This window comes from Citrus sinensis, chromosome 7 (genome assembly GCF_022201045.2).
Source record: "Citrus sinensis cultivar Valencia sweet orange chromosome 7, DVS_A1.0, whole genome shotgun sequence".
Classification (NCBI taxonomy): domain Eukaryota; kingdom Viridiplantae; phylum Streptophyta; class Magnoliopsida; order Sapindales; family Rutaceae; genus Citrus; species Citrus sinensis.
In genome coordinates, this window is record NC_068562.1 from 18,448,376 (window position 1) to 18,520,464 (window position 72,089).

Sequence of the window (72,089 nt, forward strand, 5' to 3'; positions counted from 1 at the left end):
TGTGGGATTTATCCCACCATTCCCGCCAAGCCCATAGACGTTATGAGGATCAAAGCGCACAATTCAGGGAAGTTTTTGCCTTTAATCTTTTATCCTGACGCTTTAATTTTTATGTGAGCTTTGATTATCTTACATTGGGGACAATGTAAGTTCTTGGTGTGGGGGAGGGATTTTTGCATTATTGATGTCTGGAATTATTGTTTTCACTCTACTTATTTTTTTTTTCACTCTACTCATCCTTAAATGATTTTGGAGTTAGTATGCTTTATATATTATTAATTTTCTTTTCCTTTATCTCTCACTACTCTTTTCCCATCTATCTCACATTATTTACATCTATTTTTTTTTTCTATCATACTTTTTCATCACTCACATTTTATCTTTCATTTTTTTTACTACATACATCTTTCTTGCTTATTATCCTTTTTACCTTTCCTTTTATATCTCACTCATACCTTCTTCTCATTCTACACCACTATTGATGGTTGATTCATTTGAAGAGTGTACAGGATTTGATGGCAAATTTACCAACTTTGTGAGGATTTGAGCCTATGAGCAACCACTTTGCTCTAATTATTTTTGTTATGTGAATATCAATCCTAGTTTGTCTTTTCTAGAACTTGCTTTATTATGCATGTTGAAGCCACATTACGAGATTTTATGCATTAAAATGATAAGGGCAAACCATTTACCAATTTTCTATTCTCGCATTTTCCTTTTTCTCTACCCGAAGACCTTTATTTGCTATCTTTGTTTGAGCCTTAACCATTACCCATCTAATTCTCTCCGTCTACTTAACCATTTTTCTTCTTTTTGAGCCTCAATTTAAGGAGATTTTTGGACTCATTGTGTGGATATATTTTGTTGCTTTTTCTACCTTGTAATAAAGTTTCTCAATTAGATCAACAAGCATTATGCTTGAATTAAATTGTGCAAGGTTCGTTTCTTTTGTTTGATTCAAAAAAAAAAACAACAAAAAAAAAAACAAAAAAAAAGAAAAAAAAAGAAAAAAGAAAAAAAAAGAAAAAAGAAAAATTGAAAAAAAAATCGAAATAAAAAATGTTTACATTCTTGGTGACTTGAGTAGAAATAAGCATTTTGATATCATAAGTTCATTCAATGAGTTCATTCTTCTCGTTTTGATCTCTTTTTCTTTCGTAAACTTTTCTTTTTCATTTAACACATTTAACCCCATTACAACCCTTTTAAGACCCTTAGATTTTTGCATTTTATTCATGTTTTGTGGATTGAGATGTGATATATGAGCAAGCTTATGGTAATAGCATTCTTTGATTTGATTTGAGTGGATAAATGACACCCTAAACACTTTGAGTGCATGGAGTGAAGTTATTGAGAGGGCTATTACATCTTGTTGCACTTGAATTTTGAACGAATCTTCTTGGTGGTTGAATGTTCTTATTCTATCTTATGAAATTCTATGCTTTAAAATCCTTGTCTCTCGAACGTTGAACGACTTAATTTCTTGAGGTATGCTTGCTTAAAATTATTTTTGGATGAGTTGAGATGAGAATTTAGTGGAGATTTGAGATTAGTCTTGAGTTATATGCTTGAGGACAAGCATCATCTTGGTGTGGGGGAATTTGTTAGAGTGCAATTTATGCACTAGTTTTGCATTTAATAATAGTGATTTACCTGTGATTTACTTTTGTAGGTGCAATTCGATTGATTGGTGATAAAATTAAGCTACAAGATGATGTTTAGGGATGATTGTTCCCTTGGAGAAATTATGAGCGGCAGAAGAACTTTGTTGATAAGGCGTGGGCGCGTGCTGTCAATTGCGGACCTGCAGTTTTTAGTTTAACGTGTTTTATATTTTTGGCTATTTTTGTAATTACGAATTTAATATTTTAGATATTAGTATTTTATTTTAAATAGAACTCTAAAAGAGAAGAGAGAGAGAGTATTTAAGGGAGGAATCAATTGTGAAAAAGGGGGGATTTTTGGATTGGAGAAAAAGAAAGAAACCCTAGATCTAATTTTTCTCTTCTCTCTATGAAGAACTAAACCTATTTTTCTGGTTGAAGGATAACGAAGCTTTGATTCATCACTACTGTGAGATCTTTCTTGTGCTTTAATTGTTTTATTGCTTTTTGGGTATTTGTTTATTCTCTGTATTATTTTCATGATTATGTTTGTTAATTAGGTAATTGGCCACTATTTAATTATCAACTTAATCTATTGTCAATTAAAGGATTCATCGTATGAAGAATTTAATGTTTGTGACAAATAACATAGCAGAGAGTTGTGTTGTGAGAATAAACAATCTAATTTAAATGAATCATCATATGTGTTGATTAGGATTTGGGTCTCTCTGGTTTTTCAGGCTGTCAATTGATTAAATTCTATGATCGTATCTAGGGTTGTCTATTGATTAGGAAAATAACCAACGGTCGTACCTTGGTTATCGACTAGTTAAGGAGAGATTGGCTATTAGAGGGTCTCAGTAGCTATAACCGGTCTATTCATAAGTAATAATAATAATCTATATTTGAATCAATGATCAGTAGTCGAATCAAGCTGAGTTAATTCCTTCAACCAGAGCTTTCTCCAATTTGAATTACAACTTTAATTTGCATTCTTGTTATTTTAATTTGATTTTTATTATTGTCAACAATTCCCCCATTTTACGTTTTACGTTTCAAAAGGATTTAAATAATTACCGATCTCTGTGGACACGACCCTGCTCAATCACTATACACAATTTATTTAGAGTAGGAATTTATTTTTGTTGGCTTCGACAACCATCAAGCGGCTAACCAGATTTTACAAAGGGGCAAGTCGAATTATGGGCAGTAGCTCACTAGAATAAAAGCGGCTAACTGGATTCCGAAAGCAGTATGCTGGATGTTCCAAAATTCAAATATTTGTTTAACGATAACACAAAAGCAGCTAACTGGATTCACAAAGCGGCAAGCCGGTTATCACCAAAAAGTCTATAACGGCTAGTTTTTGGGCTCAAACTATATAAACTCAAATCTAATTTATTTTTGGTAATCTTGGCAAGCATAAACAAGTGCACACAAACATATATTGAGCTTCAATTTAGCAAATCATCATAGATTAAATCTTCATTGAGCTATCATTTATATATCCACTCTAAAAGAGATTTGTTTTCTGTAATTTTATTTCTCATCAAATTGTGAGTGTACAAGTGTGAGAAACACTTGGAGTGAAGAAATTGGAGAACAATCTCTTGATTGTAAAGGTTAATTAATACTTTGGAAGTCAATTGTAAAGTACTTGAAGTCTTGGAAGGCTTGAATAGTGAAATCCTCAAGCCGGGTGAGCTTGGAGGTATGGATGTAGGCGGGGATTGTCAAACCACGTAAAAATCATTGTGTTTGTTTTCTCTTCCCTTACTCTCTTATTATTGTACTTTATTGAATTTATTATTTTTTATTTTATTAAGGCATTAGATTAAATTGTTGTGTGGTTTGCTTAGCTTCAATTTTAAAATCCCAATTCATCCCCCTCTTGGGTTGTTTAGTTAGTATTTCAATTGGAAGCTCAAATGTCAAGGAATGAATGCTGCTACAAAAAGTTTACAAAAATAAGGAAATAATTTAGCTATAGAAGAATTGAAACAAGTCTGGAACAATGCCGTTGTTGTAGCACCATTGCTGTAGCATTGTGTTGTAGCAATCTTAGAGCATTGATAGCGAAGATTTTGAGTGAGATACTTAGAAGACTGCGATCTGCAATTTCCAAACCTAGAAGATACGTTCCCTAGACATCTGATTGCCCTAATTCTAGGCTATAAAATGAGTACACACGCAAAAGGAAAAGAGAGAGTCGTCAACCAAAGAGAAAAACCGCAATGAAACAACAAGAAAACAGAATTCCAGAGAGAGATTGAAGGCTGTCACGGAGGAAAAAGTGCAGAGAACAATTAGAAAATTAGTCTTTCTTATTTTCTTGTTTTCTATTTCATTATAGGGATGTATTTGATGGTTGAAACTCCTTTTTTTATTTTTCTTTCGCAAATGATGAAATAAACTTGATTGTAGTTTAGTGATAAACTTTCTTGATGAATGTTTGACTAACACAAGCGTGTTGCTCAGTGTTTGCTATAGTATTTTGTCTTAATTGTATGTATTTTATTCTCTATTTCGGCTGACCACCCATTTTGGGATACTAGCTAAGAAAGAGCCTAAAAAAAGTCTAACTTAGTGGATCTCATTAAGACAATACTTGGTTTTAGATTAAGTTTCCTAAGTTGAGTTAATCTTAATTTGAATAGGGTCATACTTGATCTAAAATTAGTGATGAACTAGACATAGGGATTCACATTGTAGGATAAATAGAACCTAGATCGATTAATGCTATATTTAATGATGGTGTAACAACTGGTCCGTGTTAGGTTACATTAGATATAAGATATCCAATAGGTGACAGCTGAGAATACAGATTCTGTCCAGTGCTATAGTAGAGGCTGTAGCAACGGTACTTTAATTAAAAAAATAGTCAATGTCATTAGGTGAGTTTATTTACTCAAATATTTCATTCTCATTAGTTACATCCTTGTGTTTGACGTGAAAATTTATTTTATTGCATTTTTATTTTAATTAATTATTAGTTTCATAAAATTATCTTATTTTAATTTAGAACAAACTGCACTGTTAAATATTGCTGTAGCAAATTTGATAACAGCAATCCCTGTGGAGATGATCTAAATACTCATCAGTATAATACTTATTATGTACACTTGCACATTGACTCCCATAGCACAGAAAACGCATACCAGTCTCACCAATGCTCCAGCCACATTTTGCACGCTCATGAACGGCATCTTCCAGCCATACCTTGATCAGTTTGTGGTGATATATCTTGACGACATTGTGGTCTGTAGCAACACTTTGGAGGAGCACGCCGAGCACTTGTAGGTTGTATTTAAGGTGTTGCAGAACAATGAGTTCTATGTTAAACGGGAGAAGTGCTTGTTTGCAAAGCCAGAAATCGATTTTCTTGGCCACAAGATCAGAGATGGGACATTGTTCAGGGATAAGGCTAAGGTCAAGGCCATTGCCAAATGGAAGCCTCACATGAAGGTTATGGAGTTGCACACTTTCTTAGGCCTCGTAAACTCCTATAAGAGGTTCATCAAGGGCTACTCCACCATTGCTGCACCACTAACTGACTTGCTAAAAAAGAGCACAAAGTTGGAATGGACAGAGAGGAGCCATCAAGCCTTTGATGCCCTCAAAAAGGCCGTTAAAGAAGAGCTAATTCTAGCGTGGCCAAACCATGTATTATCGTTCGAGGTACATACAAATGCTTCTGATTTTGCTATTAGAGGTGTGTTGATGCAAGTCGAGCATCTGATAACTTTTGAGAACTGAAAGCTAAATGATACAAAGTGGCGGTATACGGTGCAAGAGAAGGAAATGACTATAGTAGTGCACTGTTTATGGACTTGGAGGCATTACTTGCCTGGGTCTAAGTTCATGGTGAAGACGGACAATGTGGCGAATAGCTACTTTCAAAGCCAAAAGAAACTAAGTCTGAAACAAGCAAGATGGCAGGAGTTTCTGGCCGAATTCGACAATGACTTGGGGTATAAGCCGAGAAGGGCCAATTTGGTAGTGGATGCCTTGAGTCGGAAGTCCAAGTTTGCTGCCATGAATAAAATACAAGGAGAGTTTCTCATGCTCATAAAAGACGAAATGGAGTGTGATCCTTTGGGCAAGCAGCTGATTTCTCTTGTGCAACAAGGGAAATCCAAAATATTTTGGGTTGAGGATGACCTTTTGTACACTAAGGGACAGTAGGGGTGGGCAAAATCGGGTTCGGGTCAACCCGATCGGGTTTCGGGTTAGATAAGAATCAATCCAAACATAACCCGAATTATTAGCCCGACCCGAACATAGGTCAATAATTCGGGTTATGTTCGGGTTGGATCGGGTTGGATTTAAAACGGGTAGGATTGAGTTCGGATCAAATCCGGTCAGTTCGGGTCAAATCGGGTTAGTTCGGGTCAAATCAGGTCAGTTCGGGTCGGTTGAAATCGGGTCAATTCAGGTCAAATTCGGTTAATGCAATTTTGAGCTCTTTTTGTTTCCTATTATTGTAGTTTTTATGAAAGTTTTAAGACATTTTTCTTAATTGTAGTCATTTTTACTAATTTTCAACTGAAAAAAAGAAAAGAAAATGTTATTAAATCAAATGAATAAAGTTAAAATGCTATAATAGGATTATTTGCCTATTGGCTTGGAGGGTAGAATTAGGACTATTATTTGGTCAATCAACAAAATCCAAAGTTCCAAACTTAATAAAAGTTAAAATTAATATAAACTTACAAAGTCCAAAGCACAATTTCCCAATATTAGTCTTTAAAAGTTTGAAACACAAACTCACAAAGTCACAAAATTAAATTGTTTAGAAACATAAATCACAAAGTTCAAAGTTCAAACATTAAAACTAAATAAGCTTTCTTGGTTCCTCTACCTTGGTTCCTCCATGGCTCCATGCAAGCACTTTGACAAGTTCTAAATTCAAATTTTTGAACTCCAAGTTCAAGTGCCGATTGCCTAGAGAAAGATTGAGAAAATGTACAATAAATATTTTCCTTAAGCCACGTTCCAAATGAACAAACTCAATTCATATAAAAAATTGAGCAAATAAACCAAATTCATAAGGTTACACATCAAACACAAATAAATAAATCCAATTCATATCTTTAATTAAGCTAAAGGGGTGTTACAATCTTTCTAATTTCTATTATATCATTATAAATTTATAATTACAAATAAATATATATGTTTACCAAATTTTTCAATACACACTTGATTATATATTTCTATTATATCATGCTTATTTTATGGCATTCATCACCAAATCAAGTTAATAATAATACTAGACAATAATAACATTTTATCAACTTCAACTTGTCTAACTAAAACAATTACAAATTAGACTTAATAACTCAAGTACATGACTGCATGTAGATGTTCTATATAAAGTTATAATGTATTTTAAATATATTATGTATTTAATGTATGATAAAAAATTAAAAACATTACCTTATTGTAATTCCATATGAAACATTTGCTCCTTGATATCTTCTTGGAGGTTGTAGACGGGATTAGCAAAAAGTTTAGACTGCAGCCAATTTTCAGTGCATATCAATGCCTTAACCATAGCCGGGGTTAAAGAACTCTTATACTCATTAATAATACGATGCCCGGTGCTAAAGGCAGACTCAGATGCCACTGTGGAAACAGGAACAACAAGGACATTTCTTGCAATTTTCTCAAAAATTGGATACCTCGATCCATTCACCCTCCACCAAAGCAAAACATTAAGTTTAAGATTGCTGGGATCTTCAACTGGGTCCTTCAAGTACCTTTCCACCTCAGATACTACTCTTCTACTCTCATTCTGAACAGAAACCTTCCTAGCATATCTAAGGAAAGGACGAGATACTTGAAAAGCGTCATCATATTCACCACCAGCAACATCCACCAAATTAGCTTCAGTTGTAAAATGTTGAGAAGAACTTGTACCTCCATAGTTGCCACTAAGACCAATCTTACCATACATCGATGGTGTGGAACTAGCTGAGAATGCACTATATGCTTCATAAAACTCATTCAACAAGTCTTTCATTGCTTTGGTCATTTGTTCAACCATCAAACTATCATTGCCAAAAATGATCTTAAAAATATGTTTAGCAAAATCCATTTCAGCGCAGTTATTAACATCAAATAAGTGGAATTCCACCTGGTAGGACAATCCAAAACAACAATTCCTTTTGGACAATTCACCTACTCAGTACATTGTTTAAATGTCCTCAGCCTCATGCTGGAGGATCTCACGTACTTCACTGCATTTCGAATAATGATAACACTAGCATGCAACTCTCCCAATCCTGAAACAACAATCAAATTCAAAATATGTGCACAACAACGCACATGCATATATTGTCCCGCCAATACAAGTGCACCATCATTCCTCCAACTAAGCAACTGTATAGTGACATAACCAACAGCAATATCATTTGCAGTGGCATTATCAACAGTTATTGCAAACAACCTCTCTATCCCCCAATCTTGTAGGCAAACCACAATCGTTTTACCAATCGACTTCCCTCTATGATCTTCGATTGCGCTAAAACTAATAATCCTCCTATTCAAACACCAATCACTATCAATAAAATGAGCTGTAATCACCATGTAGCTCATGTTTTGAACAGAAGTCCATAAATCAGTTGTAAGAGACACTCGCTGCTTGTTGTTGCAAATCAAACTCTTCAACATTGCCTTTTCCTCCAAAAATAACTCCATAACATCTCTACCAATTGTTCTTCGAGATGGCATAACAAACTGAGGGATAGCTACACTGCAGAAATGCCTAAATCCTTTATTGTCTACAAAACTGAGCGGCAACTCACCCATAATAATCATTTTAGTTACTACCCTTCGACACGCGTCTTGACTCCATCCTTTACCCAAAACCAAATTACTTGCATTTTCTTCGCCGCCCTCGGATGTCAAATTTTGTTGACTTCCACTTTGTTGTGCCCGAAATGTCTTGTATGATTCACATGTCTTTATATGCCTTGTCATATTTGTAATCCCATCAAGCCTTGAATGACATTGATATTGCTTACCACAATAGTTGCACATACATTTGTTTGGATTATCGTCAAGTAAAGTGAAATGATTCCATACTGCCGATCTTTTCTTCATTGGCGGTCTTTTCCGCTTCGCCTTTTCCTTTCCTCTATGGGTTCCTTCCATTTGTACACTTTGGTCTTCGTCGTCACTCATCGAATTCGATCTTGAGTGTCCAAGCATCTAAATCAAAATAATAATTAATAATCATTAATTCAAAAATCAAAACACATAAATATTATTAACATAATCCATAAACAAAAATTAGTAATTTCAATTCAAGTTGTTCATGCTCCATAAACAAAAAGTAAGAAATTCATGATTAATTAATTAATTTATAATATCCAATTACCCATTCCCCATAATAATATGATATTATTTGTCTATCTATATCTTATTTCTTATTATAAATTAAATCATTTAATTTCAAGTCCAAGTTACTTGTACTTAACAACTTAACGGATGATTAACATATAATAAAATATTAATTGAATTTATTAATTTTTTTAGGGTTGAAAGCTTGAAGCTACTGCACAAGTACACATAATTACATAACACATTATAATTATAAAATATATACAACATAATACTTAATTTTAATATTTAATCTACCTAATGTGCTAATTTATTCATAAAAAAATCAATTATTAACAATTATTAACAATTATCAATTAATATTATTTCAATTATTAACTATTATTAACAATTATTAACAATTAACAATTATCAATTAACAAAACCCACCAATCAACAATTCCTTTTTATATGTGAAAAAAAATAATATCTGATGAGCTCAATAATTAACAAAATTTCCTTGATTTTATTACTAATATTTATAAATACATAATTAGTTAATTACAACAATTAAATAATAAAAAAATACTAAATTACATAATAAACTATTTAGCATATATAATTAATTAATTATATAGTGCATATATACCATGAAACGAAACGACTTAGGAAACTTGAAAAAAGTTGAAGCTTGAAAGTGGAAGGTGGAAACCGGAAAGCTTCAAAATCGGGTTCGGGTAGAGAGGATTCGGCCTTCGAGCAGCAGATTGGTGGCCACGGCTCACGGCTGGACGGACGGGATTTCACTTGGCAGCAGATCGCGGCTTCACTTGGGAGTTGGCAGCAGCAGATCGCGGAGATGCGGACGGCTCACGGCTCACGGCTGGACGGGTTTGACTTGGCAGCAGCTGGTCGCAACTTCACTTGGCAGCAACAGATCGTGATTTCAGCAATTGGCAGCAACAGATCACGTCTTGTGGTGGCTGGTTGCAGACTTGCGGGTTGCGGCTGCCTTGTTCAGTTGTTTGTGTTTGTATAGTTGTTTGACAGTTGACAGTGAACTTGTGAGTTGTGATTTGTGAAGTTGTGGCTGATAGTGTGTGTGTGTGTGTTAGGTTTGCGAGTGAATTGTTGAGTGACTGTGTGCAGCGTGTGTGTGTGCTGTGCACTTACAGCGTTTGTGTGTGTTGTGCAGCTCGTGTCCACATCATTGCACTTGCAAAATGCCATCTAAGGCAACTTTATTTTCTTTATTAAAACGTCTCTGAGAAGAATTTTGACAGAATGGCTGCCAACTTTTTGGATTGGTTATTGGTGTGATTCGATTGCTGTTGGAGAATGGAGAGGGAAATATGTTCAATAAGGAGTACAGACACATGCCAGAAATCATTATTTTTTTTTTGGGAACCTGATCGGGTATTCGGATCGGGTCGAGTTTGACCCGAACCGATCACAACCCGATCGGGTTTGTAAATTTTAATTCGATCGGGTTTCAATCCCGACCCGATCCGACCCGAACCCGAAATTTATTGGGTCGGGTCGGGTCAGATCGGGTAAAATGCCCACCCCTAAGGGACAGCGCATTTATGTTCTGAAGTGGGGGAACTTGAGGCGGAACTTGATTAAGAAGTGTCATGATACTAAGTGGGTTGGACACCTAAGACAAAGGCAAACACAAGCTTTGCTAGAGTGGGCATATTATTAGCCTCAAATGCAGGATGAGATGGAGTAGTTCGTGAGGACATGTCTTGTGTGTCAGCAAGATAAAGCAGAACAACAATGTCCCGCATGGTTACTTGAGCCACTTCCCATTCCAGGTCGACCGTGGGAAAGCATATTGATGGATTTCATAACATGTCTTCCAAATCCGAGGGGTTTGCAACTATTGTTGTAGTGGTGGACTGATTCTCCAAATATGCTACTTTCATTCCCAACCCAAAGGAGTGCTCAGCAGAGGACACCGCTGAGCTTTTCTTTAAGCATGTGGTGAACTGTTAAAATCTATCATTAGTGACCGTGACAGCTAGTTTATTGGGAGTTTTTGGACTGAGTTGTTCAAGCTTATGGAGAGAGTGAATGCTTTTCTTGAGCTATACTCGCAGAATTGTGTGAGCGCCAACAGGCACGATTGGGCAAAAATGCTGGACACTGCTCAACTTTCTTACAACTTGCAGTAAAGTAAAGCTACTCCTAGGAGCCCTTTTGAGGTGGTCATGGGACAGCAGCCAGTAACACCACACACGCTCATTATGAGCTATACTAGGAGGTGTCCCGCGGCATAAAAGGTTACTAAGTCCTAGTATAAGCAAGCGAATATAGCATGGGCACACCTCGACAAAGCAACTAAGCGAATGAAGAAATGGTCGGACAACAAACGTAGACATGTGAAGTTCAATGTGGGGGACTTGGTGCTAGTCAAGATTCTACTGTCACAACACAAATCTATCCACTCACTGCACAAGGGCCTTGTTCGGTCGTATGAGGGGCCATTTCCTATTATTAAGAGGGTGGGCAACGTATCATTCAAGCTGGAGTTGCCCTCTTGGTTTAAACTTCATTCAGTCTTCTATGTTAGTTGCTTAAAGCCATACTATGGGGACACAGAAGATCCGATGGGAGGAGAGTTCAAGCACCTTCCACTCGGCAACGCAAGGGTGTATGACAAAGAGGTGGGGAATATTTTGGCCGACTGTGTTGTTCAAAAAAAGAGTTTTCCGCCATGCCAAGAGTACTGCGTCAAGTGGAAGGGTCTACCTAAGAGCGAAGCAAGTTGGGAGCCCACAAACAACTTGTGGCAGTTCCAAGATAAGATCAAGGACTTCCACAATGAGTCAACGAGGACGTCTCCGGATTAGGCTGGAGAGAATGTAACACCCCAAGCATTTCAGCCGAGCCTTGGTGTGTGTCACCACCCATGAAGGTTCTAAAATTATGGAGGCTTTTATGCACGTTGTAGATAATTCTATGTAATTAATGAGTTAAGTGGTAGCGAAGATAGTTCTAGAGCACTGTCTAGACATTTCCTCGTACTCTATAAATAGGAGAGGCCTCATTTGGCCAAGACACACAAGAAACACACAAGAAATTCAACACACAAAGCATTGTAAGCTTTCCTTTGAGCAATAAGAGTTCTTTTCTCCCATCTTGAGAGAGTTTAAGTAAATACTCTTTTTTACTTTTGAATCTAGCAATGTTTTACGTGTGCTAGGCTGACTTAGGGCCAAGAAAGTTGATTTGGCACCTAAAGCCGCACGATTCAGCAAGGAAATAAGCGAGTCGTGACACTTTGCATGATTATTTACACCTTAATTTAAAACCTAAAGCCGCACGATACATGGTTATCAAAAGTTGTCAGATAAAAAGAAAAAATTCATATACTTGTGGGTGAAGAGAGCTTTTAGCAAGGAAATTATTTGTGTTTCGTGCAATTTTAATGAAGGTTAAAATCGTTTTAAAAAGGACGCAATTTTAAGGCAGCAACTTTTTTTAATGTGCCAAAAATAATTAAATCATGGTAGTAATTTGAGCTGTAATATATTATTATGTTAAATTTGGGCTAATACGGACTCAGTTCATGGAGTACGTCTGGAACCAAATTCTAAAATACTAACAATTTATATATTCTTTCTAAAAATATTTTTATTATCTATTAAAACCCTAATCGATTTTGGTCCAAATTTTAATACTTTTAAAAATATGACAAAAAATAACATAGCTCTTTTGGATAAAAAATATAAAATATAAGAATCAGTACAGATATATAATTAATTATACGGTTGATCATGTCATAAATATGTTCATGTGGACAACTCTAAACTCAAGCATGATACAATATTGTATAAATGGGTGACACAACTTTGTATCTATCAACTTTATACGACTACTTTGTGAACATTTGCGTTATGAATTTTTTCTTACTTCACCTTATTTATTTATATTTCAACTATCGACACGTTTTATAAAAGAGTAATGATACAACCACAAACTCTTGTACAAACTTATTTTGTACAAACTGATGTGACATTAATTCATTGGTTGAATGAAAATATAAATTAATAAAAATAAATCATGTGGGCCAAGTGATATTTAATTCAACCAATCTTATCATGCCACGTCAGTTTGTACAAAATAAGTTTGTACAAGAGTTTGTGGCTGTATCATTACTCTTTATAAAAATAACTGTTGAACATTTATGGTAAGTAGCTAGATCGAGTAAGGAATTCCTTTTATGGTAAGTAGATCATGTAGTAACTTTCATAGTACGTGGGTTCACACGTACGTGGGTTGATCGTGTAGTAACTTTCATAGTACGTGGGTTCAGGGCCGACTTTAGAGTCAGAGGGGCCTTAGGCGAAAATTTTTTTATAAGGCCTTTATTTATTTTATAATTTCAATATTCAAAGATATATTAAAAGGATCAAAATTTATTTCATCTTTTATTCTTGAATTTCAACAATAATTAAAAAAAGATAAAAAATTTTAAAAATAGAACCTAAAAAATAGTCAAGAAGATATATTTTTGTATTCCATTAAAACCATTAAAAACAAACAAACAAACAAATAAATAAAGACAATATTATTTTCAAATAGAATATTTAGAATGATAGAATATAAAAATTTGAAATGATAAATTGATGTTCAAAAATAAAAACGGACTTTATATTTTAAGAAACCAATTATTTTAAATGAACCAATGAATATAATAATTTTCTTTGTAGAGAAAAGAACAAGAAATTTTTTTCATTTACTAATTCTTGAGATTATAAGGTTTTTAATAAAAATTAAAAGAAATACTAAAAGTCAAGATTTTAACATTGAATAATTAAAAAGGTAAATAATTTTTTAGAAATATTAATAATGCATGAACTAATGGTTAAATCATATTATTAATTATATTTCTTTAAAATTAAGGTTCCGAAATATAGATTTTTTTTATCAAACATTTCTTAATTGTAGGATAATTAAGAATAGATAGATATTTAATAAAATTTTTGATTTTTTAAAATACATATTAAAATTTTTTATTAATTAGAGAATTATTAAAGAAATATTAAAAATATGAGGTCTTCTTAAAATATGAGGCCTTAGGCAACTGCTTTGTTCGCCTATATCTAAAGCCACCCCTGCGTGGGTTAACACGTTCTACAATTCTTTTTTTTTTTAAATGGATGTTATACAAATATGCATACAAATCAATCAACTTTATAAAGGTTCATAGTGGAAATCATCATAATTTGCAACGGCTCCACCAATAAAAAAACTAATATTCATTCAGAAAATTCAAATCTGGCGTACTCTGTAAACTTATGTTCGTGATTACCACCAAGAAGTCAAAGTTAGGCTATATTAAATAAAAGGATTCTCATTGCGACACTTGATTATCTTTATCTACCGATTTATAATTTCATTATATATAGAGTTTCTTTGGACCATAATACCATGCATAGAGTGGCATTTAAGCCTTGTATAGCTTTTTTAGCCAACCCCAACATTCTCAGTTCTTGCTCCTAGCAACCAAATCGATCAAATTCGTAAGCTTTTCAATATGACTCTTATTAGATTTCATTAATATGAGTTTAAATTTTTTCCCCTTCTTTTACACAGCTTTATTTTGTGTGTTTGTGTGTGTGTGTATACATATATGTATATGTATATGTATATGTAAAATCTTCATATCTGCAAAGTGAAACCATTTTGTTTTATTTTTATTCTTTGTTACTACTTTCGGATGTGCACATTTTATAAAAATGACAACTAATTAAACATTTATTGTATGCAGATCAAATAAAGAACTTCTTTATGATTGATCATGTAGAAACTTGGTTAATTATTATCATGTACGTTTTACTATTGTTTTTTTAAAGGACGTTTTACAAATCATAAGTATCAGAAAATGTTGATAAACTCATATTTTAATAAGTCGGTAGATTCATCTAGCTCTATAAACTTAGTACTAATCGATCAAATTGGTATATGCTATTTATGTTCCCAAAAAATTAAAAAAGAAAATCACTCATGTTAACTTACGTAATTAAAGTAGAAGAACACTTATAGGTTCGGCGAATATTCGAATTCTATTGTAGCTCTATAATGACAAGAAAATCGAGGATGAGAGATAAGTTTAATTTTCATGAATATAATGAATTAGATTTCTTCGTCTTTCTATCATTTTTTTTTTAACATCAAAGCATAATCTATAAATTATATAGTTATACCGTAAAGTTAACTATATGTATAAACAGAAATAAGGATCGAATCAAATATGTGGAGGCTGAAGATTGCAGTGGGTGACAAAAACAGCCCATATATGTTTACAACAAACAATTTTGTCGGGAGGCAAATATGGGAGTTTGATCCAAATGCTGGCTCACCAGAAGAGCTTGCTGAAGTTGAAGAAGCTCGACAAAGTTTTTACAAAAATCGACATAATGTGAAGCCGGCGGGTGATCTTCTTTGGCGCTTACAGGTGTGTAACTAATAAATTACTTCGTCTAAATTTCAATTTACCAGCTTTTATAAATTCATGCACTTCATTTTACCTCCGCGACCTATTAAAAACACATCAATCTATCCCCATTCTTCATTGAGAAGACAAAAATTTTTAATCAATACAACGACCTCCATTTACCTTAATCTTTTGAACCGCATATGAAGCTGCGTTCATGTTTTAAATAATTTGGGAAGTAAGTTGAAATTAAGAAACAAATTAATTGCATGCGTTAAATGTGAATTTCAAAGTTAGGTAGTACTCAACTATGTGTTTTATTTGGAAGTACTGTTCTCGTCATCATATGCGTCATATACTGTTCTGGACATTTAACTAATTAATTTGTTGCTGTGGACCATGATTTAATTGACAACGTATTAATTAATTTAAAAGTGTGTTCATTTTCTTATGGATTATTAAATAATCTACTCTTAGAAAGTATTACCCTACCATACCTACTTAAAAAATAGTACTGAAATAGAATAATTATAAGGTAATCTGTTTAAAATAAATGAATAAAATTAAACGGATTTTCGGTTAATTAACTTATTTGTTCAAAACCATAATCCTATTTTAACAGTAATCCCAACTGCCAGGTGGGGGACAACTTAACTTTATTAATCCCACATATTCCCAGAAAAGAAAAAGAAAAAAACTTTTAATTCCAATTATTTCCAAAATGGGGACGACGGAAGTCAGAGACTCGCAGCTAATTATGGTAGAATTACTGTATTAGACTTCCAGGTGGGGGACAACTTAACTTTATTAATCCCACATATTCCCAGAAAAGAAAAAGAAAAAAACTTTTAATTCCAATTATTTCCAAAAGGGAAAGTGGGGAACGACGGAAGTCAGAGTCTCACAGCTAATTATGGCAGTATTAGACTTTTTTTTTGACACTCGTCCAGAGACCTAACATTCTACTCTGCCCCACGATTTCCATATTGCCCTATAACTACTTCAGCGTTTTTTAGAAACTACAAAAAAAATAGTATATAAAAAATCAACTAAATGTCTCTTATAGGCATACTCAAAACTCAAACTTTCGACCTTAATAGAGAAGAAGCATGTGCCGACCAACTAGTGGGGAATTGTCTTTTAGGATTTAAATTGAATAAATATTATGAATTTTTTTTCAAAAGATCAACAAGATAAATAAGAGTAATCTCCGTTCTTATTATCTGAAATATTTAATTATGTATCCTTTTTCGTTCTTTTTTTTTAGAAGTAATTATGTATCTTGCCAAAAAATAAAGAGCTCTATTTTCTCATCGAATATTTAATTATGTTTGAAAAAAAAAAAAAACAGTTTCTGAGAGAGAAAAATTTCAAACCAAGAATTCCTCAAGTCAAGGTCAAGGATGGTGAAGCAATCACATATGAAACTGCCACCACTGCAATGAAGAGGGCTGCTCATTACTTTTCAGCTATACAAGCTAGCGACGGCCATTGGCCTGCTGAAAATGCCGGCCCCATGTATTTTCTTCCTCCATTTGTAAGTATTTTCTTTTCAACCTCACCTTCACATTATGAGAAAGGGAGAACGTCACTTTATCTATGATTTTTTCTCTTTCTTTATTTATTTATTTATTTATTATTTTTTGTTGGTAACTTGTCACTTTTTTCCCACAGTTTATAGAATACTCTATTACTTCTTGATGTGAAAATTTTAACAGCAAAATGTAGTTACTTTATGACTAGATTGAATTTTTTTGTGAAATAATTGACATCAGGAAAGTATGAAGTATGGTAAAAGCTGAAAATTATAGTGTGTCAATTTCCTTTGCCAAAATATAGTTGGGTCAGTATAGCCAAAAGACAAAACAAACTTAAAAAGTGTCTATGTGACCATTTCTAGAAACAATGGGATCTCTGTAACTATTTTCACTAAACCTATTGTTGTCCTTTTATTAGTTATTTTAGAATTTAGACAACTAACCTTTCAAATTTTTCTATTTCCTTGAAAATTTTCAGGTCTTCTGCTTGTACATTACAGGTCATCTTAACACTGTCTTCACAGTTGAGCATCGCAGAGAAATTCTTCGCTATTTGTACAACCATCAGGTGCTTGCTAAATAATTAATGTTCTTAGTTTTCTTAACTGAGCTTATTTATTAAACTTTGGTCACACACATTTATATACATGTATCTAATATTGTGACGATATTGTTTGTGCTGCAGCATGAAGATGGTGGCTGGGGAGTACATGTAGAGGCTCCAAGCAGCATGTTTGGTACAGTTTTCAGCTACCTTTGCATGCGTTTACTGGGTCTAGGACCCAATGATGGAGAAAACAATGCTTGTGCTAGAGCTCGTAAATGGATTCGCGACCATGGTGGTGTCACTTACATACCCTCTTGGGGAAAGAATTGGCTTTCAGTAAGATTGATCATATATGAATTAATAGTTACTTACACGCCAAGAAATATTTAATGATCAAAATTTTAATTTTCATTCTTCTCTTTATTTTGTTCCGTTGCACTGTGATCTATAGATACTTGGAATATTTGAATGGTCTGGCACCAACCCAATGCCCCCAGAGTTCTGGATCCTGCCTTCCTTTGTTCCACTTCATCCATGTATGTTCATTTTGTAATTCAATAGATACCTCTGATCAGGGCAGAGGATTTGCTTCTGTCTCTTTGACGGTCAATTATTCTGAAAACTTACATGAATTGTAAATGCAGCAAAAATGTGGTGCTATTGTAGACTGGTTTACATGCCCGTGTCTTACTTATACGGGAAAAGGTTTGTTGGTCCAATCACTCCACTAATTCAACAATTGAGGGAAGAACTTCACACTCAGCCTTACAATGAAATCAACTGGAGAAAAGTTCGCCATCTCTGCTCGAAGGTGATTTTATTAACATTTAGTGTTCTCGTTATATTTTGATTTTTAGGCACTGATGCTTTTATCTTGATCAAGTGTTATTAAATTTGCGAAATTGTTATTACAGGAGGATCTCTACTATCCCCATCCTTTTGTACAGGAATTACTTTGGGATACGCTTTACTTAGCCAGCGAGCCTCTCCTAACTCGTTGGCCTTTGAACAAGCTTATCAGACAGAAGGCTTTAAAAGAAACAATGAAGTTCATTCATTACGAGGACCACAACAGTCGGTACATTACCATAGGCTGTGTGGAAAAGGTAATGTTGTTATTACCATAATGCAGAACAAAAGGAAAACATGTATCAGTTTTCAATTTGTGCGTGTACCGTTGATGATCCAATTGATACAGTTACCACTCTCGAATTGAACAGCCATTGTGTATGCTTGCTTGTTGGGTTGAAGATCCAAACGGAATTGCATTTAAGAAGCATCTTAATAGGATTGCAGATTACATTTGGCTCGGGGAAGACGGAATGAAAGTTCAGGTTGCTACACTAGTACTCGTATTCGATACAATAGTACTAACAAGTTAACAATATATATAGCTAAATTTGATACTATTACCATCCTTATGCAGACTTTCGGCAGCCAAACATGGGATACTGCTCTTGGTCTTCAAGCTTTGATGGCTTGCAATATTGCTGACGAAGTTGAATCTGTACTCGGTAAAGGACACGACTACTTGAAGAAAGCTCAGGTTTCATAATCAAATCCTTATGTTAATACATGCTATATTTGTTTTTCCGGCCCCTCCAATTACTTTGCTCTTCATTGAAACATTCCCTTTGAAATTTTTGAAGATTAGGGACAATCCAGTAGGTGACTACAAAGGCAATTTTCGACACTTTTCTAAAGGAGCATGGACATTTTCGGATCAAGATCACGGATGGCAAGTTTCAGATTGTACCGCAGAAGGTTTGAAGGTAGCTCTATATCTTATTTCAACCACTTAAAGCTAGTTTAGAGCCAAATCTTTTATGCCAATCATGGTGTTCCTAACAAAAGTTTCTTGTATCTTCATAGTGTGTCCTACAACTCTCACTGATGCCACCAGAAATTGTTGGCGAGAAAATGGAACCTGAGAGACTATATGATGCTGTTAATTTCTTACTCTCTCTTCAGGTGACATTTAAATTGTATGATAATTCTTGTAGAGTTAATTTCAAATTATCCTCTCATGAATTAACTACCTTAAATCGCTATCTTTATTTTTAAAAACCTAAATTTGCCCTACATTTTTGTTAAGAATACCAAAAAAAAATTCATTAACCGACCTCTATTTTTTCTCCTTATCTTTTGACCAAACAAAGGCATAATTTGAGGTTCTTAAAAATAAAAAGGACAATTTGAAAATAGTGAATTTGTGAAATTTACCCTTCTTCTAATTCTTATTAGTTCAATATCGTTCAATAATCTTTTAAACTTATTGTAGGATGAAAAAACTGGTGGATTAGCAGTTTGGGAGCGAGCTGGAGCCTCGTTGCTGTTGGAGGTAACAATTTAAACCACACACCACACCAATTTAGCTCTATTTGGTATTGAGGTGTTGTACATTTTAAGCTGCAGCTGCTATAGAGAAAAAAATTATATATATGCAATAAAAGTTAATAGTATATAATAAATATAATTTTTAAATAATAATCTTAACAAAATTAGTAAATATATAATAGATTTTTTGTCATGCAATTATATAGTTAAACCAACTTAACTTTCAAAGTACACCAGCTAGTGTTTATGAAATACTTTAGTCCTGAAACTTAAAAACTACAGCTGTCTAGTCTTAATTCTAAATAAGAACTTAGTTTTCATTGTAAGCATTATTATTATAATCCTAAATGATACAATAGTTTTTGTAATCTGTTTTCCTCTGCAGTGGCTAAATCCGGTGGAGTTTCTTGAGGACCTTATAGTAGAGCACACTTACGTCGAATGCACTGCATCAGCAATCGAAGCATTTATGTTGTTTAAGAAATTATACCCTCATCATAGAAAAAAGGAGATTGAAAATTTCATCGTGAAAGCTGTGCATTACATCGAAGACGAACAAACTGCTGATGGTTCATGGTTAATTTTTTTTTTTTTAACATTAATTGAGCCTTTTGTAACATTTCTGTTCGATTAACGTCAAAGTGCTAGAGAAATTAGCATAATGAGCAAACATGTCTATGTCTATAGGTATGGAAATTGGGGAATTTGCTTCATATATGGTACCTGTTTTGCTCTTGGAGGGCTGCAAGTTGCTGGCAAGACTTACAACAATTGTCTTGCAATTCGAAGAGCAGTTGATTTTCTACTAAATGCACAAAGTGATGACGGTGGGTGGGGAGAGAGCTACAAATCATGCCCAAATAAGGTAATTTCACAATACTAGTGATGGCGCGTGCGTCCGTAGACATATCTACTTAACCGTTAGGCTCAAGCTATAACATATATGTATTTATATTAAGTTTTTTCATATAGTATACTGGCACTTAAAATAATTTAGCTGACTTTTGATTCTCATTGTTGATACAGATATATACACCTCTTGAAGGAAAGAGATCAACAGTGGTACACACCGCATTGGCAGTTCTTAGTTTAATTAGTGCTGGGCAGGTCAGTTTATATATTAACACTCATCCCGTGACATTATGCTTTAGTCACGTTAATTTTTATATTTCTATTGGATAAGAAAATAAATGCGCACAAACTATATCTTTAAAAGATCAACGGCTCAGATTAGCACGAGACTTGTTAACTACTGAACTTAAATTTATATTTTATTTTGTAATAGGCTGATAGAGACCCAACTCCTATTCATCGTGGTGTGAAGTTGTTGATCAACTCACAATTGGAAAATGGAGACTTCCCGCAACAGGTAAAAAATTGGTGCTTATAATAATTTTTATTTATTTATTTATTTTTAAAAGGTAGGAGTAGAGAAGGCTCAAATGAAGTTTTAGTCCCTATTTCTTCCAAAATTTAAACTCGAGTAATCAGTTAAAAAAAGCCACTTAAAAATGCTTTGGCCTTGATGCTTATACTATCAAATGCTTAAACAAGTGGCTTCAGTGACATCAAATGTTTGCTAATTATTGATTAATTTTTTTAATTGCAGGAAATTATGGGAGTGTTCATGAGAAACTGCATGTTACACTATGCAGAATACAGGAATATTTTCCCATTGAGGGCTTTAGCAGAGTATCGCAAAAGAGTTCCACTGCCTAATTAAAAAGCTTTTTCCTCCATTGGAAATAATAAGCCGATAAAGATTCGTATATATATTTTCATGTATGGAATCATGTTGAGAAATGGAACTGCTGCATAACTTGTAATGGAGATATGGAGCAAAATAAGTCTCAAATAATTGCTAAATTCAGCAAATATGGCCATCCAATTACTTGCCTTGCACTTATTAGAAGAATGATCTTGTTCATTATGTAAATAAATAAATAATTGATAAATGAGTCGCATCTAATTAGAAGTATGTTTAATTGTTGTGGCTGTGGTTCGATAGAATTACTTACTGTTAAGTAATAGTTTTGTAGTGAAAAGAAAAAAAATTGATTGAGTGAGTGCTAAATTAATTAAGTCAAATAAATTCAATTGTAAATATTGCCCTCAGATGATCAATATCCAGTGGAGTCCTAATTACAAGTAATTCTTGGGGGTGATTAGTTAAAGTGTAAATATTTTTATTCTTTCCCTACTCCATGTCAAAATAACAAATGACTAGAAGAGTTATTAAATTGTGACAGCTTACTACATCAAATATGTAAAATAATAGTTTAGTTGACTTATAAAATACCAATATTTGCTAAATAATTATAAAAGGTACAATCCTCCATTGAGTACTGCAAATTATTTCTTTTATGAATAAAAAGTAGAGTATACAATATTTGAGAACAGATAATGATTTAAAAAGTTAAAAAAAAAATTGAATTTAAGAAATTAGATTAGCAAATAAAAGGGATACAATGTGGCGACAAAGTTTTGTTTTGTTTAAATTTTGTTGAATAAAAGGGAGTGGGATATTATCTGTCTTGTCTCTACGACAAGTTTGTTTGTCCTGCCTCTATGACAAGTTAGATTTGGTTTTTTCATTGTTTGACCGTCTTTTCTCAATCATTGACTCTAGTCTCTTCATTATTTCTTCATCATTTCTCAATCATTTCCTCTAAAATCTTGCTTTTCCACCAAACTTTATGGGCGGCTCGAGTGATAACACTAAGTCAGACTTGCAAAATGCATATGCACGTCTGCAACTTGAAGACGATGAGGAAGGTAGTCTTATAGTGGCTGGAGAAGAGGAGGAAAGTAATGGGTCGGATAAGATTGACTCTCGCTATTTTCTTGTGGAACGATTTTTAATTGATAAGGTGATCAATTTTGCCGCTATGAAGAATACAATGGCAGGTCTATCTGGCAAGGGACTTATCATCAAGGATTTGTCTCCCACTTTGTTCCTATTTCAATTCTTCCATGAAATTGATATTAAGAGGGTGCTAGAATCTGGTCCATGGACTTTCGATCAACATATCCTCCTTGTCCATAGATTGGGGGCGGATGAACAAACTCAGCATGTTCATTTGTTTCATACTATCTTTTGGATCCAAGTTTACAATTTGCCCATTGGATTCCAATCGGAAAATATTTTGCAAAGCATAAGCAATTACATTGGCGCTTTTTTGGAGTTGGACCAAAATAATTTTAAAGTTATATGGGGGAATTACATATGGTTGCGAGTGTTAATCAATGTCAGGAAACCCCTCAAACGCTGAATGCATTTGAAGAGAACATTGTTAACATATATGTTTCCATAATGTTGATTTTGATGATAACAAACAAGATTAAGAATGATTAATCTTTTAAGCTCAAAATTATTTTTTTATATATTTTAAATAAATCATTATTTTCACATTATAAAGGTTTTATATTTAATGGAAAAATTATTTATGAAATTAGTTGTTTTTCAAGTTTATGATTTAATTTAAAGAGTTTTGAAAACTTTGAAATCAACAAGTATTGTTCGAAATTTTAGAGGACTTATTGGAAAAGTTTCATAACATTTGGGTCATATCATAATTTTAGAAAGTTTTGGGAATAGCAACCATTATTTAGAGATTCTGAAATTGGACCTATTTACAAAATAATATAACATTTTGGGCCATAATATATTTTTATAAAATTTTAGGGCCAAACTATAATTTTGGAAAATAGTGCATTGTACTGGTTACTGTAGCAAGCGGCTAACCGGGTATGGTAAACGGCAATCCGAATTTTGGGCAGTAAGCTTCTGGAGCATAAACAACTATCCGGATTTTGCAAGCGGCTGTCCGGATTTCGAAAGCGGCTAACCGGATATGAAAAGCGGCATGCTGGATATTCTGAAATTCAAATTTTTGCCTTAACGGTAACATAAAAGTGGCTAACCGAATTCCATAAACGGTAAACTGGTTATCACTAAAATGTGCATAACAGCTAGTTTTTGAGCTCAAACTATATAAACTCAAATCCAATTCATTTTCAAGCACTCGAGCAAGCAAAATCAAAAAGTACACAACATTCATTGAGCTCTCATTTCGCAAATCATAAAACCTTGAATCATCTTTTGTTCTTCAATTTATATATCTACTCTTTAAGGGAGTTTTTATTGTAATCTTCAATTCCTCATCTTAATTGTGAGTGTTTAAGTGTGTGAGACACTTGAGTGAAGAGATTGGGAGATAATCTATTTGTTGTAAAGGTTCATTGACACCGTGAAGTCAATTGTAAACTTTTGAAGCCTTGGAAGGCTTGGATAGTGAAATCCTCAAGTTTGGATTGCTTGGAGGCGTGGACGTAGGCGGGGATTGCCGAACCACGTAAAATTTCATGTGTTTGTTTCTCTTCTCTCTTACTCATTTGTTATTGTGCTTTTATCGAACTTATTGCTTTCAAATTTATTAAGGCTTTAGATTTGATTGTTGTGTGGTTTTGTTAGGATAATTTTTAAAATATCAATTCACCCCCCCCCCTTCTTGGGTTGCACACTTGTATTTCAAACATGAGGGGAATGGATTTTGGTGGACTTTAAGTACGAACGCCTTAAATATATTTTGCCTCATTTGTGGTCTTCTTGGACACACCGAGAGGAATTGTCCATCATTATATGAAAATGAAGATGGCAATGTTATTAAACCTTATGGCTCATGGATGAAAGCCCCTACTCAGAGAAGAGTGATGAATTCTGCGAGCGTTGGCTGAGGACTGCACCACCAAAGATGGAGGAAGGAAAAATTGGTATTCCTTTAAAATCTAGGATTGCAATGATTGTGGACGAGAATGTGGGCACCAAATCCGAGGATGATGGAAGCAAATCTCGTAGGAAGGAAATCATGGTTGAGAATATGGCATTAACTAAGGAAATTGTAATCCCTCCCACATCTTGTAGGCAAACGTGCCTTAATGGAAAAGATGTTGGGGATTCTGCCAATACTATGATTTTATTAAAGAAAAATGCAGAGGATTATGATTCAGAATTAATTATTTCGGATGCTAAGAGAAGGAGGTCACAAGTTGGGCCACAAACCCCAGTGGGCCTTGAAGATCCAACTACAACTCAACTAATGGAGATTACTGAAGATACAAAAAACGAACCAGCGGTGGGACCCGAGACCCAGGCCCATCGAGAACAATGAGTTGTTTAAGTTAGAACTGTTGTAGATTGGGCCACCCACAAACAATTCAAGTGCTTATAGATTTGGCCAAAAATAAAAAGCCTGATTTTATTTTTTTCGTGGAAATTTTATGTCAAAAATAAAATAGAGGGTATTAAAATTAAATTGGGTTATGTTCGTTTATCTGTGGTAAAGAATGTGGGTCGGAGCGGTGGGTTAGCATTGTTTTGGAACCCCAACTATAATGTCCATTTGTTAAAGTTTGGCCGTAACTTTATTGATGTTGCCATTGAAAACACAAAAGGGGAAAAGTGGAGAACTGCATGTTTCTATTGTTTTCCAGAGTCAAGTCGCCGTCAAGAATCACGGAATCTCTTGCGTTCACTTGCTTTGTCCTCTTCTTTGTCGTGGGTTGTCCTTGGTGACTTTAATGATTTGCTCAACTCAAATGAAAAATGTGGGAAGCTTGTCCACCCTAACTGGAAACTTCAAGGATTTAATAATGCTGTCTCTAATTCGGGGCTTCATGATTTGGGTATGGAGGGGTATCAATTCATGTGGGAAAGGTTAAGGGGTGATGAGAATTGGGTGGAGGAAAGGTTGGATCGTGTTCTAGCATCAATAAATGAATTTATCTCTTCCTGCGAGCTAAAGTCATCAGCTTAGAAGCCTTTTGTTCAGACCACCTCCCCATCTTCCTTGATCCTAATCCACTGGTATCTCAATCACAGGTAAAGAAATTTCATTTTGAAAATATTTAGCTCCGTGGGCCTGATTCTCAGGCGATTGTTCAAGATAGTTGAGCTTCTTCTGGTAATGTTTCTATTCAGAGTAAAATTGATGTTTGTGGTTCTGATTTACTTCGATGGGGCAACCATCTTTTGTGGGGTTTTCATAAATGCATTCAGGATTATAAGTAGAGAATGGGCTTGTTGCGGGGTTTGCGTGATGCTGTCAGCTTGGCTGAATTTACTGACGCTCGAAATAGATTTAATGAACTATTGCATAGCCATGAAATTTTCTAGAAACAGCATTTGAAATCGCTTTGGCTAAAGGAGGGTGACATGAACTCTAAGTACTTTCATGCTATGGCTTTGGCAAGGAAACGACATAATATGATTATAAAGCTTCGTAATAATGAGGGGCAGTGGTGTACTGATCCTGCAGAAATTAATGAGATAATTGGAGATTATTTGACTCATATTTTCTCTTCTAAAACTGGATCCTGTGATGAAGTTATCCAATGTGTTGAACCAAAGCTTACGGCCGAACAAAATCACTCTCTTACGGAGTCTTTTACTGTTGTGGATGTCCGTGATGTTATTTTCAGTAAACATCCTGATAAATCGCCAGGCCCAGATAGTATGAACCCTTTTTTTTTTCAGAAATTATGGTCTATTGTTGGTGCGGATGTTTCCTCTGCTTGTTTAGATTTTATTCGACAGTGTGAATTTCCTATTGGTTTGATGAAGCCTCTATTGTTTTTATCCCTAAGAAATCTAATTTGGAGCATATTACTGATTTGAAGTTGATTTCATTGTGTAATGTTCTCTACAAAATAATTACAAAGATGCTAGCTAATAGGCTCAAACTGGTTTTGGGGTCTATTATTTCTTATTAACAGAGTGCTTTTATCCCAGGCAGAGCTATAATTGATAATATTTTGATCTTGACTGAGATCATGCATTATTTAAAGCGGAAAAGGCAAGGTAAGGAGGGGACAACCGCTTTTAAGATTGATATGTCCAAGGCATATGATCGGATTGAGTGGAGTTTTCGTAAATCAATTATGTTTCGAATGGGGTTTGTTGTTGACTTTGTTGACTTGATCATGCTTTGTGTGTCTACTGTTACCTACAAGATCACGAGAGAGGGGGTGGATGTGAGCCCTATTTTACCTAGTCGTGGGCTTAGACATGGTGATCCTTTATCACTGTATATCTTCATTATATGTGCAGAGGGGTTGAGTTCGTTAATTCACCATTATGAGAAGGCAGGTTTGTTGCATAGGGTTAGAGTTGCTAGAGGTGCTCCTTGTATTACTCACCTCTTTTTAGCTGATGATTGTTTTCTTTTTTTCAAAACTAGTGTCCAGGAGGCTCATTTAATGAAGAGTATGTTAGAGTGCAATTTATGCAATAAATTTGTATTATTTACTTCCCTTAATATCGATGTTTTGCACTTAATAATAGTGATTTACTTGTATTTTACTTTTGCAGGTGCAATTCTATTGATTGGTGATAAAATTGAGTTACAAGATGATGTTTAAGGATGATTGTTCTCTTGGAGAAATTATGAGCGTCAGAAGAACTTTGTTGATAAAGCGTGGGTGCGTGCTGTCAACTACGGATTTGCAGTTTTTAGTTTAACGTGTTTTGTATTTTTTTGGTTATTTTTGTAATTACGAATTTAATATTTCAGATATTAGTATTTTGTTTTAAATAGAATTCTAGAGGAGAAGAAAGAGAGAGTATTTAAGGGAGGAATCTATTGTGAAAAGGGAGATTAGAGAAAAGAGAGGAACCCTAGATCTAAACTTTTCTCTTCTCTCTATGAAGAACTAAACCTATTTTTCTGGTTGAAGGTTAATGAAGCTTTGATTCATCACTACTGTGAGATCTTTCTTATGCTTTAATTGTTTTATTACTTTTTGGGTATTTGTTTATTCTTTGAATTATTTTCATGATTATGTTTGTTAATTAGGTAATTGGCCACTATTTAATTATCAACTTAATCTATTGTCAATTAAAGGATTTATCGTATGAAGATTTTAATGTTTGTGACAAATAACATAGCAGTGAGTTGTGTTATGAGAATAAACAATCTAATTTAAATGAACCATCGTATGTGTTTGTTGATTAGGATTTGAGTCTCTCTGGTTTTTCAGGCTGTCAATTGATTAAATCATATGATCGTATCTAGGGTTGTCCATTGATTAGGGAAATAAGCAACGGTCGTACCTTGGTTATCAACTAGTTAATGAGAGATTGGCTATTAGAGAGTCTCAGTAGCTATAACCGGTCTATTCATAAGTAGTAATAATTTATATTTGAATCAATAATCAGTAGTCGAATCAAGCTGAGTTAATTCCTTCAACCAGAGGTTTCTCCAATTTGAATTACAGCTTTAATTTGCATTCTAGTTATTTTAATTTGATTTCTATTATTGTCAACAAAACCCCCATTTTATGTTTTACGTTTTAAAAGGATTTAAATAATTACCAATCTTTGTGGATACGACCCTGCTCAATCATTATACACAATTTATTTAAAGTATGTATTTATTTTTGCTAGCTTCGACAACCATCAAATTTTGGTGTCGTTGCCGGGGATTGCTGTCATATAGTTAATCTTTTTTACATTTTACTTGGTGTATGGTTCGTTCTTCTCGTACAGGTAAGCTTTCGTTTGATCCTGAAATTGAGAAGACGGCTCGCCAGCTGAGAAAGCAGACGAAGCGAGCTAAGCAACGATCATCATAGCCTTTGCTTTCTGAAACAAATACGGTGCCTGATTTAGTTGAATCATCTAGCGATTCAGAAGAACAAGTGATGGATAGACCTGTACATGTAGAAAGAACTCTTAGAGAGTTAGCTGAACCAGACTTGAATCAACAACCACTCTGCATTCAATATGTAGACTTGGAAGTAAATTTTGAATTATAGTCTGGTCTTATTCATTTATTGCCCAAGTTTCATGGTTTTGCAGGTGAAGATCCTCATAAACATCTTAAGGAGTTTCATGTTGTGTGTTCAAGTATGAGGCCACAAGGTGTGACTGAAGAGCAGATTAAGCTGCGTGCTTTTCCGTTCTCTTTAGATGGACTAGCTAAAGGCTGGTTGTACTACTTGCCTCCTGGCTCAATTACAAAATGGTTTGAAGAAGCAGTTCCTCGAGAAGTACTTTCCTGCTTCAAGAGCTGCCAACATCAGAAAAGACATTTGTGGGATTAGATAACTTTCTGGGGAGACTTTGTATGAGTATTGGGAGGGATTCAAACAATTGTGTGCCAGCTGTCCTCAGCATCAGATTTCTGATCAACTTCTTATTCAATATTTTTACGAAGGACTGTCATTGATGGATAGGAGTATGATAGATGCTGCTAGTGGAGGCGTGTTGGTGAACAAGACCCCTACTCAAGCAAGGGAGTTGATCTCAAATATGGCTGCCAATGCACACCAATTTGGCAGCAGGCAAGATCCCACTTCAAGGAAGGTGAATGAGGTAAATATTTATTCTGTTGAACAACGTTTAGATAAACTTACTTCTCTTGTAGAAACGTTTGTTGTAGGTAATGTGCAACAGGTGAAGACTTGTGGCATTTGTTACAATATGGGTCATTTTACTGATATGTGTCCTACACTTCAAGAAGAACCCGTTGAACAAGCCAATGTAGTTGGAGGATTTCCAGGCATGCCTTAGAGGAGGTATGATCCTTATGCACAAATATACAATCCGGGATGGAAAGATCATCCCAACTTCAGTTATGGAGTTAGGCCGTCAGGATTCCCACAACAGTATCCACCAAGATAACCAGCACCTCCACAGTCAAACTCTAAGTCGGGTATATCTCTTGAAGAAATTGTTAAATCACTTGCGACTAACACTCAACAATTTCAGCAGGCAACTACAGCAAGCATTCAGAATTTGGAGAACCAAATAAGTCAATTGGCGACTACATTGAGCCGTCTGGAGTCTCAAGTATTAGGGAGATTGCCTTCACAATCTGAGGTGAATCCAAAGCAAAACGTTAGTGTTGTCATCCTTAGAAGTGGGAAGGAGTTGCAAGAGCCTAGTAAGAAAGTGACAAAGTATGTAGAAGATGAGCTTGAGAAGAATGAATTGATGCCTAAATCTCAAGATGCGCAACCCACCATAGCGAAACCCCTACCTATTGTGATACCTCCTCATTTTCTAAGCCGGTTTGTAAAATCCAAGAAGGAGGAATAAGAGAAAGACATCCTTGAGACATTTCACAAGGTTGAGGTAAATATTCCTTTATTAGATGCTATAAAACAAATACCTCGATATGCTAAAGTCCTTAAGGAACTGTGCACCTCCAAGAGAAAATTAGAGGAGATGAAAAAGTTCACATGGGGGAGAATGTTTCAGCAGTTCTCCAAAAGAAACTACCTCCTAAGTGTAAGGATCCAGGTATGTTTACTATCCCTTGTAAAATTGGTAGTGTTAGAGTTGAAAATGCTATGTTAGATCTAGGAGCTTCTATTAATGTCATGCCTCGTTCCATTTATTCATCTTTGAATGTTGGTCCATTAAAAGAAACTGGCGTGATAATTCAACTATCTGATAGGTCTAATGCATATCCTGATGGGGTATTAGAAGATGTCTTAGTACAAGTTAATGAGTTGGTTTTTCCTGTTGATTTTTATGTACTTGATATGGAAGAGGATAAGTCCTCTAATTCTGTCCCAATTTTGCTAGGAAGACCTTTTCTTAAGACTGCTAGGACTAAAATGGATGTACATAAAGGGGCTCTCACTATGGAGTTTGATGGAGAGGTTATAGAATTCAATATGAATGATGCCATGAAATATCCTAGTGAGGAACATTCGGTATTTTATGTGGATGTTATTAACCCTATAGTGCAAGAAGTTTTTTACAAGGAAAAGACGAAAACATTTCATGATAGAATGATTTTGAGAAAGGAGTTCTCTGTTGGTCAAAAAGTTCTTCTTTTTCATTCTAAGCTTTTTTCGGGTAAATTAAGTTCTTGCTGGGTTGGACCTTTTATTGTTACTAATGTTTTTCCTCATGGTGCAGTTGAGATTCGAAGTCCGACTTCTGACAAAGTTTTTAAGGTTAATGGTCATCGCTTAAAACCTTTTTATGAAGGTTTTTCGGTGAATATTGTGGAGGATGTGGCTCTCGAGAGTCCCAATTATGGAGATTGATGCATGAATGTGTCTAGCCAAAGACATAAAACAAAGGCGCTTTTTGGGAGGCAGCCCAAATGATTTATTTATTTTGTTTTTTTTGTTATATATTCTTTTAATTTTGATTTAGATTTTTTTAAAAAATAATGTTTTTGCTTATTTTGGACAGAAGAAAATTTTTTATAAGGCGTGCCCACGTCTTAACTAATAAGTACTTCTGTGATTTTTAACGTAAAATGGTTTTAAGGCGTGCCCACGTGCTTATTAAAAAAGTATTTCTGAAATTTTTAGTGTCTCAAAGTGATTCATTACTAAAACTAAAAAATAAAAAAAAATTTATTTATTTATTTATTTATTTGAAAATAAAAAAACAAAAAAATGTTTTTTTTCTTTCTTTTATATATATATTTTTTATTTATTTAAAAAAACGAAAAAAAAAATTTACTGTTCACAAAATCCCTAATTCACATAATTGGTTTTCTTCTCTAGCCGCTCCAGCCTTCACCGAGCAGCCACGCAGCACCAGCAATCCCGCGTCTCGCACTAGTCCACGTAGCAGCAGCAGCAGCAGTGCGCGCAACCAGCTCCATCTCGCGCGCGCGTAGATTCAGCCTTCACCGAGCAGCCATGCAGCACCAGCATCCCGCATCTCGCAGCACCAGCATCCCGCAACCATCAAATTTTCATGCAACCAGCCCCAGCCCGCGCGCGCAATGCAACCAGCGTCACCAGCGCGCAGCACCAGTTCCATCCCCCGCGTGCAACCAGCCCCAGCGCGCAGCATCATCCCCAGCCCGGTCGCAACACAACCAACCCCAACCCGCGTAGCACAACCATCCGCGAGCAACCTGAACCAGCAGCCGAGCAGCAATCATCCGCAACCAGCCTACGCCGTGCATTCCAGCCGCATGAATCGAAATCTGTGAGTGAAATTATTGTAACAATGCCGAAGAGGAAAGTATCAACTTCCAAGTCATCTAAAAAGACACCCGTCGCAAAGAAATTCAAGATTGTTGTTCCCACTACGGTTCCATGGAACACAGTTTCAGATTCACGCTAAGTCGTGAGACAAAGATCGAAACATGGAAAAGGCATGAGTGTTTTGCCACTTGCGGAATCCAATCTCGGAGGGTGCCTCGCATTCGCGACTCAACAAGAAAAAGAGAGGAATTTTTGGATATGTTTGTGTTTGAAAGAACATGTGTGATCGAATTCAAGGAGGGGAGATTTCAGTTTACTAAACCAGGACCCACTCAACTTCCAAAGAAGCTTTATGCTAGAAGTGGTGCTACCTCTGATGACGAGTTTGACGACGAAACTGCTGCCCCACCAACTATTCCTTCTACATCTGCACCACATTTGAGCATTAAATTAGAGAAAATGGAGCACAAGCTAAACAAGATGGAGCAGAATTTGGCCGCATGCTTCGAGAGTGTGGGATTTATCCCACCATTTTTGCCAAGCCCATAGACGTTATGAGGATCAAAGCTCACAATTCAGGGAAGTTTTTGCCTTTAATCTTTTATCATTACGCTTTAATTTTTATGTGAGCTTTGATTATCTTACATTGGGGACAATGTAAGTTCTTGGTGTGGGGGAGGGATTTTTGCATTATTGATGTCTGGAAGTATTATTTTCACTCTACTCATCCTTAAATGATTTTGGAGTTAGTATGCTTCATATATTATTATTTTTCTTTTCTTTTCTTTCTTACTACTATTTTCCCATCTATCTCAAATTATTTACATCTATTTTTATTCTATCATACTCTTTCATCAATTACATTTTATCTTTCACTTTTCATATTACTACATACATCTTTCTCACTTGTTATCATTTTTACCTTTCCTTTTATATATCACTCCTACCTTCTTCTCATTCCAAACTACTATTGATGGTTGATTCATTTGAAGAGTGTACATGATTTGATGGCAAATTTACCAACTTTGTGAGGATTTGAGCCTATGAGCAACCACTTTGCTCTAATATTTTTGTTATGTGGATATCAATCTTAGTTTGTATATTCTAGAACTTGCTTTGTTATGCATGTTGAAGTCGCATTACGGCATTTTATGCATTAAAATGATAAGGGCAAACCACTTTCCATTTTTCTATTCTCACATTTTTCTTCTTTTTCTCCACCCGAAAACCTTTATTTGTTATCTTTGTTTGAGCCTTAACCATTACCCATCTAATTCTCTCCGTCTACTTAACCATTTTTCTTCTTTTTGAGCCTCAATTTAAGGAGATTTTTGGACTCATTGGGTGGATATATTTTGTATATATTTTGTTGCTTTTTCTACCTTGTATTAAAGTTTCTCAATTAGATCAACAAGCATTATGCTTGAATTAAATTGTGCAAGGTTTGTTTCTTTTGTTTGATTAAAAAACAAAAACAAAAACAAAAACAAAAAAAAAAGAAAAGGAAAAGGAAAAAGAAAAAAAAAGTTTACATTCTTGGTGACTTGAGTAGAAATAAGTGTTTCGATATCATAAGGTTCATTCAATGAGTTCATTCTTCTCATTTTGATCTCTTTTTCTTTCATAGACCTTTTTTTTCATTTAACCCATTTAACCATGTTACAACCTTTTTAAGACCCTTAGATTTTTGCATTTAATTCATGTTTTGTGGATTGAGATGTGATATATAAGCAAGCTTATAGTAATAGCATTCTTTGATTTTATTTGAGTGCATAAATGACACCCTAAACACTTTGAGTGCATGGAGTGAAGTCAATGAGAGGGCTATTAAATCTTGTTGCACTTGAATTTTGAATGGATCTTCTTGGTGGTTGAATGTTTTTATTCTAGCTTATGAGATTCTATGCTTTAAAATCCTTGTCTCTCGAATGTTTATCGACTTAAATTCTTGAGGTATGCTTGCTTAAGATTGGTTTTGGATGAGTTGAGATGAGAATTGAGTGGAGATTTGGGATTAGTTTTGAGTTATATGGTTTTGGATGAGTTGAGATGAGAATTGAGTGGAGATTTGGGATTAGTTTTGAGTTATATGCTTGAGGACAAGCGTCATCTTGGTGTGGGGGAATTTGTTAGAGTGTAATTTATGCACTAGCTTTGTATTGTTTACTTCCCTTAATATCGATGTTTTGCACTTAATAATAGTGATTTACTTGTATTTTACTTTTGTAAGTGCAATTCTATTAATTGGTGATAAAATTGAGTTACAAGATGATGTTTAAGGATGATTGTTCTCTTGGAGAAATTATGAGCGTCAGAAGAACTTTGTTGATAAGGCGTGGGCGCGTGCTGTCAACTACGGACTTGCAGTTTTTAGTTTAACGTGTTTTGTATTTTTTTGGTTATTTTTGTAATTATGAATTTAATATTTCAGATATTAGTATTTTGTTTTAAATAGAATTCTAGAGGAGAAGAAAGAGAGAGTATTTAAGGGAGGAATCTATTGTGAAAAGGGAGATTAGAGAAAAGAGAGGAACCCTAGATCTAAACTTTTCTCTTCTCTCTATGAAGAACTAAACCTATTTTTCTAGTTGAAGGTTAATGAAGCTTTGATTCATCACTACTGTGAGATCCTTCTTATGCTTTAATTGTTTTATTGCTTTTTGGGTATTTGTTTATTCTCTGAATTATTTTCATGATTATGTTTGTTAATTAGGTAATTGGCCACTATTTAATTATCAATTTAATCTATTGTCAATTAAAGGATTCATCGTATGAAGATTTTAATGTTTGTGACAAATAACATAGCAGTGAGTTGTGTTATGAGAATAAACAATCTAATTTAAATGAATCATCGTATGTGTTTGTTGATTAGGATTTGGGTCTCTCTGGTTTTTCAGGCTGTCAATTGATTAAATCTTATGATCGTATCTAGGGTTGTCTATTGATTAGGGAAATAACCAACGGTCGTACCTTGGTTATCGACTAGTTAATGAGAGATTGGCTATTAGAGAGTCTCAGTAGGTATAACCGATCTATTCATAAGTAGTAATAATTTATATTTGAATCAATGATCAGTAGTCGAATCAAGCTGAATTAATTCCTTCAACCAGAGGTTTCTTCAATTTGAATTACAGCTTTAATTTGCATTCTAGTTATTTTAATTTGATTTCTATTATTGTCAACAAAACCCCCATTTTATGTTTTACGTTTTAAAATTATTTAAATAATTACCGATGTCTGTGGATACAACCCTGCTCAATCACTATACACAATTTATTTAGAGTAGGTATTTATTTTTGCTGGCTTCGACAACCATCAAAGTATTCTTTCTATGTATGGTGTTGTTTCAGGACAGAAGGTCAATTATAACAAGTCATCTATTTCTTTTAGTATGAGTGTTAGAAATGTTGTTCATTAAATTTGTGAATTACTCGGAGTCACGGCAATAGTAGATCATGGTACTTATTTGGGATTACCTTCCTCTATTGGCAGAAGAAAGTTGGATGCTCTTCGTTATATTAAAGACAAAGTTTAGAAGCGCCTCCATGGGTGGAATCTTTGGAAGCGCCTCCAGGGGTGGAATCAAAAGTTGTTATCTAGAGAAGGCAGGAGAGTTTGCTCAAGACAATTGCATAAACAATGCCCAACTATGCAATGAATATTTACCTGCTTCCTCTTGAGCTTTGTAGAGAGATTGAAAAGATGATGAATTCTTTTTGGTGGGGCAGCAAGGGTAACAGCAGTAGAGGTATTATTTGGATGAAATGGGACCGGTTATGCAAACCTAAGAACTATGGGGGATTTGGCTTCAAGAACCTACATCAATTTAACATCGCTATGCTCGGCAAGCAAGGATGGCATCTCTTAACCAATCCAGGTACTCTTGTGGCTAAATTGTTTAAGGCAAGGTATTATCCTCAAACTTTTTTTACTGAAGCTGCCTTGGGTAGCAATCCAAGCTATGTTTGGAGATCAATTTTGGCAGCATAGAAGGCTATTCTACAAGGTAGTCGTGTTCAAATTGGAGGGGTCAGCAAACTGTTATTGGTTTGGCTCATTGGCTTCCGGACAACAAGAATAGGTTTGCTCCTTCGTCTCTGCCCGATAATATTGCTACTGCTGTAATGGACAGTCTAATGGTTCCTAACCACCACCGATGGGATTATGATGTAGTCGTTGATATATTTAATATCAGGGACCGCAAGCTTATCCGTCAATTCCTCTTGGTACTTGTCTCCACAGTGATACTTGGTATTGGTTACCCGGTCCTAAAGGCTTGTACACAGTTCTCAGTTGTTACAGAATGTTAGAAAATCTGCCTAATCCTCCCAATAGCGGTATTTGGAAAAAAATTATGGCAGCTTCCAGTTCCTGCAAAGGTTAAAAACTTTCTTTGGAGAGCTTTGGTTAATGTGTTCCAACAGTTGACAATCTTTTGCAGCGCCGAGTAGAAGTACATCCTTTATGCCCTATTTGCAACGCATCAAATGAAACTATTTATCATATTTTGGTTGAATGCCCTATTGCTAAACTTGCTGGTGTTAACATATATGTTTCCATAATGTTGATTTTGATGATAACAAATAAGATTAAGAATGATTAAGTTTTTAAAAGCTCAAATTATTTTTATACAATTTTAATAAATCATTATTTTCACATTATAAACGTTTTATGTTTAATGGAAAAATGATTTTATGAAATTGGTTCTTTTTCATGTTTATGATCTAATTGAAAGAGTTTTGAAAACTTTGAAATCAACAAGTATTGTTTGGAATTCTGGAAAAGGACTTATTTGAAAAGTTTCATAGCATTTTAGGTCATATCATAATTTCAGAACATTTTAGGAATGACAAGCATTGTTTAGAAATTTCGAAAATGGACCTTTTTACAAAGTTTTATGATTTTTTGGACCATAATGCCGATATTAAACATTTTGGGGTAAAATTATAATTTTAAAAAATAGTTCATTGTAGCAGTCACTGTAGCAAGCAGTTAACCAGATTGAAGAAAGCGGCAAACCGATTATGGGCAGAAACTCTCTAGAATAAAAACGGCTAACCAGATTCATGAAAGTGGCATACCGGATGTGCAAAAATTCAAATTTTTTAACATAACGGTAACATGAAGCGGCTAATCGGATTCACAAAAATGGCAAGCCGGTTTTCACTAGAAAGTCAATAACGGCTAGTTTTCTTCTTCAACTATAAAATGGCTCAAATCTAATTAATTTAATATGATGCAACTATTGATATTTTGAGTATTTCTCTGCAAATCTAAAAGCATAAACTTTGTGTATTCATTTCATTTATTCACACATATTGGGCTTTCATTTGTATACAAACACATTGTGTAAGAGAAATTTTTGTAATCTTTTTTGTAAAATCAAATTGAGAGGTTGTAAGTGTTGGGATACACTTGGGTTAAGAGATTGTGGATAATCTCATGTTGTAAAGGTCCATTGATACCTTGGAAGTCAATTGTAAGCGTTTGAAACCTTGGGAGGTTTGGATAATGAAATTCTCAAGCCCGGTGTGCTTGGAGGAGTGGACGTAGGCGGGGATTGCCGAACCACGTAAAAATTATTGTGTTTGCTCTCTCTTCCCTTACTCTTTTATTATTGAGCTTTATTGAATTTATTGTTTTTGATTTGATTAAGGCAATAGATTATTGTTGCGCAATTTGTTTAACTTAAGTTTTAAAAAAAAAACAATTCACCCTCCTCTTGGGTTGCCTAGTTAGTGTTTCAGTTGGATGTCATCTGTGATTGGTTTTGTTGGGAGTTTTTTGAAGTTTGGAGAATGGCTAGAAGCTTTATTTGCTCACTGTAATGGAGATGATTGTAGTTTGGCTGCCGTGATTTGTTGGGGTATTTGATTAAATAGGAATAATAAAGTTTGGAAAAATATCAATGGAAGGGCGACAAATGTGCTCAATTTGGTTGGTCAGAGCTTGTTTCAATGGCAGCAAGCTTGCAAGAGTTCTTGCTTTGCACTGGCTTCTAATACTTTTGATCACGGTCTGCTTTGCTGGAAAAGACCTCATGAAGGGTGGCACAAGTGTAATGTTGATGCAGCTATTTCACGCTCTCGAGACACAATCAGCTTTGGGGCTGTCATATGGTCTTCTGAGGATGATTTTGTTGCGGCGATGAGTGGTTTCCTCCCCGGCATATTTAAAGCTCGCAAGGCCGATGCGATTGGCATGCGTGAAGCTCTTAGTTGGCTCAAGAATTTTCCAGACTTTCCTATTATTCTTGAGATGGATAGCTTACATGTTTTTAATGCTCTATGGATGCGTTTGGCACATTGTATTGTATTATGTTGTATTGCATTAGCACTGTATTATAATGATACTATACAATGTTTGGTACTATACTGTACTATATTAATTTTTTGTGATTAATTTCAATTAAATTAAATATTAAATTAGATTATATTAATATATTTAAATTGTATTAATATTTTATATTATTATTTATACTATTATTATTTTTAAATTAATATTATTAAAATTTATTCATATTTAAATATTTATTATTAGTTATAATCAATTATAAATTTATTAATAAATTATAATATAAAAATAAAAATATATTATAACAATATTGAATAATAAATTACATATTTATTAATTTATAGTAATAATTATAATGTAAAAAATTAAAAAATATATATATATATATATATAATATTACATTAAATAAAATATTTTATTTTATTTTATTTATTATTATTATTATTGTTAATAAGCAAAGGCAAAAGTCAAAGCAAAAGCACGTGAAAACGTTAAAGGAAAAAAAAAAAAAACAAACAAACAAGCGGCAGTTGCTTCATTAGCTTAATTCCGACTGTGAGTTAGGTTTAGTTGTTGTTGTAGCCTTTTATCTACCAAACATGGGGATGTGTAAATTTAATGAAATGAGGAGTTTTAATACCTCAACCAAACACACCCTATGTGATACTGCTGTTTATCCTAATGGCTTTGGTACTATTATTGCTGATTGTGGAGCTTTGGCTCACTCTTTAGGAGATGTTTCTTTCTTTTTTGTTCGTAGATTTGCGAAAACTGCCGCCCATACTATTGCTAGAGTGGGGGGTTCTATGTCAGGTCCGAGTGAGTGGAGTCATGTTCTACCTACCTATTTGATTAATTTCTTGTTTGTTTAATAAACTCTTATTTCCTTTAAAAAAAACTACAAAAGTACAACATACATTTTGTAATATCTAAACAACCCCAAAATAAACACAGATTTGAATAATTTCTATTTTTCTTAAAATTAGCCCAATTGACTCAACAAGTAGAGCTTTTTATAAGTAGAGATGACATTTTTTCCTGTTCGAATGGAATCATGTGGGATCCGATCTCCTTTGGGAAGAAATTGGAAAATATTTACACATCCCAAATTAAAGTGGGATGGGACAAAGACAAAAAATAAATCCCACCTTTATTTCTGGGATAGGAGGAGGACCAATTATAAAATCTCGTCTCATCTTGTATATCCCATTAATAATATAATTTGAAGACTATTTTAAATTTTTAATTATTTTATAATTTTAACTTAAGTAACGTTCAAAGTTGAAACCTAAAGCCTAAAATTAAATAATAAAAGTAATATAATTAGAAAGTGAAGTGTCAGCCAATAGTCACAATTAAAATTTATTTTTTATATTTTTTTATAGTCAAAATATAAGTTGATTACTGTCCAAATCTATAACTTTTGAAGCGTAAATCTTACTATTAATATGCAATGAAAGCAAACAGGTAATTAAAAAATGTTAGCATAGAATTGTATTCAAACATGTATGTAGTCAAAATAAAACTATTATTTGATTATTTTATTTTGTATTTATTTAAGATTTTTGCTCTATTGAGTTTTGATGGATCTTTAAAAGAAAAATAATGTCAAAATTTATTTATTTATTTATTTATTTATATTTAGGACTATTCAGGATAACGGATGAAACGAGATATTTAATAGGACAAGATTGGGATAAATTTTTGTCTCAAAAAAATAAAGGGACAAAAATAAGATTTTTTTATCTCACTTGCATATACTAAATAGAATTGGAATTGGCAAATCCTGCCCCATTCCATTCCATTGCCAACCCTACTTATTAGTAAGTTTTTATCAAAAATATTTTCGTTATCTGGTTTTTAATAAGAGGTTTTATTAAAAAATTATAAAATTACTTAATAGATAGGTTTTAAAAGTTGTATCATAAAATGAATGAAATAAGATTGTGAAATAAAAACATGACAGTTTAGACAATTTTAAAGGTTCTCTAACCTCTAGTCTCAAAAGTCTAAATAGCATATGTTAGTAAAGACAAAATAACTTACTTGAGAAAACTGAACAATACTAAAGGTTTTTAAAAGAGTTTTGAAGACTAAAAAAACACTCATGCCTATTAAATAAGTCATCTCAAGCATGCATATTATGTGTACAATGACAATAACTAACGAGTGTAGCACTTTCTTTTTTAACATTACCATGACAATAAACTTATATTGTAATAATAAAATAAAAAAACAATCAGACCATTTTTTATCCGTGAAGCAATTTTTTTTTTTCATTAACTCACATTTATTAAATTTGAAAAATAGGGGCTGAATTCTATGAAGCTTACTCCATACTTCTAAAATGGTAATAGACCTTAGCTAACTTTTACCTATAAAGCAACTAACATAATTCTGAGTACATTAGGAATATTTGTTGGGATGAAGAAGAAGTCTACTCCACTTAATTACGGGGAAATCAATAGAATTGCAAGAATTAAACCTCCTTCCCCGCAAATTTGGGGATAGAATAGAATAAAGTTGGTGATTATGCATCTATAATTAGGATATTATTTATAACCTACTTTAAGTTCACTAGCAAAATTTACTTAAAACTAGCAATATTGGTTGAACTTCGCTAGATAAATTAGTATTTTCACTACCTAAAAATCCGAAGTGTATGTGTTCCCTAAGGAGATTCAACAAGTCGAAGAGCAATAGATTTGCTAAAATTAAGGTAAATGGCTTGTAATATTTCCAAATAAATAGAGAATCCACCCACGTAGCCAACAAAATTGCACAACAAACATCATAAATATTCGAGGGCCAGCCTTAGATTTCTCTTACTGACAGCTCAACCTCTAAATGACAACTCATAGACTGGCAAATGAAGGAAAAAATAAAATTAATGTTAGCGTCTTAATTCCACTAATTTGGTTTAATTTCCTTTTGTTAGAAAAAAAAAAAAAAGAAGCCATCGACTTTCTATTCTTATCATTTTTTTCTGCTCAACTTGGCACCACCTTTGTCTCCATGATCGCCAGTTTTCTTTGCAAAGAAAATTTGATAAAACAAAAATTAATCTCTTTTCCTTGAAGAATTAAATTTGAAGAAGGTTTTGTTGTGTTCTCTTGGTACATGATTGCCAATGGGCAGGCACATTGGCAGGCCTGCGCGCAATGTTTTACATGTTTTGGTTTTAATATCATTTGTTGGTGTGACTTTTGGTTTATCAGACACTGAAATTCTCTTACAATTCAAGAGTTCATTGAATGATTCATCATCTGCTCTCGTTAATTGGAATGCTTTAAGGAATCCATGCACATTCAATTATCCAAATTGGAATGGTGTTCTTTGTTTGAATGGCAGTGTATGGGGACTGAAACTTGAGCAAATGAATTTATCAGGGACTATTGCTGCCGAATCTCTCGGTTTATTATCTTCGTTGCGCACAGTAAGTTTCATGAATAACAAATTTGAAGGCCCATTGCCTGATCTAAGGAAAATGGGGCCATTGAAATCTATCTATTTGTCAGACAATGGCTTTTCAGGGAACATTTCTGATGATGCATTTGAGGGTATGACTTCGTTGAAGAAATTGTATATGGCAAATAATAGGTTAACGGGTACAATTCCTTCATCACTTGTTCAATTGCCCAAGCTTATGGAGCTGAGGCTTGAAGCCAATAAATTTCAAGGACAAGTACCCGAAATTAAACAGAATGAGATGAGGTCTTTAGGTTTGGCCAATAATGAATTGGAAGGTCCAATTCCCGAAAGTTTAAGCAAGATGGACCCGTCCACCTTTGCAGGTAAGTATGTTATCCAAATCTATGCACATTTCAGTTACATATTAAGGTTTGAGCATCATAAATAAGGGTAAATTCTCCTGTAGTCTCTAGGATTTAAGCCAATTAAGCAGTTTTGTTGCTACTCCCTATAATTTTAAAGTTACACAAATCGTTGCCCCTTGAATTTGTTTGAATTTTAAGTTTTATAAAAGTAAAACAAAAGCAATTTAGCCTTAAAAGGTTCGATTCGGCAACCATAAAAATAACACTGTAAAAACATTTTATGTAATTTTTAAAATGAAGAGAACTAAGAGGATAGTTGACAGCATTGCCCTTTTCAATTTTTCACTTGCACAAATACTTTTGGTTCATAACTTTCATTTGCTCAATCCAGGTAACAAAAATTTATGTGGGCCGCCTTTAGACCCTTGTGTATTGCCGAAACATCCTGAGATTCCGAACAATGTGAGCCAGCCGCCGAAAGGGCAGCCGCCGATCATAGTCCAGGAGAATCCAAACCAAAAGAAGGAGGTATCTCTGCTAAAAATTATCATGATAGTATTAGTTCTAGGAGTTTCACTTGGAATTATTGCGGCTATTTTGATAATCTTCTACTTGAGAAAACGCAAAACACAGATCGAACGAGCCTCGTCATATGAAGACTCAAGCAAGTTGCCAACTTCATTTGGAAGTAGTAAAGTGGAACCGGAGCCTATTGAGATCAAGAAAAAGGCTGATTATGGGAAGCTTTCATTTGTGAGGGATGATATGGAGCCGTTTGATTTACAAGACATGCTTAGAGCATCGGCTGAGGTTTTGGGAAGTGGGACATTTGGTGCTTCTTACAAGACAGTTATATCAAATGGGCAAGCATATGTCGTGAAGAGATATAAACAAATGAACAATGTCGGAAGAGAAGATTTTCAAGAGCATATGAAGAGGCTTGGGAGATTGGAACATCCGAATTTGTTGCCTCTCACAGCTTTTTACTATCGGAAAGAGGAGAAGCTCTTGCTTTATGAGTTTGTTGAGAATGGTAGCTTGGCTAGTAAACTTCATGGTAAGATTCTTAACTTACCTGATTTTAATTTTAAATGTTTTTGCGCTTACAATTATCCGTGTCAATTCATAGATGTTTATTTGGGAGCATTCTTTTATTAGATCAGGATTCCTTAGGATCAAGATTTTTTTATAATATGAGTTTATTCACATAGGTGATTACTGATTAATATAGATTAAAAAAAAAGTTAAATTCCGACAAAGAGCTTTCACTAGTTGAGTTGAGACACAAAATCTTTAAAAATTTATGAAATTTCAGATCAGAATGATACTAATTATCTATCAGCATCTAAAACGATGTGTGTATTGCCCATTTTCTTAGCTTTCTGTTGACAATATTGTCTTGCACACCACTATTGCATCTCTCTTGTGAAATTCTCAACAAACCACAAGTATTTGCTCAGATACTGATCATATTGGATAATTTTCTTTTGTCCAGCAAATCATACTAAACAACGACCAGGCCTTGATTGGCAAACCCGGCTGAAAATCATAAAAGGGGTAGTCAAAGGCATGGCTTATCTCCACAATGAGCTTCCAGGCTCAATTATCCCTCATGGTCACCTTAAATCATCCAATGTGCTTCTTGACAGGTCCTTTGAACCACTATTAACAGATTATGCTCTAAGGCCATTGATCAACCCCGACAATGCACACACGCTCATGGTTGCTTATAAGTCGCCCGAGTATGCACACAATGGCAAAATATCGAAGAAGTCTGATGTATGGAGCCTTGGAATACTAATCTTAGAGTTATTAACTGGCAAATATCCTGAAAACTATCTATTACAAGGTTATGATAGTAAGGCAAGCTTGTCAAATTGGGTCAATAACATGGTTAAAGAAAAACGGACAGGTGATGTGTTTGATAAAGAGATGAAGGGAGCCAAATATAGTAAGAGTGAAATGATAAATCTTTTGAAGATAGGATTGAGTTGTTGTGAAGAAGATGTGTTGGCAAGGATGGAATTGAAAGAAGTTATTGAGAAGATTGAGCGGTTGAAAGAGGGAGGTAATGATCATGATGAATATTTTTGTGATGGGTATGTTCAAAGCATTAATGGGTCAGGGGACGGGTTCTTCTCACATGGCTGATTGGAAACCACGCAAACATTTGAGGTATGATTTGTTGCACCTGCTGATAATTGACTATAAAAACATAAAGATAAAGATGGAATTGGTTATTCTGAGGGGATCAATTTCATATTCATGAATGAAACGTGAGGTTAGTAGGGAGAAAAAAAATGAGGTTATTGTGGTTAGCCAGTCGTGTAATTAATTTGCGTAAGTTGAAGTTTAGGCGATAGAAATTCATAATTTGTTGGTTTGTAGAAAGAAAATGAATGAAACGATCACCTTTTTGTTTTCCTTTTCTTTCTTTTTGTTTTGTTTTATTTTATTTTTGGTTAATTCATTATTTTACTTACCTGTTAATTGCATGATCATCTCTATATCATGAAACATGATAGATTCACCATAACAACGTGAGTCTTATAGATTTTATCAATTATAAAATTCACTATTAATAGATGAAATATATATAATAGTTGGAACTCAAATATTAGGATCCTTAATATTATTCATAATGATAATTTAATTTCTCTAGAAAAAATGCATGGCGAGGATCAATTAGTTGAATTGAATTTTTTAATAGAATGATTTGAGTTTCAATGGAATAAAATTCACGTGATTGTAGTTAATTACACCATATAGTTAAAAGGATCAAGAGACCTCAAAAGCTTAATCAAAATTTACACAAAATCTCGAGCAAATGTTTTTCACATTTCTATAATTCGTGAAATGTTTATAAATAAAAATATAAGAATAGTTTAAATCACAAACAAAATCTATCATCAATATTCAATACACTCGTTACGCCATATAATTAAAAGGATCAATAGACCACAAAAGTTTAATCAAAATGCACACAAAGACCTTGAGTAAATGTTTTTCACATCCCTATAATTTGTGAAATAGCTCAACACATCCCTCTCCCCGATTTTTTTGTATATTTTAACTGTTTTACCCTTAATGAATTTGGATATTTCAAATAGATGAAAAAACTGTTTTAAACAAAACTATTGTGAATTACTTTTTTTTTTTAATTTTCTTACTATTTAGAGGAAACCAACTCAACCCAATCAAATAACTATTGAGGATATATGTTTTGTGGGGAATGGAAAATGCAGATAATTGAAGTGATAAAAGTGGAATTGTAATAAAGTCAAGATAATTGCAGTGATAAAAGTGGAACTATAATAAAGTCATATGTCTACAACCATATAGGTACAAAGAAAACAATAATAATAGGTGAATTACAGAAAATTAATGTGTATTTTAAGACACGTTACAATTGTTGCTTTCTATAAGATATTATTTGTCCCCATCAATCGAGTGAGGCACATGTGTTAAGCAATACACCTCCAGGATATAATATAGCACTTATTTGTTAGCTTGTATTGTGCATTGATAAAAACAAACCTGAATACTCTTGGATATTTTATGCATAAAAAATAAATGTTATGTAATGCAATTTGTTTTAGGAAAAAGGGCTGAGGAAATAGTGGTGTAGGATCATTATTTTCGTGATTATTTCAAATGAAATACCATCATGAAAGGATACATCCTTAAGTAAAAAATATCTCATGTATAAGGCATAACTAATTGGACATGTCTTTATAATAAGACATATTTTTATAATAAAACATCATTTATTTCGAAATTATTCATAATTTATTTTGAAATTGGTCCAACAATAACATGCCCATCCCAAACCAATGCAACCCTTAAATAGTTGGGTTGGGTTGGGTTGACGGGGTTGACAGTTCAATTATAATTGAAAATTAAATAAATTAAAACATTGAAAAAAACTATTAGTACTTAAAATCGAATTAAAATGGAGGTAAAAATAAAACATTAATTCTGCATCATAATATGAAATGTTGTTTGTAGTCTAATATTTATCGGTAAACAAGGGAGCAAAAATAAATGTTGTAAACCATATGGCATAATATATTTGAATATCAACTTATGTTTATTGACAATCGAATGGGATTATTAAATTTTGGAATTGGGACTGAACATTAGAATAAACGCCAAGCTTAAAAGAGAAAAGTTCAAAAGAACTATTTTTCAATAAAAGAGTAGAAAGGGTTAAAAATTAGGTTTATTTATTTTGGGTTTGGTAGTTGAAAGTTAACAGATTGGGTAAGTTGGGAGGGCTATTTTTAGAAATCTTCCCTGAAGTTTGATATAATTTCAGTTAGATAGCGAGATTAATTGTATTCTCACTTACCTCCCCTGCCGTTAGTATACACACTACTTGACCGTTAGTTGACTTGAGAAACGACTGAAATATCCAAACCAATTATTCAACCCAAAATTTTGGCGCCAGCAAAGTAAGGGTATGACGAAAATAGCTTGCCAAATATATACCTTCTCTTCTCTCCAAATTCAACCTAAGTCTTGAGTTTTCCGGCGACAAGGGAACAGCGGTTGGACGGGCGTTTGACAGCAAGTTGATCTCCGGCAACACGTTGCTCTACTTCCGCCATTTTGGCCACAATATATCACGTTAGTTTCCGGTAATTTGGCAAGCCTTATATTGTAAATTCTTTTTGTTTTTTGTTTGCCTAAGATTGATTGATGACAAATGAGTATATAAATGATTATAGATGAGCATTAGGATTGATTGGTGTGTAAATATTAAAAATGGTTTAATGAAATGGTAGTTAATAAATGGCACATGAGGTGCTTGACAAAATGTCTATTCGGGTTTGTTTGTCTTGTTTTAGGTAGATTAAGGTGTTGATGGTGCATTCATGCGAATTCTTGTTTTGTAAGCTCATTATCTAGAACGAAAAGTTTGCGATTACTAGCTTAAGAGGGTCTTTTGCATTTATGCAGAATCCCACGCGCGACAGGGCCTATTGCGACAAGCGCCTGTGATTTAGAGCGACGGGCACCGTCTCCCGGGCGACAGGTGTATGTCTCCCCAAATTACAGAAAGCTTGTTTCTGTAATTTTGAGCCATGAATGCTCGTCTCCCGAGAGACAGTGTATGTCTCCCCAAATTACAGAAAGCTTGTTTAACTAGTGCGTGAAATCAAAAACCACTAAAAAATAATTTAGTTCTCTCAGCAACTTACTATACCAGTCTCCAAAATACGTTAAAGGATTTCATCACCACCAAACCACCAATATTTTACTTGTTTAAAGAAATAAGTAAATTCCAAACCATCAAGTTGTATGTCACCAAACCAGCAACACAAATAACAAATAACGAACATTTAAATTCGTACTGAGAGGAAAAAAAACATTAGTATGAGTTAATTGAATTGGAAAATAATACTAAGTGGATTGGCACCATAATTTAAATTACAGTCACATGTGCATTTCTGCAGCTTACAGTTGGTGACAGTCACAAATTGACTAAATTTCATCAACCTATACATCCAACAGTAACCCATATATACAAAAAGAACAAAATTAACTAACAGTGTGTCATGATAGCTGAGTTATACTTTATATATGGTATTGTCACTATAATGTGAGTTTATTAGTATCACATTTATACAAAGTATACAAAATATACAAAAATTCAATCTTGTGCCTATGACTGAGTACAAAAAGATGGTACGACATCCTAATTTGCTAGCATCCTCTCAAGAGAATCTTTTATTGCCGTCACCTGCTCAATGTGAACCTCATCATTCAAATAAGGGAGAGCAAACTCATTCTCGTTTGCTAAGTCAAACAAGTCCATTTCTGCTGCCGGTTTCAGTGGAACACCAGACGATTCAACTAGCCTTTCGCCCCTATCATATGTGAATATGCACACGTTAATAAGTGAAAGAAAAGTAATAATTAAGAATAATAATAATAACAACATTACTAAACAACAACAACAACAACAATTACAATAATAAAGAAAAATAATGATAATAGTAATACATTTTAATAAAGATATTAAAAATATGTATATATATGTTTTAATTACATATGTGTGTGTGTGTGTGTGTTTACTATTTTTATTTTGAATTAATATTAAGTAAAAACTGTGATTTTCATGTGACATGCATGTTGCACAAGCGACAAAATACTGTCGCACGAGAGACAAAACTTGTTGCCCAAAAACACAGAATGTGTGTACATGCGACAAGAGTATGTCGCCGCCCAAAACATAAAAACAGTATTTTTGGGCAACATTGGTTGTCGCCCAAAAACACAGAAACTGTGTTCGTGCGACGTGAGCCTATCGCACGAGGGACAAGCAATGTCGCTCAAAAACGCAGGAATTGTGTTTGTGTGATAGGCGTACAAAAACACTGCAAATTCATAAATAGATCCACTTTAGCAAACTTGAAAAATAAAAACTACAACTAAGACTACTATTTTACATACCCATTTGCATAAGAATAACAAATAATTGGCTTTATATGTCTTATTACACTATGTATAGTGTAAATCACAAATATAAAATAACCAATAACAATTTTTTTCAACTCATGGCCACATATGGTTGAACCCACTCTCCTTTGAATCAAATTTTCCACCACCAACCAATGAACAAGACAAATCAAACACAACCAACTACCACTTATAAAATCTCCAAAAACAAGAAAATCAAAGGTATTTAAAAATTTTAGACTTTGATAAAGTAACTAATTTCTTACAAACTCCAATACCAGTGGCATATACCGGCCGCCGTTGATCGTCACCAGTTGGTAGCCTTCTCCGACCACTCATGTTTGTCTTCTTCATGGGTTATATATGCTCTTTGTGTTTAGTTCCTTTTGTTCTAGCAACTAAGAATAGGAGAGTGGAGTGAAAAATGCTTTGATTGTTAATGTGAGAGAAAGAAATCTTCATTACTTTTTTGTACTGGAGAAAGAGAAATACACTCTTTTACACAATGAATATTGTGTCTAATCGGATAATATAATTATCCAATGGATTTCAATTTTTTTTTATTATTACTTGATTTTTTTAGATTTTCAGCATATCTTTTACATTTTTGCTCTCAAATAGTCAAATACTAATGTTATACGTGTATGTATACTAACGGTAGGGGAGATAAGTGAGAATATAATCAATCTCGCCATCTAATTGAAATTATATCAAACCTTAAGGGAGGTTTCTAAAATTAACCCTAAATTGGAATGTATGGATCCATCATGAACCAAACCCAACCAATCATTAATGGGCTTTGAAAAAATTGATTCAATTAACTCATTAAAATGCACCCAACTCATCCGAATTTAATTAGGAGAGGTGATATTTTCTACCCCTCATTTTATCTAATTTTCCCCACCAAGCACTTTTATTATAGTTTTTATATTGTCCTTGTGTGAGATTATTTCAGAGAGTAAATAGATTTTAAGTACATCTAAAATTTTAATAATTAAAGATTTCAGACAAGCTTGCCCACACCCACAAGCCATGGCTGCCCTTGTAGGAGAAAAAAAAAGAAACACTGCTGCCCCAGTAAAGAAAGAGAAAGATTATTATTTTTTTAAGATAAAATTATAATAAGGATAAATAGAGATTAGGTGGGATATATTATGAGATAAAGATTATTTAAAAATTTTTAATAAGATTAATTAAGAATTGAATTAAAGGGTCAAACATCGGGCTGCGTTGCGTTTGCCACCTCTATTTTCATGTGAATATATGAAAAATGTAAATAATTTATAAGATTAAATTTGTAGAAGCTTCTGTTGCTAGTCATGTATTGTAAATTTTCATCAAATCAAACATGAATTTTGAATGAAAAAAAATTTATATATATATATATAGTTTCATAGATTATTAATTTTAATATACTTTTAGTTTTTTTTTTTTCATAATCCATTGAATATGGATTTTTAAAAAATATTCAATTACCAAAAAATGTATATACATTTAAAATACTAGAGGAAACTAATACCATGTTTTGTTGTTATGTAATAATAAAAAGATAATTGCAGGTATAAAATTTTTTAATTTATTAATTTACTGAAAAATTAATTAATTTCTTTGAAAATGCCACATTTTAATTGTTTTATTGTGTTAAACTGTTTTTAATTTATTACTTATATTTGTTTCTTTATTTTTAATTAATTAGTAACTGTACCTATGCTATTTGTTAAATGTTGATGATTTGGTCTTGTGAGTGTTGTTGATGTTGCACTGCTTGTGCGGTGTTATATTAGATTTGTTGCAATTTATGATCAATATGCTTTATTATCTTTAGATTAATAATATCACCACAAACTAGGGATGGCAATAAATTTTGGATTCGACCCAAATCCGCAAAGATCTCGAAAATCTAGACCCAGATCCGGATGCAAGTGCATCTGAAAAATCGGATATCCGAATCCGTATTATTTTATAATTAAATTTTAATTGAAAAAGTATATAAATTAAATTATTTATTTAATATTTATGAGCATAATTAACTCGACAATCTTTATTGACTATGAAAAATATGTCAAAAACTAAAAAAAAAAAATAATAATTAGAGAATATTGTAATGAATCGGTTTACCTGAGATTTTTTTTTAAATTTTTTTATGTTTGATTTATGTTGTGCAATTATCGTTTGTGAATTTATAGTGTTGTTGTACGTTATTGATGTTGAATTGTTGATTGTTAGATTATAATTGAATTTTACTTGATATTATTAGGTAAATTATTAAATTTAAAATTATATTTAATTTTATTATTATACGGATTTGGATTTCAAGAAAATTTGCCCGCAATCCGTGCGGATATTACCTGCATTCGGATGCCAAAAGTTCAATGCGGATTTGGATTCGGATCTGGATTTTGCCCTCCCTGCCACAAACACTTGTACAAATCTATTTTATACAAACTGATGTGGCATAATTAAATCGGTTGAATTAAACATCTCTTGGTCCACATGAAATGTTTTTATTATTTTCTATTTTCATTCAATAAATAAATTAGTGTCAAATCAGTTTGTACATCAAAAAGTTTGTACATGAATTTATAGGTGTATCATCACTCTTATCTTTATTGTAATTAAAATGGACTACTCATTTTACTAGTATTAAAAAAGTTCATTTTTAATATTTTATGTAGATATTCAGTGGTTGAAATTAAAAAGAAGTTTGATGGGAAATGTAACACTAAAAGAAGGTTTAAGGAAACGAATGATTGAGACACAAAAGAACAGATGAAAAGCATGAAAATAGAGCTACATAAACTTAAAGAAACGGAGTTGTCGCCATAGACATTGGACATTCAAATTTAGGAGTGTCCTTATTTGCTAAGCAGTTTGATGAATTGGAGTTGGAAAGTGAAAAAACTGAGATGCTAAAGGAGGTAAAGCCACTCTATGGTTTTGGAAGGGGTAAGAACAGATATTTAATTAATAAAATTGTTAAAGAAATGAAAGCAGACATATTTGCTGTTGCTGATGGCGATCGATACATAGATAAAAAATTTGATAAAAAATAATTGTATTTTAACAATTGACATGACATTGAATTTCTATTAAAGTTCAAAATTTTAGAACAACAATAGTTTTGGGTCACATGTTCTCGCTATCACACTGGCTAAATGTAAAATAAATTATTGTAAGCTAGAGAGCGATTTGAGGCACGACACAAAATCAGAAAGCTATGAACATTTATGAATAATTGTATGCTAAAATTATCTTTGTAGATTTAAAACTTCAAATGGCGGAAGAGAAAAATTTGACCTAAAACTTTAACATTTGCTAAAAAAAGAAATAAACTGGGTCCTGGACAGAATGTTTAGCATGTTTCTGGCCAACAATCTCTTTCAAATTCCTGCACAGGAAGATGAATCCAGTATTGGCTTAATTTGAGAATTAATATGCTTTATTGATCTGCAAATTTATGCAAGGCATTTAAGTGACTAAATAAACTCTTTACATTGTGAGATATGTAAATTTCTATAAACTCTTTACCTTGTGACATATGTCAATTCCTTGCATATGTCGATGTATAGATCATAAACTCCCAACTTAATTACATCTATATATTCACCTAGTATAAGCAGAAATGATTGGTATCTTGCTCGATTCACAATTAAAGATACATGGAAAATTAATTGAGTTTTTTTTTTAATTTCTTATTTATTCAAAAACAAAGTTCTAATTGGATCGTATCCAAGATAGGGATTGTCCTGCTCTTTTTTTTTTTTTTTTTTGTGTGTGTGTTCACGACCAACGAACCTCAATTCCATCCGTAGCGGCAATTTTACGTACAGGTGCCTGCAACTCCATGCTCAAATTATTGATATGAAAATTTTAATTATTAGTAATAATAATGCTAGATGTGCCCAAATTTATCCCAAAAATTCAACCAATAGACACTATGAACAAAAGTGGTGGAAGATTTTTCTAAATTTCTGTAAAATTATGTAGTACCGTTTTTAACGCAAGTGATTAATGCCATTTAATTTGAAATGAATCTTTTGAGATATGTATTCATAGAGTGATCGTAATACTAGTATTAAAAATCTATTTGAGATAATAAAATCTCTTGTATTAAAAATTAAGAGAAAATCATGTAAACCCTGCTCGTATGGGTGGGGAAAGAAATTGGGTTACCGTTAGGTTAAATAATTGGAAAAAAAAAACACAATAACTGCAAGATTATATATACTAGGAAATTTGGAACAACCTTATTCATGCCTAACTAGACTCATTGTTTTTATGTTGTTTGGCAGAAGAGGATTTGCTGCGTTAAATGATTTCAAAGAAATAATAAATAAAACCACTTAGTCAACGGCCAAATGGTCAGGTCTGCTGGCCTCATAGTTTGAACCCCCATATAACATTGTGGGGGTTAAAATTTCTTCCTCAATTATAACAAATAATTAAGTAGAGCTAATCTTCTCATTTACAAAGGTATAGCATATATCACTTGAATATTAGTGAGGGTAAAAATATGGGCAGTGCTTCATAAAAAATAATGTAAATTAATTTTCAATAATAATCTAATTGTAAATATTAATAGTAGGCTCATATAATATGAGTTATAGTTTGATTGAAATATGAATAAATAAAAAAAGTGATAAACAAACAAGAGAAATGGTGGTCGTGAACAAGTCCATAAACAAGGTTACGTCGTCAAAGAGGGAGTCTTATTAATTGAAGTTCAATTACATTGTAATCTTTCGTAACTTAGTGGAGTGTGCAATAGTTGAGAGTGGCTCTGTATATTTGGGAATTTTCAGAACTATGTGAAAATTGCTTATGTTATTTCTTTAGTTTTATGCATTTCCTAATTTAATTAAGTTGACTTCAATTAAAATTGCCTAACTAAGAAAACGGATCTAACACTTTTTAACAGTAACATTCATCACTTTGTTGATTCCTTTCATTCGCACAAATGCTTCTGGTTAATAAATCGCACAATACAGGTTAACAAAAATTTATCAAAAATAGTAAGAAATGTAATAAATCAAATCGGCAAGCATATGTCGTGAAGAGGTATAAACAAATGAACTATGTAGATCGGAACGCCTGAATTTGTTGCCACTCTGAGCTTTCTACTATAGGCAAGAGGAGAAGCTCTTGCTTTATGAGTTTGTTGACAATGGTAGCTTGGCTAGTAAATTTCATGGTAAGAATTTTAACTTCTTTGATTTGATTTTAAATGTTTTAGTTCATTAACATGTTTATAGTTATAGGTACCCTTCATACATGTCTATTTGAGAGCATTCTGTCAGGAGATCAAGATTCCTTGGGACAAGAATTTCTTTTAAGTTCATCTTGAGTAAAATTCACATGGTTAATTAGCGGTTAATATGCATGAAAATAATAGTCAAATTTTTGCAACAAACTATCACTAGTTAGACCCGCAACACAAGGTGTTTAAAAATTTAGGAAAATTTCGATGAGAAGGATGCCAATTATCTATCATCAGCACCTAAAATATGCGTGTATTGCTCATTTTCTTAGCTCCCTGTTGACCATATTCTCTTGCTCGCTACTTTTGTATCTTTCTTGTGGAATTCTTTCATGAACCACAACTGTTTACTGTTTAGTCAGATACTGGTCGTGTTGGAGAATTTTCTTTTGTCCAGCAAGTCATACTGTAAAACAACCACACTAGTAGAAAAATGACCTTTGTTAATATTATTTTGGTTTCAATAATATATTTTGCTGACACCAAATTTTAGTATCAACATAGCCCATGTCAGTGTCATAACGACACTAGAAAATAGTATCAGTAATTTTATATAGCTGTAGTATTAAAACCATTTTGATTTTAGGACATCATATATACAACAATACTATGGTATCAAACACATTGATACAAGGGTATTACAAAGATAACGATACCATAGCAACAATATTTATTCGAAGAAAATTACCAAAAAAAAACAGAAATAGAAATTTCCAATTGGTGCTTGAATTGAAATATTCATTGAATAATCTGAAAATTTATTAGTCTGTGGAACTACATGAATATTGAAATGTAAAAGCCAAAACATTGTGTCAAACCCAAACGAGCAAAGAGTTTACAATAAAAACTACGTGAAGAATCAACCATTACCAATTACAATCTTGTACTTATTTCTGTAATCTTGCGCAATCCTGAAAACCTGTTAAAGGGAAAAAAAAAAAAAAAACTGTTATGTTAACTAAAAATTAAAAAGGTTTTCTCAAAATACAAATCTTAAAAGAAAGCGAAAACTAACTCATCAGCTATCAAATTATATGTGTGCATAACCAAAGAAAAAATAAAAAATAATTTAAACACAGTGGTATTATTACTTCAGCCAACAAAAATCAATACTTGTACTTCATTTTAAATCTTTCTTTTTTTATTTTTCTTTTTTTGGAAAAGAATTTAACTCAACTGAAAAATTCTTATTAATTTCGATGTACTGTGAATAATTTAATCCATGATTTAAATGATTAGTGCAACACCGAAATGCCATTAGCTAAGCATGATGCTGAAGTAAAGAGCAACTTTAAGCATAAAGCATAGTCACAGAGATTTACATTAAACCCAATGCTTGGCAGCAAGCATTTTGTTAAGACACCACATACATGGAATAATATATAGATTTAATGTGTCCATTAGACTATTTATTCTCCATCAACATTAAGTACATATTTTAAAGAAGATTCACCAAAGGTTAATTTTTCAAAAATATTTGTTTTTGTGTTCGATCTTATTAGGGCTTGTTCAATCAGATAAAATATGCAAAAACAAAGATTAGGACTTCACAAGATATTATTATCTCACTCTACCATGGCCTAAAAACAAAAATGCATTCAATAAACAAGCCAGCCCATTACGCACATATATTTTCCTGATTATCCAATACTCAGCATAATGGCTTTGATGCAGACTCAAATAATATGCAATAGATGGAATCTAAAAAAGGAACAAAAGAAAACTCATTCGAAATTTTAGCAGTTATGTTGGTTACCTCAACATCAGATGCCCTTCAACTGCCCTTGCCATGTTTCCGGAGTTGATGGAAAAAAACACATCACTTTCAGCAGAAACAAATTAGTTGAGTGCGGCCATTTGAGATGCATGATTGACAAATGGTTCCAGCTTCTCAACAGATGCCAACTTTTCCAACAAAGAAAGCAATCACAAACACAAATCAACATGCTAACTATCAGTCAAAATATATAAAAGTTTAAAAGTTGAGCTGTGAAAATTAAAACAACATAAAAGTCATTTCATCCCTTTTGTTTGTTGTAAGCAAGAAATAGAGGGTGAAGAAAATTTGTTAATGATCAGAAGCAAATGGTGAAATTGAACACTACCACAATGAGTTCCACAATTAACCAATGGCTGAAGTTGATTACAGAGAGGTCCTTCTATTATAATTGACAGTACTTGCATGGTTATGAGACTGATGGGCTAAACTCATCAGCACAATATCATATGACTAACTGGATTATAATCTCAGATGAGTTGCACATCATGTTTATCACGCACTCATGAACATTCTATTGCATTTTCTATTTTGAGGTTTTACATGGTCAATGTTCATCAAAAACCTCATAAATTATTGTAGGACCATATCATAATCAAGCACCAGAATTTACTTTAAGACAAGAATCACACACCATGTAAGACACAAGTAATACCTTACTCATCATTATAGGATAGTAGGACTGTAAATCGACCATACGAGCATCACCATCATATATCTCTGCAGCAGCAATATATATCGAAGTGCTTGATGGATATCCTAGAGCAGTAAGAAATATTCCAACCTCCTTTGGATTTAGGGAACAATAACCATTGGATGTCGGTTCCTTGGAATCAATTTCCTTCACTTTCCAGTTGGCAGTGTTTTCTCTACAAAGTTTAAACCAAGTTAAAATAAATAACATGCATCAAGTAACATAAACAACTAATCAAGTGAAGAAGCATCAAATTGAGCATTTAAATCATTAGATAGTCAACTCAGACCTTATTGCCCTTAGTTCATCTGCCTCAATAGGAAATAAATCATGGGTGCGTGCATCCACTATCTTGGTTTGAGAGAACTGATCCAAGAATTACTTGCTTTTGTGCATCCGATCTCGGAGTTCCTTGGTCTGCGAGTTCGTTTTCTTCTTTACTTTGATTCGATAATTCAAAAGAATTAGGCCAAAAATTAGGATACATTCTGGAAAAATAAAACTTCCATCGAAGGCAAGCATCCTTCTCATATCGCAAATGCAGTGCAATATGAGGACAGTAAGACCTCATCCGATCCACCAACAACTACAATAAAATAAATTTTTTCCTATATATAATTGCATAGGTCACAAGAAATATAGCACTAAAAAAGATCAAATGAAAATTCAGGACTAATTATTTACTTTCCTCATTGCATCAATTTGAGGGGCAAAACGGAGGGCTAAGAAATCGATTCTAAAAACTAACTAAAAGCTAAAAAAGGGTATCCTGAGCAATTGGATCACGAAATCTTGGTGATCTTCTCTATCTAATGAATGGGGAGTCCGCTTTGAAATCGCCCGCCCTTCTTTTCAATTTTAATGGAAATAGTAAGAAAAATAGAACCGGAAAGAAAGAGAAGGAATAGGAAAGGGCCGTATAGACCCATTTTAAATTTAAAACAAATCAGTCGTAAGTGGACGGTAGTTGGAGTCGGCGGCTCTCTTAGGGTTCCCTCATCTGGGATCCCTGGGGAAGAGGATCAAGTTGGCCCTTGCGAACAGCTTGATGAGTTGGAGCCGGGCCTTCCTTTCGCACTATTACGGATACGAAATTAATGGGAAAAATTGGATTCAATTGTCAACTGCTCCTAGAAATAGGATTGACAATGCAGCTTCTGAATATCCGGAGGTATATTATTATTTGCTAAATAAGAATCAGATTTGGCAGCTCGAATAATCTACAAAGAATTATGTGAGTATCAAGATGATCACATTTGGAATACTATGCAAAGCTGCAAACAGAAATGTGGTGAAGAATTTCAATAAACACACCAGATAATCCTCCCAGATGCTAGCTATCTCTCCCAGGTAGTTATCCATACCAGACTAGCTTCTGAAATGTTTAAGTGCTCTGGCAGCTGTACTGAGTTCATTAGGAAGATCTTTTATGACTTTTACATCATTAGCCAAAGAGTTATTTAAATTATCTTCATCAGAAGAGTTGCTGCAGACAAAGAAAGTAGAAAACAGACCACAGAATTCGACTGTTAAGACATTGATGCAGAGACAAACAGCTAACATCCAAAATGGGAAAGGGAGGAACCTAGAATCTTGCCAAAATGACCGTTTATCAAGATATGGAACTACAATAGTGGCATTTATGATACAAGCTACAGCTACCATGTCGCATATCTGCAACTCAAACATTTAGACTATAACTCAGCTCTCAATAATAGCCACAAAATATATTTAGCAAAGCAGTTGACGCTAAGCAAGAGGAAACTGAAAAACATATATTAGAAAAACTACATTTTTTATAGTTAGTGGACCAAACACTAGAAGACGCACCAATCAACTAAACTAAGACCTTTTGCATTTAAATTGTCTAAAATACTATCAATAGAAGGAGGAAACGTAGCAGGAAAAGCAAAGCAATTTCAAGCAGCAAGCTTATAGATGGTTAATGAGAAAAGTATTCTAAGTGAGTACAACAGATAAATATTTGTAGTTCATCCAATCCGACACTCACAGATAGGACACCAGGTTATGCTTATACATGTGTAACTAAAAAAAATACAAATACATTATATTCATACTTTTAGTACTAATGATAATAATCATATCTAGATGATATTAACCTAAAATGAAGAAATATAAAAAGATGCATAAATGGTTTTTGCTGTTCTCTTTTAACCAATGTTTTAATCAATTTTCAAAAATATGTAAACGAATAAACATTAAAATAGAACTCAGAAACGGACATTATAACAGGTCAAAATGGAATCATTCACTGAAGCATTCCAGGTGTATATTTTGTAACTTCTCAATTCACCATATCAGAAAATAAAGAGCTTCCTAGCAATGGGATAATTACACAGACAAAATGGAAACTTATGGATAGACGAAAACAAAAATACAAACCTGAGCACGCATCTGGTTGAATCCAGTTAGCCATCTGATGTTGTCTCCAGTGAATCTCCTATACATTTTCCTTACAGATTAAATATTTTGTCCAAGAGAAGTAAGGTTCAAAATCCAAACAACAACTTCAAAATCAGTGAAATCAAACGACAAATAAGCTTCAAAATTTAACTAATTCGTTACCAAAACCCACTGAAACGCTAAATAGAGATAATCTTTATTTGATCAAATTAAGTCACTCACTTCAACTTATCAAATAAGAGATAAGAAATAACAATATGAACAAATACCTAGGGTTTATTCAAGAAAAACTCCAGCGCTGAAAAAAGGGCTAGGAATTCTTTAATAAGGACAACGACGCGACAGCTGCAGGCTCGACTTTGTCCGTCAAAAGGAACGGCTATTGTTTAATAGCATGACGGCGGAAAGGAACGGCTATCATCGGCTCAAAATAATGGCAACAAGGAACAACGGTGTAAATCAAACGGCTATCATCGGCGAGTCAATGACCGGCCAAAATGACGGTGAGAACGGCCGGATTCGTAGGGGAATTTCAGTGAGACCTTCAATCTGTCCAAGTTGTTTTCCGATCAATCATTTTAGAGGCTGTAATTTTTTTTTTTTCCCCCGTGGTTTCTTCTAATTTGATGTAGAGTTTTGCTTTATTTGAGTTTTAGGGTCAGTGGAGAGCGCGGGAATCGATTGTGTTAACAGAGGGAAGACTAGGAGACAAAAAATTCAAGTGTTCCCGATTTTTAAGACAAGAAAACGACGACGTATATATTTGAAAAATAAAATTAATTGATACATCTGTTGGTATGAATCCAGTGTAATGATACCAAAATATCAATAGTTATTATCATTATCATGCTAAAGTTGCTAAATAGTAAATACGCTCATGTCATCAAATATTGACATGATCCCTTGCTCGGTCATTAATTTTTTTTTTTAAATGTAACCTCACATTCTTTTTAGAAGAGTTAAATAAAAAAAATTAAGTATATTTTTTATATAACAAAAGATTTATAATTCAATGATAAAAGTGTTATTTGTTGGTTTTAAGTCTTGGTTTAATTCCCAATAACCACATTATTTTGTTTTTTTAATATTTTGTAGAAATTACTTACGAAAATGATATTTTTACACATTTAAAATAAATAATTTATTATTATTATTATTTAAAATATAAAAAAATTAAATCTATGAGACTTAAAATGTATTTAAGTGAACATTAAAAAAAAAGTATTCCAAATTAAATAAAAAAATTTTAACTAAGCCACTCCTAATTTAAGTGTCTGGGCCCCGCCACTAAATACTAAAATTCTTTTTCATTTAATATTAGCAATTTAATATTAGCAATTTAGTATCTAACTAAAGTCATTTTTCTACTAGTGGCACGGCTTGATTGAAAAAAGGCTGAAAAGGGGTGGTCAAAGGCATGGCTTATCTCCACAATGAGCTTCCAGGCTCAATTACCCCTCACGGTCACTTTAAATCATCCAATGTGCTTCTTGACAAGTCCTTTAAACGACCATTAACAGATTATGCCCCAAGGCCATTGATCAACCCCGACAATGCACACACTCTCATGGCTGCTTACAAGTCACCCCAGTATGCACACAATGCCAAGATATCAAAGAAATCTGATGTATGGAGCCTTGGAATACTAATAACTATCTATTGCAAGGTTATGATAGTAAGGCAAGCTTATCAAGTTGCGTCAATAACATGGTTAAAGAAACAAGGACAAGTGAATTGTTTGATAAAGAGATGAAGGCCAGGGAGCCGAAAATAGTAAGAGTGAAATGATAAATCTTTTGAAGATAGGATTGAGTTGTTGTGAAGAAGATGTGTTGGCAAGGATGGAATTGAAAGAAGTCACTGAGAAGATTGAGCGGTTGAAAGAGGGAGGTAATGATCATGATGAACATTTTTGTGATGGGTATGTTCAAAGCATCAATGGGTCAGGGGATGGGTTCTTCTCACATGGCTGATTGGGAGTTATGCAAACATTTGAGGTATGATTTGTTGCACCTGCTGATAATTGATGATGAAAACATAAAGATGAAGATGAAACTGGTTGTTTTGAGGGGGTAGATTTCATATTTATGAATGAAATGTGAGGTTGGGAGAGAGAAAAGAATGAGGTTATTGTGGTTAGCCAGTAGTGTAATTAATTTGCTTAAGTTGAAGTCTAAGTGATAGAAATTCATAATTTGTTGGACTGTAGAAAGAAAATGAATTAAACGATCACCTTTCTGTTTTCCTTTTCTTTTTTGTTTTATTCTATTTTGGTTAATTCACTATTTTATTTAGCTGGTAATTGCATGATCATGACTAGCTAATGGAACATGATAGATTCATCATAACAACTTGAGTTTCGACATGGCATTCATCTGCTAGATTTTATCAATTATGAAATTAACTATCCAATAGATGAATAATACATAATAGTTGGGATTCAACAATTGAGATCCTTAATATTATTCATAATAATAATCTAATTTTTCTAGAGAAAATGTATGGGGAGGACTAATTAGTTGAAGTGAATCTTTAAACACCATACTCTCGTAATATGAGTTTCAATAGAATAAAATTAACGTAAGTGTAAGTTAATTATACCATGTAATTAAAAGGATCAAGAAAGCCCAAAAGTTAATCAAAATGCACTCAAAGACCTTGAGTAAATGTTTTTCACATCCCTATAATTTGTGAAATGTTAATAAATAAAAACCTAAGAGTAGCTAATTCACAGACAAATGCTATCATCAATAGACTCGTTATACCATATTATTGAAAAGATCAAGAGACCACAAAAGTTTAATCAAAATGTAGATAAAGACCTTGAGCAAATGTTTTTCACATCCCTATAGTTTGTGAAATGTCTCAAGACATCCCTCTCACCGATTTTTTGTATAACTTAACGGCTTTACCCTTAATGGACTTGGATAATTCAAATAAATGGAAAAACTATTTTAAATAAAAATATTGTGAATTACATAATGTTTTAGTTTTTGTATTTAATTTTCTTACTATCTAGGAGAAACCAACTCAAGCCAATCAAATGACACTTCCATCTCAAACCAATCCAACCCTTAAATCGTTGGGCTGGATTTGATGGGGTTGACAATTTGATTATAATTGAAAATTAAATAAATTAAAACATTGAAAAATTAAAAAAAATACTAGTACTTAAAATCAAATTAAAATGGAGGTAAAAATTAAATATATTAATTCTACATCATAATATAACAGAAAAACCAATTTCCCCTTCTACTGTGATCAATATATATCATTTGTCCCCTCACTATTTTTATAATGACCAATATTCCCCTGACAGCATAAGTTTACAATATTACTTTTATTTTCAAATATCATTTTATTCATGTTTATTATAGATTAAATAAATCACATGAATGAAAATTAAAATTAAAATTAAATATTTAAAATAAAAGATATATTTTTTATGTGAAAAAATTAATAATAAAAATATTTTTCTTGTATTTTTTACATTTAATTTTAAAATCTTATAAAATATTTATTAGAAGAAAATGTTTACAAAATAAAAAGGTACAAGAAAAAAATTTTATTATTAGTTTTTTTGTTCACATCAAAAAATATATTTCATATTTTTAATACTTAAATTTTTTATTTAGTTTCTATTCATATGATTTATTTTATTTATAATAAATAAAAATAAAAGTCTATTTGAAAATAGGGATGATATTGTAAACCTATACTGTCATGGGGGTTATTAGCTATTATGAAAATAATAGGGGTTAAATGCTATATATTGATTACAATAGGAGGAAATTGACAATCTCTCTAATATAAAATGTTGCTTGTAGTCTAATATTTTATGGATAAACAAACAACAATAGATGCTTTCAACCGTATGGCATAATATATTTGAATATCTACTTAAGTTTATTGACAATTTGTTGTTTGTGTGATTTTTAAATTTGGGATTGAACATTAGAATAAACGCCGACTTTAAAAGAGAACAGTTCAAAAGAATTCTTTTTTTTAATAGAAGAGTATAAATGATTAAAAATTAAGTTTATTTTATTTTGGGTTTAGCAGTTGAAAGTTGACAGATTTTTTATATATCATTTTTATTGTTATTGGGTTATCTTGGGATGTATAGATTCATCATAAACCCCAAACCAAATAATCATTAATTGAGTTTGAAAAAATTGACTTAATTAACTCGTTTATGAGTAGTGATATTTTTTACCTCCTCATTTTATTTAATTTTCCCCACTAATCACTTTTATCATAATATTTATTTTGTCCTTATGTGAGATTACTTCAAAAAGTAATAGGATTTAGGTACACCCACATAATTGTTCATCTTTTAGATATGAATCTTGTTTTGGGTGGTGATATTAAGCAAGGAATAGTTAACATATATAACAAGACTTGCTCCTGTAGAGTATTCCAACTTAATTAGCTTGTATGTGCGTATGCAACTACTGCTTGTTTGACCGTTCGAGTGGATTACATAAGTTTTTGTTCTAATTATTGCTCCAAAGAATCATTGGTCATGGCACAGCACAATCAACAGAGTCGGTTGGCGACATGGCAAACTGGAAAATTCCAGCAAAAATCTGGGAAACGAAGGTTAACTCATCGGTTAAAGCATCACCACCCGGTCGTCGTTTAGAGCTCAGAATACCTTCTATTGGTGAGGATGTAAAGCGAAGGACTGTGAAATGCGAGTAATGTAATGAACCGAGCCATAACCGCAAGAGATGTAAGAATCTCATTGAGTCGAATACAAACCAGTTGTATCATTCCAACTAATTATGTATTTTGAACTCTTATTTTTGGTGTGTTGTAAAATTATATATAATGATGTTGTCTCTTGGTGCGACAAGGTGCCTGTCGCGAGCTGCATACAACAGGCGTGCCCGTGCGCGCACGTTGTGTATGATAGCCGAGCCTTCTATTCTTTCATCGATCGCAAAATTTACTCTCCATCGCACTTGATGTAGGTAAAACAATGCACACAATTCAACAACTCCCCCCATCGCACCTTCATTATACACAAACTAAACATAAATTATCTAAGAGAAATTTCATCAAACACCTACTATGCAATAGTTATAAATCATCATTTTAGCTAAATTTTGTTTCATTATATCACTCCAACAACCTATAATCATGTAGAATCCCAATCAAATTCACTCAAACCATTAAACAATGTTAAAGTTTGCTTACCTAACTCTTTTCAATTTCTTGGATTTGTTTCTGGTTTGCATAGATTACGGTGGATTTAGTTGGATTTTAGTTTGCCATTGCCGTCACCGTTCGCTATTCAAGAGCACAAGTTTGGAGTGTGGTTAGAGAGAGTTTGGAGTGTGGAAATATAGAGGGTAATTTGGGGAAAAAAAGTTTTTTTGGCTACTTATGAAATGGAAAATTTTGAGGGGTTAAATTCAAAAAATGTAAACATTTGAAGGTTATTTTTGTAAACTTTCCTTAAAATTCATGGGATCGATTTCACAAAATCTGACAACTTTCAGCTATCATATAGAATGAATTTGATGCGTAAGAATAGATTTAGATTCTCAGATGTGTTACCAAATTTCTACTTTTATAAGCTCAAAAACATGAGCAAAACCAAGACTCAATAGCAGCAATATTAAAAGATAAAACAATGACCAACAATACAACAAACCCACATTTATTTGCCAAGATACTCTGACAATTTCACAAAACAACCCATCCAACCTATTGACAAATTCTATGATTATCAATTCTTTGTTCAAGCTAAGTTGTGGATATGATCATCAACATGGTAAAAATTCATATAATATTACAGAAAAGTTAATTTATTTATTATAAAATATCAGAGTCAATTTTCTAGATTTATAGAGTCAAAGAGTAAAATAGCTAATAGAATAAGATTATAGAGGCTATAGATTGTCTTTTCTATTTTGTTTACACTAATTGTATAAGGGTAAAGCTATTTGAACCCATCAAATTTCTCTTTATACCTACCTAAAAAAAATATATTAACTACTAAAATTAAAAAAAATTAAAATCTCAAAATTGCCCTTCACCGATTTTCTCTCTCTACTTACAGATTTGTATTTTCTCTTTATTATCACATTATACATCTTGAAATCTCAATTTCATTTTTTTTTTGCCATTGATTCTTTTCTTTTTTTCATAAATCAAACTTTATTTCTTTCTTCCTACTATTATTTTCTTTTTTGTTCATCTTAAATTTTGTTGTTTCAAGAATAAAAATGAAACCCAAAGAAACTTTTATGGTTTTTATGGCTAGTAAAAATTGATTAATATTCTTTATTTGGTAGATTTTTTATCTTCCAATTTGTAATAGCCATTGCGAAACTGACTTTTCGAGAAGTCGAGAAGCAAGTGCCAATGTTTATTTGAATTAAAAGATAAAAGTTTAAATTACCTATAGGCAAATTGAGGAATTGTGAGAGAAAGAAAAGCATGGTTAATTAAGTAATTTTATCAAAAAAATCTTAAAATAAAAACTTAATTTAAATAGAGGGTTTAGAAAGAAGATTGGTGGGTTCTAATAGCCCTATCCATTGTAAAAAAATAAAGGTGTATGTTTTAATATAAAAATAGGAAAAAGGACACCTATACCCCTAAGGTTTCGGGAAATTGTCACAAAGATTCTTAAGTTTTTAAACAGAGACACCCTTTTTTTTACCATAATACGCTTTGAATTTAATAATTTAAAAATTGACTTTGAAGTTTTTTAATTAATACAAATTTAATATAAATAAGATAATATTTCCAGTAGACTAATAATATTAAATTATTTTAACATTTAAAATAATATTAAATATTAAATTGTTATATTTATTTTAATAATATATTTTTATTTATTATAGGGATTTTAAACAAATCTTTGAGTGAAATAGATTTTACAATTAACAAAATATCTCCCTATTAATAATATTAGAATTATTTTTTTCTAATATTCAAAGTAATTTTGATTTTTATTTATTTATTTTAATATTATGTTTCTATTTATTATTAAAATTTCTTTAATATAATGAATTAGGTCTAATAGATTGTAAAATATAAAAATATTTTTACATATTAAAATTGTTATTACATTTATTTTAATGTCATATTTCTATTTATTATAAAAGTTTAGGGTCAATTTTTTTGGGTTAATAAAGTCAAAAGATATTATTGTCAAAAAAGGTCTTTATGACCATTTCCTCAAAACCATAGTGAGTCTAAGTATCCTTTTTCCTATAAAAAAATTTGCGTTTTCTTTTTAGTTATATTGGTATTTTGTTTAATTCCGTTCTGGAGCACACCAACAACACCATGGCTAAGCATGCATGCATGTAAAATAACTGTAAGCTAGAGTGCAATTTGGGCCGGACACAAAATCAGAAAGTTACGGTTGGCATAAAATAATATTGAATTTTAATTAATTTGTAATGTTTCATGTGATTAATAATTGTGTGCTAAAATTATCTCAGTGGATTCAAACTTCAAATAGCCTAACCATTTATGATTCTCCGAACTAGTTTATTGAGACTTTCCGTAAAACAAATCAAAATGTCAGAGGAAGAGAAAAATCTGGCTTCTTCTTGTTTTCATTCTCAGCTAATTTTAGCATCGTATGCTGCATTGTAGTCAAAAGTTATTTGTGTGGCTTCTGTTTGAATGGCCAAAAATGGAGACACCAATGAAATTATTTTAAGATAAGTGGACATTAAAGTTCTTGGTCATGGTCAAACTCATATAATATTTGTCGTCTAAACAGAGAAGAGAGGTTTTTTTGAGGCCTCTCTTGTAAGTACTATTTTTCAGTACACAAATCTGGGTTCCCTTTGTACAGTTAAATTGTGAAAGTTTTCAGAATAATTTTTCCTTTTCTTGATCTAAAACCTTTAGAAGTTTTAGAAAGAAAAGAGAAATGTGGCAACCAAAAGGGAATGGGGTGAAGAAAACTGGAGGCAATGGGCTGATAGCAGTTGCTGTTGACAAGGACAAAAGTAGCCAGCATGCTCTCAAATGGGCAGTTGATAATCTTCTCAATAGAGGCCAAACTGTTGTTCTAATCCATGTTGCTCAACGAACATCAGTATCTTCTGTTTCAAGTAATTGGTCTTGTTGATTCAATTTCAGTTTGAAATTATTAAATTTAATGAATGTAGTACATTTTATTTCTTGTTTCTTGTTGTTTCCTCTTTTGGGTGCAGGCCAGAGCCAAGTTTATGATGCCAGTGCAACAACAAATCCACATCAAAAGCAACCTGACAAGCAAATCAGGGATCTGTTCCTTACTTTTCGTTGCTATTGTACTCGTAAAGATGTATGTTTCCTGGCCCTATTCTCTGTTTCTTTCATCCATGGATTACCAATTTGTATAGCCTTAACTTAGCATGTTATATAAACATGCATCATTAACCTGAAATAATTTTTTTTTTTTTTTTTTGTATATGCAATATAATTTCTTGTGTCAGATAAAATGCTTTGATGTGCTACTTGAAGATGTTGATATTGTGAAAGCGATAACAGAATATGTTTCCTTTGCTGCAATTGAGGATTTGGTCCTTGGTGCCCCATCTCGACATGGATTTATGAGGTATGTGCCTCATCACAACTTTGACTTATATATATATATAATATGACTGCAGCATATGTGCATGGCTTTAGACGCGAGGGAAATTTTGCTTGGCCAATGAAGCATTACTTGTATGCAGTTTAAATAATAGCCACTGTATTTTGAGGAATTACTGGGTGTAGCTTCAACGCTTATTGATAAGCTTCTTCAATAGCTATGTCATATGTGTAGCGCTGAAATATGCACATAATTTGCTGTCATTTTCGCAGAGGAAATGATAATAAAATCTGTTCTTTTTGTGCAAAACTTAATTGAAATTCTCCAGATTTTGATAGTTTTTGTCTTGCAGAAAATTCAAGGCAGATGTACCTAGCAGTGTGTCAAAAGCGGCTCCTGATTTCTGTAACATATATGTCGTATCCAAGGGAAAGATCTCTTCGAAGCGAAATGCGTCTCGTTCTGCCCCATTCACTTCCCCACTATTAGATCAACTACAGAGCCAAAATGATATTTCTGACACACAATCCAGATATAGTATGAATTTGCGAGGTTTGTTTCTCCAAATCATAAAGATATTTCGAAAAACATTAGTTCTATTTTGGGTTGCTCAAGTACTAACCAATATTTTCCACCCTTCATATGCTGCAGATAGGACATCCTTCAAGCCTCGTATGTCATTTGAAGAGTCTGCCAAGTAAATTCTTCATCCTCCATAGATTATCACATTCGTAAGATTAGATAATTACATTGCAATAGTACATTGGTTTAAATTATTGTGTCATGGAGTAATTACCCCATGCCATTATGTGAAACAGGTCACCAGCAAGAGGAAGAGGTTTCGATAGAAAGTCTTTCATGGACTCCTCGGAATCAGATACTGACATATCATTTGTGAGTTCGGGCAGGCCAAGCTCTGACCACAGCCCATCTATGCACTACGAATTCGTTGATGTGGGTCGAAACTCACGGATATCAACCAGCTCAGAACACAGCTTAGGGTCGTTCCGTTTGGGACTTAGGTACTCTGACAGAAGTTCTCCATATGATTTGTCATCAATCTCACAGGATAGCGGAGCAACATCATGTTCATGCTCATCACAGAACTTGGTAAGGAACCAATCTCCTTCGAAATAGCATTATAAGAATCATCTTGGAAAATCCAAAAAGTTTAATCATGGATGATTATGGGTTTGTATTACAAAACACACAGGATGAAGTGGAAGCCGAAATGAGAAGGTTAAAGTTAGAGCTCAAGCAGACAATGGACATGTATAGTACCGCATGCAAAGAAGCACTTGTGGCAAAACAGAAGGTGGTCTGAAGTCTGTTTTACTATTTGCATTTTTATTAAATTCAATGAGACATACAGTATTCATAATGAAATGTGTATACCGCAGGCATTGGAGCTGCAACGCTGGAGACTTGACGAAGAAAGAAGATTAGAAGAGGCCCGTTTTGCTGAGGAAACAGCACTGTCACTTGCAGAGAAAGAGAGAGCCAGGTGCAAGGCGGCAGTGGAAGCAGCAGAAGCAGCAAAGAGAATTGCAGAACTAGAAGCACAAAGAAGATTGAGTGCAGAAATGAACCGCCTCAAAGAATCTGATGAAGTAAAAATAGCATCAAGTAATTTGAGCACCAAGGACCTTAGATATAGGAGATACACTATAGAAGATATTGAAGAGGCTACGCAATTTTTCACTGAATCTCGTAAGATTGGGGAAGGAGGTTACGGCCCTGTCTACAAGTGTTATCTTGATCATACTCCCGTTGCAGTCAAGGTTCTACGTCCGGATGCTGCTCAAGGAAGGTCACAGTTTCAACGAGAGGTTAGAAAGAGGAAAAAACAAAATCAAGTTCACTTGCATTGATCTTACAAGATTTAAGACCCATACTAACATCTTTAAGCATATTTATTCTGTCACGAACCTATGTTTCTAATACAGATTGAAGTACTTAGCTGCATAAGGCATCCAAACATGGTACTCCTTTTAGGAGCCTGCCCGGAATATGGGATAATAGTCTATGAATACTTGGCAAATGGGAGCTTAGATGATCGTATCTTCCGGAGAGGGAATACCCCACCTCTTTCTTGGCAACAGAGGTTCCGGATAGCTGCAGAGATTGCCACAGGCCTGCTCTTTCTTCATCAGACGAAGCCTGAGCCACTAGTGCATCGTGACCTAAAGCCTGGCAATATTTTACTAGACCACAACTACGTTAGTAAAATCAGTGATGTTGGATTAGCCAGGCTTGTACCTGCTGTTGCAGAGAATGTAACACAGTGCCACTTGACGTCAACAGCTGGGACATTTTGTTATATTGATCCAGAGTATCAACAAACAGGAATGCTTGGTGTAAAATCAGACGTTTATTCGCTGGGGATCCTTCTTCTGCAACTGATAACAGCAAAGCAACCGATGGGGTTGACACACTTTGTCGAAAGGTCTATTGAGAATGGTACATTGGGTGAGATGCTGGACCCAACTGTGACTGATTGGCCATTCGAAGAAACCTTAGGCTTTGCAAAGCTGGCACTTCAATGTTCAGAACTTAGAAGAAAAGACAGGCCAGATCTTGGCAAAGTCGTCTTGCCGGAGTTGAATAGATTGCGAGAACTCGCAGATGAAAGCATGGGCCAGACCTTCTTCGGAGGCAGTTTATGTCCCTCCTCCAAAAGCAATGCTTCAATGACAATGCAGGTGAGTTAATAAACACAAAATCCAGTTAAAGCTGATACTAGTCGAAATGTTGAACAAACATCTGGGAATTTTCCTGCAGGATGTATTAAGTGATCCTCAGCCTTGGAATTCAGAAAGTTTGAAGAGCCAATCAGGCTCATCTTCGCATCTAGAAAAACCATCAGGTATTTTAACTGAGAAAATTATTGCATTTTAAAGCATGAAAAATTAAACTTAAAAGCCGCCACAATTTATACGTTATTATTTCTTTGATTCACAGAACAACCAGAGGAGAGTTAGAAGCACTTGAAGTTGTTCAGCGAACCGGATTGAGTCATCTCTATCTTTTGTATCCATTTAGCTACATAAAAGACAAGCAAGATTGGAGCATAGCTAGGATGGAGCGTAATGTAATTGAAGTTTTGTGTACTAGAGTTAGAATAAAAAATCTCCGGTAGCAAATGTCTATTTTTGTGTAAATATATGATTTATCATGAAATGGGGGAAGTACATATAGGTATTTTTAGCATTTACTCCGATTTTACTGGTAAAATAAATATTCCCTTAATCTTCTGTGATTCCATGTACTCAATCCAGATGCTTTTTCATGTCGTACAGATCAAATTAAATAGCCAATGCTTGCATATCATGCCGTATAAATGACAACACTACAACAATGAGTGTCATAATTCTAATGTGTTCCCTCAATTTTACAAATTTTCATGGCACATGCAAGATCAAACAGGAAACAGCTATATAATCTCAAGCTAGCAATAATGATGTAAGTCAAATTTGCATAATGCTTGGTGAACCATGGCAGCTTCTTATGTCTCATTTTAGGTGGACTATGGTATGAAAGGCCTATTATGTGTTCGATGCAGAATGCTGACTTGAGAGAATTTGATTTAGGCAATAGTAATAAACCCATTTTAAAATTTATAATTTTGACCGCAATTTTTTCTTCTTTTAATTGCACAACAATGTATGGAAATTCCTAAATCAATTAAAAACATACTTATGAAGAAATTCATAGAATACTGAATTAAAGAGGAAGAGATTTTATATAACATCAACGTTATCAGAGCAACAATCCACCGTGCAAGCGATGTTACAGTAATCGAAACTCATAGAAGCACCACCACGAAAGAGTCAGTGGTTCAAACATTTCCAGGCACAAGGCAAGAGTTTCTTTGGAACATATGGAAACCTACCCTTCATATCTAAAATTCAATCCAAATAACATACGGCATAACACTTATCGAACCTCGCCGTTGCTTGCCCTATGAACAACAGCATCAGCATCACAGCTAAGATGACTTTCTTCTCCATTGTTAGGCTAATTCCTAGTAGCTAGCTGTATCAATGGCTTAATTTGCTGGTTTGGCAGATTCAATTTCTAAATCATAAAACATACTAGTCTTGTACATGAAATAACATTAATATTATTATCACACAAATTACTTGTTATCTTTTCAATGTATGGAATGTATGTGAATGTGAATTTAATTGACATTAACTTTTCCACAAAAGTAGTAAGACATTTATGAAGAACTAAATAGAAACAATGACTAAACTATATTTAGCATTATTAAGTCATCATAGGTTATCTGACGTGGCTTACGCTTTTCTTTGGGTGAGAGTTTTACCTTCACCATGTCAGTAAACTTTTAATTTGGTAAGTGTGTCCTGCTAACTAAAAAAGAGACAAATAATAAATGCCTTTTTTTTTTTTTGAGGGAAATATAAACTTCATTAAGCAGATAACTTAGAAATCAACTAAGGAGGTGGAACAAGCCTCCACTCTCTCGGACCTGATAAAGAACCCCCCACCCTAACAATAGAATGGGCAGCGGAGTTCGCAGATCTCCTAACAAAATAGAAAGTAACATCTCTTAGAGATTGAGCTAATGCTCTACAATCGTCAACAATAAGACCGAAACCATTAGGACTAAAACTAGCAGTAGTCAAAACATTGAAAACTTGCAAGCTGTCCATTTCAACAATAACAGGAAAGACGGGTAATCCCTTGAGCCAGCTGAGAATCTCTCGCACCCCAATAGTTTCAGCCTCCCGAGCACCAAAACTGCCCATAAAGCAGTCACTCCTTGCAGCGAAGAAAGCCCCATCAGAATTACGAATTGCAGCCCCATGACTAATCTTGCTAACACACTGCCCCATGAGAAGATGAAACAAAAGTGTTATCAAACAGTTGAAGCTTCCTCACAGAACGCCATTGAAAAAGATCCTGGCCGGCTAGATTAAGAACACTTGACAGCCTCCCATTTCTGTTCTTCCAAACCTTAGAATTTCTATTCAACCAAAGGCTCCAACAAATCATGGCAGCAAGGTCGCAATCATCACTACTACAACGGGCAAAGACTCTCTCCAACCAATCCACAAAATACACAC

The 72,089-nt window shown here is 33.5% G+C and overlaps 3 protein-coding genes and 1 long non-coding RNA gene across 4 annotated transcripts; 3 read left to right on the forward strand and 1 right to left on the reverse strand.

The window, feature by feature from the left end:
- Window positions 1–14,365: 14,365 nt before the first annotated feature.
- On the forward strand, window positions 14,366–21,907 carry LOC102614883 (beta-amyrin synthase-like). The gene is made up of 18 exons (XM_006468053.4): window positions 14,366–14,458; window positions 15,170–15,393; window positions 16,724–16,909; window positions 17,389–17,478; window positions 17,596–17,793; window positions 17,909–17,993; window positions 18,102–18,268; window positions 18,372–18,563; window positions 18,678–18,791; window positions 18,884–19,003; window positions 19,107–19,229; window positions 19,330–19,428; window positions 19,739–19,798; window positions 20,180–20,370; window positions 20,482–20,659; window positions 20,821–20,901; window positions 21,080–21,163; window positions 21,404–21,907. The coding sequence occupies exons 2-18, from the start codon at window positions 15,190–15,192 to the stop codon at window positions 21,515–21,517; spliced, it is 2,286 nt and encodes a 761-aa protein (XP_006468116.2). The 5' UTR covers window positions 14,366–14,458; window positions 15,170–15,189; the 3' UTR covers window positions 21,518–21,907.
- Window positions 21,908–35,397: 13,490 nt separating this feature from the next.
- Window positions 35,398–43,979, forward strand: LOC102610342 (pollen receptor-like kinase 4). The gene is made up of 7 exons (XM_052431352.1): window positions 35,398–35,666; window positions 35,786–35,984; window positions 37,723–38,096; window positions 41,191–41,846; window positions 42,220–42,290; window positions 42,351–42,885; window positions 43,324–43,979. Exons 1-7 carry the CDS (start codon window positions 35,398–35,400, stop codon window positions 43,977–43,979), a joined length of 2,760 nt encoding a protein of 919 aa, XP_052287312.1.
- A 14,310-nt stretch (window positions 43,980–58,289) lies between these two features.
- Window positions 58,290–59,225, reverse strand: LOC127903684 (uncharacterized). Its single transcript, XR_008056418.1, has 2 exons — window positions 58,715–59,225; window positions 58,290–58,482 (listed from the first exon to the last, which is right to left on the reverse strand). It is a non-coding gene; the product is annotated as an uncharacterized LOC127903684 (long non-coding RNA).
- A 7,126-nt stretch (window positions 59,226–66,351) lies between these two features.
- On the forward strand, window positions 66,352–69,980 carry LOC102610647 (U-box domain-containing protein 35-like). Its single transcript, XM_015526910.2, has 11 exons — window positions 66,352–66,519; window positions 66,643–66,750; window positions 66,902–67,023; window positions 67,352–67,551; window positions 67,651–67,696; window positions 67,818–68,109; window positions 68,213–68,314; window positions 68,400–68,828; window positions 68,946–69,701; window positions 69,781–69,865; window positions 69,961–69,980. Exons 1-11 carry the CDS (start codon window positions 66,352–66,354, stop codon window positions 69,978–69,980), a joined length of 2,328 nt encoding a protein of 775 aa, XP_015382396.2.
- The last annotated feature ends 2,109 nt before the right edge of the window (window positions 69,981–72,089 follow it).

What these genes read in the sequence shown, in the direction of transcription:
- LOC102614883 (XM_006468053.4), top strand. Translation starts at nt 15,190, where the DNA reads ATGTGGAGGCTGAAGATTGCAGTGGGTGACAAAAACAGCCCATATATG. An exon ending in GTACCGCAGAAGGTTTGAAG is followed by an intron (nt 19,230 to 19,329) that starts GTAGCTCTATAT and finishes GTATCTTCATAG; the next exon opens with TGTGTCCTACAACTCTCACT. An exon ending in ACAAATCATGCCCAAATAAG is followed by an intron (nt 20,660 to 20,820) that starts GTAATTTCACAA and finishes TTGTTGATACAG; the next exon opens with ATATATACACCTCTTGAAGG.
- LOC102610342 (XM_052431352.1), top strand. Translation starts at nt 35,398, where the DNA reads ATGCCCAACTATGCAATGAATATTTACCTGCTTCCTCTTGAGCTTTGT. An exon ending in TTATCCGTCAATTCCTCTTG is followed by an intron (nt 35,985 to 37,722) that starts GTACTTGTCTCC and finishes TTTCAATGGCAG; the next exon opens with CAAGCTTGCAAGAGTTCTTG. An exon ending in TGTTGTATTGCATTAGCACT is followed by an intron (nt 38,097 to 41,190) that starts GTATTATAATGA and finishes GCCAATGGGCAG; the next exon opens with GCACATTGGCAGGCCTGCGC.
- LOC102610647 (XM_015526910.2), top strand. Translation starts at nt 66,352, where the DNA reads ATGTGGCAACCAAAAGGGAATGGGGTGAAGAAAACTGGAGGCAATGGG. An exon ending in TCATTTGAAGAGTCTGCCAA is followed by an intron (nt 67,697 to 67,817) that starts GTAAATTCTTCA and finishes TATGTGAAACAG; the next exon opens with GTCACCAGCAAGAGGAAGAG. An exon ending in CATGCTCATCACAGAACTTG is followed by an intron (nt 68,110 to 68,212) that starts GTAAGGAACCAA and finishes CAAAACACACAG; the next exon opens with GATGAAGTGGAAGCCGAAAT.